Here is a 71,524-nt window from a genome sequence, read left to right as displayed (position 1 = left end):
TCAGCCTCCAGAGTAGCCTATGACTACATGCACAGGCCACCATGCATGGCTAATTTTTATTTTTTTAAACTTTCTGTAGAGACAGAGTCTTGCTATATTGCCCAGGCTAGTCTCAAACTCCTGGCTCCAAGTGCCTCAGCCTCCCAAAGTACTGGGATTACAGGCATGAGCCACCGCACCTGGCCTTCACCACACTTTTATAGTTTGCTCACACCCGGTGACATTGTAGTGTTGATTGCATGAACCACTGAGTTCATATTCTATATATGGACATCATAGTGTCCCTATAGTGCTCCCTGTATGTTCCATAAACACCCACATTCACAATTTTTTATAGGATTGGGGGGGTACACACTCACCAGGGTGTCGTCTCAAGAGTGTTCACACTCCCTTGCTGTTTCACACTCACCACAATGTGTGTGCCCTTGTTGTTCTAAGGCACAAGCTCGCCCACGCATCTACCAGACTCTGCTGCTCTGCTTCCCGTGACCCAAGGTCTCTCTTCATGACTCCCCTGGGAGGTCCCAGATGGCTCGGGGTGTGGTACGGCTCCAGCTCTGACCCAGAGGCTGGCAGCCCAGAAGAGCCTGCAGCAGTGACTGAGGCGGCCTTGGGAAGGGCTGAGGTGAGGGGGATGCCGGGTAGATGCCCTCTCTGGCTGTATGTTCTCCAGAAACGTGGCTGTTTTATTGGCTAGAAAGAACAGCTGTGGAAAGTTCTGTGTAAGAAGACTCCCTCTTTCCAAGCAGAGGCTTTCGCCCACACAGCACCTGGGCCGTAAGGATTCAGTCTCTTCCCCGGGTCACCTCCAGGACTCTAGCGCAGGGAAGGGGAAATGGAGGTCACCTGGGCTGGCCCTTGGTGATCAGGCCTAGAGGGACGGGGTGAGACGAGGAATAGAGGCAGACACGTGACCCTGCAGAGACCATGCCCAGCCGGTTTGCCTTTTGTTCCCAGGAGCCAAGCAGTCTTCAGGGTGGCTGATTCAGAGCATGTTTTCCCTAGGAGAACAGAGCTTTGAGGACAGGATGCTGGGCAATGACAGTGAAGACACAGAAAGGGGAGAAAATTTGAATCCCAACCCCAACTTTTAAAAATTGAAGTATAATTTTCATGCAGGAAAATTCACCTGTTTGAATGTACAGCTTTATGATTTTGGGCAAATGTAATCAATCAAGTCACCACCATCACAATCAAATGATAAAATATTTCCATTACCTCAGAAGTTTCCTTTGTAGTCCACCCCTCCCCTATTTCCAGTTACTGGCAACCCCTGATCTTTCTTTTCCTGTAGTTCAGCCTTTTTGGGAATGTCATATAAATGGAGCATGTTGTATGAGCCTTTGAGTCTTTCACTCAGTATGATCATCCGTGTCGTATGTACCAATGGTCATTCCTTTTTATTGCTGAGTAGTATTCATTGCACGTATATAACACAGTGTGTCCACCTCCCAGCTGAAGGACATGTGAGTCGTCTCCCCTTTTCTAGCTTTTAGTAATTACACTGTAGCTATAAATATTTGTGTGCAGGATTTTCTGTAAACATGCTTTTCATTTCTTTGGGTAAACACCTAGGAGTGGGCTCGTATGGGAAGTGTATATCTAACTTCATAAGAAACTGCTAAACTTTTCCAGAGTGACTGTGCCACTTACATTCCCACCAGCGATGTGTGAGGGTTCTAGTGACTCAACATTCTCATCGGCACCTGACATTGTCAGGGTTTTATGTTTATTTGTTTTCAGCCATTCTATTGGGTGTGCAGTGCGACGTCGTTACGGTTTCGATTTGCATTTCCCTAATGACCAGTGACTTCGAGCATCTTCTTTGCCATTTATGTATATTCTTTGATGAAGTATCAGTTCAAATATTTTGCTCATTTTGTAATTGAGTTATTTTCTTATTATTGAGTTTTACACGTACCTTATATATTCTGGATACAAGTCTTTTATCAGATACGTGTTTTGAAAATATTTTTTTCCCAGTCTGTTGCTTGTCTTTTCCGATTTATCAGTTTTTTATTTTATGGATTATACTTTTGGTTCAGATCTAAGAAATCTTTGCCTAACCCACAGTGGCAAAGATTTTCTTCTGTTTTCTCTGAGAGGTTCTTAGTTTTAGATGTTATCTTTAGTTCTGTGATTCGTTTTGAACTAGTTTTTATATGTGGCGTGTATGATGTGAAGTATGAATCAAGGTTCTTTTTTTTTTTTTTTTGCATGGGGCATGTCCACTTGTTCCAGTACTATTTGTTGAAAAGGCTGTCCTTTCTCCACTGACCAACTCCTTTTTTTTTTTTTTTAAATACTATGGCTCTTCAGGCCGGGCACGGTGGCTCACGCCTGTAATTCTAGCACTCTGGGAGGCCGAGGCAGGTGGATCACTCGAGGTCAGGAGTTCGATACCAGCCTGAACAAGAGTGAGACCCCCGTCTCTACTAAAAAAATAGAAAGAAATTAGGGGCCAACTAAAAATATAGAGTAAAAATTAGCCGGGCATGGTGGCACATGCCTGTAGTCTCAGCTACTCGGGAGACTGAGGCAGGAGGATCGCTTGAGCCCAGGAGTTTGAGGTTGCTGTGAGCTAGGCTGATGCCAGGGCACTCTAGCCCGGGCAACAGAGTGAGACTCTGTCTCCAAAAAAAAAAAAAAAAAAAATACCATAGCTCTTCAAAGCTTTGAACCCCACTGTCCCATCACCAGTGGACACCAAAGCCCTCCTCTCTCTGAGCCTCCCAGCCCAAGCTTCCCCTTTCCCACTTGGGATCCACCCTGAGTCAAAGAGCTCTTTGCTCTACCTGGGGATGCTCTGGCTTCCCCCACTTGACTATGAGCTCCTGAAGGGCAGGGACTGACTGTCTTATTTATCTTGGTTTCCCTGGCACCTGGCTCAGCATCATAGCCGCCTCCCCCAGAAAGAGAAGGGGTTTGCCTGGTCCATTCATGGAGGGAGGGGCAGAGCCAGGACTGCGGCCTGGTCTCCTGTTGGGCATCCAGGCTTCTCCCTCCACTCGAGGAGCCTCCCTGGCATGTCACTGAGATCTGAAGCTGGGGGGTTGCAGTCCCACCTGTGGGTATGATGAGAGAGGCCTCTGGCTCTGCCCTGAGACACAGAGACATCTTCCCTGGAGGATACCGGCCCAGCCCTGACAGCTGTGCGGCTCTGGGTCAGTTTAGGGGTGACTACCCTACCCTGCTTGCAGGAGGAGCCTCCAAGGAATGCTCAGAGCTGACCTAGACATGACCCCAGGTTCCTGAAGCCTCTACTTCCTGCCGTGGGCCTCATGACCCATGTGGCTGGCGTTGGAGGCAGGGGAGGGCAGGGGGGCATGACCCAGCCGCTCCAGTTTAATGAGGGACCTGAGCAGCCTCAGCACACGTGATGGCAACCCAGGGGAGCAGCACCTGTGTCCCTGTGGAGCAGTGTGGGCAGAACTCCGTGTGCGTGTAGTGCAAGTGGTGCGTGAGAGCATGTGTGTGTCAGGTCATGTGTATGCCCATGCCTAGCTCTGATCTCCAAATGCAGTGTGACCTCAGGCATTTCACACTCCCTCTCTGTACTGTTTCCTCCACAATAAAATGAGAAAATTAGATGGTCTCTAAAGTTTATAACAGAGTCTGCATAATGTCAACTGGGACCTCCCTGCCCCTTGAAATCTAGGTAAAATTGCTTTGAACCCCACTTTCCCATCACCAGTGGCCACCAAAGCCCTTCCAAGGTTGTTGGTTGTCTCTCTTTTTTTTTTTTTTTGAGACAGGGTCTTGCTCTTTCACCCAAGTGGAGTGCAGTAGCACTATCATAGCTCGCGGTAGCCTTGAACTCCTGGGCTCAAGCGATCCTCCTGCCTCAGCCTTCTGAGTTGCTGGGACTACAGGCATGTGCCATCATACCCGGCTAATTATTTTTGTAGAGATGGGGTCTTGCTATGTTTCCCAGGCTGGTCTCGAACTCCTGACCTCCAGTGATCCTCCCACATCAGTCTCCCACAGTGTTGGGATTACAGGCATGAGCCACCACGCCCAGCCCAAGGTTGTCTCTTGATCCCAGGAAGCCTCCTCTGCTTCTGAGCCTCCTGCACTTTGAGCTCAGGTTTTCCATCCCATTCCACGACAACTTCAATATGAAGTTCACTCACTTTAGGTCCCACAGCAAGCAATCGTGCGCACTGAGCTTTCACGTGGTTATTGGACTTGACCGAGGGGGCCACCTCAACACCAGCTCCCCATCCACTTCCTCTCCCACCACTGCTCCTTACACCCGCCGCAGACCCTTCTGCCTCTTCAGCAGAGCAGTTTTCCCAGCCTCTGAAGCCCTGTCCCTGCAGATTCCCAGCCACCAGGGGCCTCATCTTCTACCCCAGTTCTTACTAAAGCTTTTCCCTTGCAGGAACAGCTCTCTCCCACCGAGAAGAATTCTGGTACATTCTCCACCACCTTGTAAGTGCGTTTGTACCTGGGTGTGTATGTGGTGGGGGCAGTGGGAAAGGAGCCGCCACAGGGAGAATGAATCCACTTACTGTATCTCCGTAGGTGTCTCTTTTTCCCAAGCACACACAGATAACTCCCGAGAACATGTACCCTGAAGCCAGCTTTGTGCAAATTCTCACAATATCCATTTGTAGCGAGACTCAGCCCAGGTACCAACCCCCCTGGGAACCCTTCCTCCTAGCTCTGAGCTGAGCTAACTGTCCCTTTTCTGTCTTCCACAGTCCCTGCGCACTCCTCCAGCAGAGTGTTTGTCACATTCTCCTGACATTGTTTGTTTTCTTGCCTGCCCCCTCTGTGCTGAAACCCTTGGAGGACAGGGACCATGGCTCACGCCTCTTGGCATCCCGGCACCCAGAACATTCAGGACATGTGTGTGCACTGGGCTGGCCTGGCCTCGCATACGGGAGTTAGATATTCCACCCTCAATGTCCCCACACTCCTATGCTCCCTGCCCTCTCTGGAATGCAGGGTAAACCAAACCTGATACACCCACGGGGTTTTCCTCTTGGAGTCATCGCCCCAGGACCTTGATGTGGCCCCGAAGAGGCTTGCTCTAGCCCTGCAGATGGAGGCAGCCTGGGACGCAGGGCATGGGCAGCCTCCTGGCTGACCCCCACCACGACCTCCACTGCAGGGACGTCCCTCCTCTTTTCTGTACTTTCTGGCCCTGGCACGAACCTTGTTGGCGCCAATGGGCTTTTAATATTTTCCATTCCTGGCTATGATACACTTCACCTCAAAAATGCTTCCTCCCCCTCACCAAAGGGCGTGTCTTTCCAGGGAGAGGAACCAAGTCGAGGCTGGGTGTGGAGGCGACCCACCCGTGTTGTGGGGCTTGGAAGAGCCACACAGCCCAGCCTGGGAGGAAGAGGTGGCAGAAATGTCTTCCCAGGCAATGGAGTGAGCTCCCAGGCCAGCCTGAGGCCTCGTGGCCCCAAAGGATGCTTGGATCCAGGGCGACAAAGCAGGGGGCCACCTGCTCGGGTCCATCTGACACTCAGCTCTCCGCCTTCCACTTGCCCTCCAACCTGGGCCACATAGATTCACTTCTGAGCCCCCACGTCCCCTCTGAACAGTGGGTAATGACAGTGCCTGTCCTTCAAGGTCCTTGTGAGGCCCTCATGCTGCACATTGGGGTCATGCCCTGCCCACCCTCGGAGATCGGATTTAATGGATGCTGAGGGGCTTGGACGTCGGTATGTTTTCAAAGCCCTCCCAGCGATTCTCACTCACGGCCGTAGTTGACAACTACTGCTCCGATGGGAAAGTGCTTTCTAAGGTGACTCTGCTTTGATGATCGAGGGCGTCACACCACCCATTTTCCCAAAAATATGACCCCAGGGATGCCTGAAATCCCACTGAAATGGGGTGGAGGGAAAGCACTTTGAAGGAAGGTGAGGCCCCCCCCACCCAGGTGAGCTCTGTGACTTCAGAATTCCCACCTGCCCACAAGCAGATGCCTCGGAGCCACCAGCCCTGTCCCAGGCCAGGACCTGACAAACCCAAACCTGCCCTGGTGACCCCTTCTGCAGGGCGAGCCGGGTCCTCCCAGCGGGCACCGGCCTTGGGGCTGACCCACAGCCCCCTCCCCAGCCACAGGCCCTGACCTGGGAGAGTGGCCCGTGGGGTGAAAGTCGCCCTCCTCCCGTCACCTCCCTCACCGCACTTGGAGGTGGAGGCAGCGGTCGCTGGAGAATGAAACGTGGAGAGAGCCAGCTCCCCGTGCTGGGGGAGGAGAGGGTGTTTGGATGCCTGGTGGGGACAGCGGACATCTGCTTTCCTGCTCCTGAGGAGAGAGGATCCGCAGATGATTCCACAGCCCAGAGGGAGGAAAACAGCCCAGAGGGAGGAAAACAGCTCAGAGCGGGGCGCCGGGGGAAGAGAGCAGAGAGCACCACCGCTGGCCGAAGATGCGCAGCCTCTCACGGTGACCAGGAGTCCACGCGCCCCGGTGCCACGTCCCAGAGTTCTTACACAGGAGGGAACAGCTTGTCTCCAGGGGGAGGCGCAGCCCTGCCTGGGGGAGCGTCGCCCACAGGCCAGGCCCTAGCCAGGGCCAGAGGACCCTGTGCCCCAGGCCCAGGGTTCTTCAAGGGCAGGTACCAGGCTTGGGGCAGGTGACCCCACGGGAGACGTCAAGAAGCGGCTGTTTTCCTCAGGCGAACTGTGGCTGAGAAACAGGAGCTCACTGAGACACAGTCCTTCTGGGGTCTTCTCCCAGCCTGTGTCCCAGGCTCCTGGCCTAGGCAGGGAAAGAAGGAGGGGGCTACAGGGAGCGTGGCGCAGGGCCACGGGAGAGTCCAGAAGAGAGGAGGCCATGCAGGACCCACCCCCCCCAGGGTAGTGTGGTGCCACCTACGGTCATTTTCCCATCCGAGGGCATACTGAAAGGAGGATACATTAGAAAGAGTGGGCACAGGGAGGCTCCAGGTCCCCTGAGCTGGGCCGTGGCCTCCACAGAAGCATCTTCAGCCTCAGCAAAGCCAAAGGGAACAGGAAACTACTGAGCCAGAAAAAACTTCAGTCTCAACAAGTCTGTCCTCAGCCCCTGGTGTCTAAGATGGTATCTAATACACAGGCTTTGCAGCCAGACACACGGGGATCAAACCTGCCTCCTCCTCGTAGCTGCATTCACTTACTCATTCTACAAATATCTGTAGCTTCTACCTATTTACCAGGCCCTGAACCAGGTGCCAGCAAAACAGACAGGAACAGAGCACAGTCCCTACCCTTGAGGAACTTACCCTACAGTGGGGCAGAGGGATCAGGAGCAGATCGTTGTAAAACACTGAGGTAAATGCAGTGACAATGCATGCATGGCTTAGGGTGGGGCACCTGCTCTGGGCCCGTGGGGCATCACCCGAGGGTGGCTGTCGGGGAAGGCTTCCTGGAGGAGGTGTTATATTGTCAGAGTTGAGTCTAAGAAATGAATGACTTTTGGGCAAAAAGTGACCCTTTTGTCTTGCGTAATGCTTTTGCCTTCAAGTCTATTTTGACTAAAATTAATATAGCTATATTAACCTTCTTTGGTTAGTATGTGACAGATTTTTTTCCATCCTTTTACTTCAACCTTTTTTGATTCTTATGTTTAAGCCTCTTATGAACAGCTTATAACTGGATTCATTTACTTTGTCTAGTCTGGTAATCTTTTTCTTTTAACTGAAGCGTTTAGTTCATTTATATTTATTAAAATACTTATACTTGCATGTGCACACACACATTTATCTATTTATACCCTATTATTTTGCATTTTTCACTCCTTTTCTCTTTTCCTATTATTTCTCGATTATTTTTTCTGATTCCTTTTTTTTTTCCATTACTAGTTTGCAAATTACACTTTTTGTAATGGTTTAAAACAACGATCATTTATTTGTTTAGGATTCTGTGAGTCTTCAGCTGGTTTTGTCCAGGCTCACGTGCACGGTCAGCTACGGGCTGGCGGGTTGATGTGGTAAGCTCATTCATGCTCTAACGTGTGCACCGACTCTTCCCCTCGCCAGACCCGGGCTGTAGGGGGAGGGCTCCTTCTCATCCTGCTCACACGGTGTCTCCAGCATGCAGGGGGCAGAAGCAGATCAACATTTGTTGAATGAATAAACGGCAGCAGTTAAGGGGTCTACCCAAGGCCAAGTCCTTGGTCACTAGGAGTGTCAAGGGGGATTGAAAGTTTTTGAGTGCTTTTCTGCCCTTTCTTGAAAGAGAAAAAAAGAAAAACTATCGTCTACACCACCAAATCCAGTGAGAAAGAAAATGAAAGCCCAGCGTGCAGCAGAATCATGCCTAGGTTCCCAGCTTCGTCCCGTCCCGCCAGCCCCAGCCACGGGCTCTCCCCAGGTGTCGTCAGGGTCGCTGGGCTGCACTGCCCAAGACCACATGGGCTGCACAAAGATGCACAGCCCCAGCGTCCACAGAGTGCAAATTACACCTTTTTTGCTATTTTTACTGGTTGCACTAGAAATTTTAACATGCATATTTTCTCTAAGTCTAAAATTGATATCTCTACTTGTTCTCAAATAATGCAAGAACTTTAGAACTAATTCTGATCACCTCTCTCCTAGCTTATATACTATTGCTTTTATGTACTTGAATTTTTAAGCCTACAAGACATTGTTATGGTTTATACAATATTTGTTTAGATTTACTCACATGTGCACCACTTTCTTCGCTCTACATTCCTTCTTGTCTCTCATTTTTTCCAGCTGGGGTCACTTTCTGCCTGCTGGTGACAAATACAGTTTTTGTTTGTATCATGTCATTATTTTCTCTTACTCTTAAAATATCTTTTCACTGGTTTTACAATTCTTGCTTGACAGTCATTTTCTCTCAGCACATTGAAGATACAATGCCATTGTCTTTCAGCTGTTGAGAAATACTTTGTTTTAGTCTATTTGTCACTATTTTGAAAACAATCTGTCCTTAATACTTTCTTTGTCTTTGGTATTCTGAGTTTTCACTGTGATGTATCTACTTGTGGTTTCTTTTTATTTATCCTTTTCTGTTTTACTGGGATTCTTTAATGTGTGGGTTGATGGGTTTCTGGATGAGTCTCAGCCACTATTTCGTTGCCTGTGTCCCTTTAGCTCTCTCCCCTGCCGGAACCTCTAATTATGTGTATCTCTGGCCTTCTCACTCTACTTTCCATGTCTTTGAACCCCTCTTTCATATTTTCTGTCTTTTTATTTGTCTGTGCTGCATTTTAGAGAATTTCTTCAGGTCTGTCTTCCAGTTCTAATTTTATTGTGTCTGATGTACTCAATTCTGCCTAATCTATTAAACACAACCGTTGAATATGTAGACTTAATTACGATGGTTTAAATTTCTATGTAGACATTCTATTTGGTTCTTGTTCAGATATATACTTGGTTTTTCATCAGTCTACCCTGCTCAAGTTTTCAAACTTCTCCTTTACTTGTTAAGCATTTAAACAGAATTATTTTGTTATCTGAAGTCTATGCAGATTGGTTTCCGCTGTCTATTGTTTCCCTTAATGTTTTGTGATTTTTTTTTTTTCAACTAGAAGCTACTTGTTTCTTTGGAACTTCATTTGTGGGAATTCCTTGAGGCTTGAGATGAACGTGGGGGATTTGCAGGGGTTTTCAGGAGGGTTTGCATTTGATTCTGCCAGATGCTTCTGGGTATTATCAGACTGGGCCCATTTTACATTAAATGCTTGACTTAAATTTTTCAGATCAAGTAGTATAGATTTCGGCTTCAAATCTGCATAGGGATGGAGTATGGTTGTGAATTCCCAGGGGATATTGTATTTTCTCCTGAGAATAGGGAAATTAAGATAGGCAGTTTTTTTTTTCAGTCTGTTGGGAGGTGGTGGTGTTTATATCTATTAATAGTTTATTCACACACTAAAGTCCCAATGTTAGGTTTATTAGACTTCTCATCTTAAAGGGACCCCGAGTTTCTCTCTGTAATGTGCTGGAACTTGTTCTTACCAGCTTATAAGAAACAAATATTATGCATGCTGGTTCTTAGTACCATTGATAGCTTGAAATCCATGGTGGGAACATTTACACAATGGAAAACAGGGTGCTTTGTTAGTAACAGAGCTAGTTACTAGCACACTACTGGTTCTCTCTAATCACCCATTCCCATGAGACCATGAACATTCAAGTTCAAGCTTACTGACTTAAAAACTAAAAATGATAAAGTCTCAATCATGCAAGATGAAAAAGTTCTAGAGAACTGCTGTACAATATTGTGATCATATTGAACTTTGCTCTTAAAAATTTAAGAGGGTAGATCTCATGTTATCTGGGTTTTTTTGTTGTTGTTTTGTTTTTTTTTACCACAGTAAAAAATAAATAAAATAAAATAAAATGTCCTCAGGGCAAAAGTCAGTTTCATTGCTCAACTTACCTCTGGATTCTTGAATTTTTTGGCCTAAGTATTCCTCACTTCCTTGCCAGTTCATCAGTGCATTTTTAAGTTTTTTTTCTTTTACCCAGAATTGTTTTCAGAAGGTTTTGTTTAGGGTAGCTAGTCCACCTTATTACCAGAAAACGAAGTGTTCTCAGTATCTTAACCTAGATATTGAGATCGTTTTGGGACACAGACTCCTGAGAATCTGACAAAAGTTAGAACCTGGAGAACTCTTCAGGAAACTACATATACACACAGAGCAATGTTGGATGTTTTTGCTGCTGTGGGCCCAGGAGTAAGAACCCCCAGTGAAATGAATGCTCTCTGAGGTCCCCGTCAGAGCTAAGCACTCACGATTCCTGCCCCGAGTAGAGAGTTTCCGGGAGTCTCCTTGGGGGTAGTTATGAGGAATGCAGACATTTGAGTTTCTAAATTAGGGCTTCCAGAATCTCCAGGACCTCTTGGGGAAGGAAAAACTGAGAGTTGTCAATTAAAACTTTCACAGAGCTAAAACACAGGCAATGTTTTTTCAACCAAGCCTCTCCACATTTATTCATTTAATAAGTATTTATTGGACCCTGTCCCAGCTCTCTACTGCTGCATAACATATCATCCCCAAACTTAGTGGCTTATATAATTAATAATAACAATCATTTATTTTATCTGTCATGGTTCTAGGAGTAACTGGGCTCCGCCAGGCCGTTCCCACTCAGGGTCTCTCACACAGCAGCTGAAGCTGGAATCATCTCGAACTTCCTCAGGGCATGTCTGGCGGTGGATGCTGGCTGCAGGCTAGGTTTCAGTGCGGCTTTTGGCTCTCACACCTACACGTGGCCTCTCTATGCAGCCTGGGCGTCCTCGGGGCATGGCAGTTGGGTTCTGAAAGGGAGCATCCAAAAAGAGAGTGGAAAAATAAATTAATAAATTTGAAAACGAGAGTGAGCCAGGAGGAAGCCATGTCACCTTTTATGGCCTCGATGTCACCCAGCATCCCTGCTGCCACATTCTGTTACTTAGATACAAGTCATTAGACCAGCTCCATATTTAAAGGAAGGTCAATTAGGCTCTACCTCTTGATGGGAAGAATGTCAAAAATTTGCAGACATGTTTTAAAACCACCACATACCTCTTCTGTGTGTCAAGCACTGGACGAGGCGCTTGGGATACAGTGGTGAGTGACACAAGCCCTGCCCTTATGGTGCTTACAGTCGAGTGGTGCAGATGGATACTAATGAAATAATATTACAAATGTGTACACAGTCATAAAGTTCGATGGTGCTACAGAAGATGCATCCATGGAGCCTTGAGAATTTACATCACACATTTGCGTGACCTGGGCCAGGGAACCAAGGGAGAGTTCCCTGCAAAAGAGACATCTGGGTTGAGACCTGAAACATCACTGGGTGCAACTTGGTGACGTGGGTTGAACAAGAGCCTTCTAGGCAGAGGGAACACCAGGCCAAGTCCCCAGGGCAGGAGGGACAGAGGCCTGAGAGGCAGCCAGTGTGTCTGAAGGTAGCCAGCAGGGACAGGAAGTGCGAGACAAGATCGCAGAGGTGGGCTGGAGCCCAGCCCTGGGCATTGCAGACCAGGTGGGGGTATGGGTGTCTCACCTAAAAGCTGGGGGAAGCTGTTGAAGGGTGACACACGGGAGAGTGATAGGAACAGATGTGCAACTTAAAGATCACTTTGGCTGCTGTGTGGATGGCCCCTGCCAGATGCTGAGTCAGGACTGGGAGGACTGGGAGCCTCCCGTCTGCAGTCCCTCCCCACCCCATGAGACTCTCCCACACACGCTCAAACCAGCTGCAGGCTCAGCCCTACACCCCCCTGCCTGGGGCTCCAGGCTGGGCTTGCACATCCTGCGCTCGACCTCCTCGGCCACCCCTCCCAGACACAGGAGATCCTGCCCTTTTTTTTTTTTTTTTTTTTTTTTAACATGTAAGAGATTTATTAAAAGAAACATCTTTGAGGGATAAAAGGGAAGGGAGCAGAGTAAGGTGGGAGAGCCTGCAGACCATGATACAAGTCCCATACCTATGAAAGACAGGGAAAAGAAAGGATTGGGTGGGCAGTTTCTTAGACTGCAGCACAGTTCTAAGGAAGTTTGAGCTGGGCTGATGGGTTGTCCTTAAGCCAAACTTGCCCATTATAGGAGTCCCAAATTATGCAGCATTAGTACTCTTGCCTTGCTCGGTCATTTGGCCAGAACTGGTCAATTAGTATTTCTTGAGAGGTTTACAAGAATTGAAGCCAGTTTAACCTTCCAATATCCTTGAGTTAAAAAACCTTTGTTATTTAAAAATATTCAGGGAAGGAAGCACTTATTTGTCACAAAGAAGAGAAAAAGCAGTGAACAATTTGAATTTGGGATCCTGAGCTCTGGGTCATCAGGTCTGAAACCTGTACTGGGGAGAGGGATCCAAAAGAGTTGGTAAAATGACCTTAACCATGCAGAAACTTGAAGACTCTTATATACTAAAACCCACTACCAACTTTTCTTAACAAATGAGCCAAGTTGGCTGAAGCGAATGGATTTGCCCAGGGTGCTGGCTTGCTGTAGTACACCCATCACTGCCCAGGTCCTGGAGCTCTGAATAGGGTATGGGGAAGAAAACCTGCCCAGAGTCGGAAGAAGGAGAATCGCGCTAAATGCTGGCAGGTGGAGACCGTGGAGGAAATGGGACCAATGTGCTCTGGCTGGGATTACGGGAGCCGGCGCAGGACCTATCAAATCAGGGTTCAGACAGCTCAACTCTGTGTAAGCTCTCCCAGTTGGGGACCTCTCCTGCTGCTCCCTCCTGGTGAGCTGTACTGCCTCCCCTTCCTTTAGGGAGCCTCTCAATGTGGGGGTGCCCCAGGCTCAGTTCTCAGACTTCTTTTCTTTTTTCTCTATTTTCTGTCCCTACATGATCTCATCCATTCACTTGGCTTTAAAATACCCTTTATTTGCTAATATCCTCCAAATTTTATCTCAACCCAGACCCTTCTCCTAGAGCCCAGCCATCTCCAGAGAGAGATGAAACAAGAACTCTGTGGCATGCCCACGCCCACCCCCAAATCTGTCCCTGGCCCAGGCCACCCCAGCCACTCAGCGCTCCCACTGGGTGTCCTAGCCATCCCAGATTTCTCCATGTCTCTCACGCCTATATCCAAACTGCCAGCAAGTCCTATCGTTCAGGTCTCAGAATTTCTCTCAATTCTGTCCCCTCCCCTCCATCTCCAACGTTGCTACAGTCACGGCATCTCACTCGGAGGACCGCGCCAGCTGCCAGTGGCCTAGCAACTCCTGCTTCTGCTTTCACCCGCCTCTTTGTCCCTTCTCATAGCAGCCCGGGTGATTTTTAAAAAACCAAATTAGATTGGGTTGCAGTTTTTTTTTTTTTTTTTTTTTTTTGAGACAGAGTCTCACTCTGTTGCCCAGGCTAGAGTGAGTGCCGTGGCGTCAGCCTAGCTCACAGCAACCTCAAACTCCTGGGCTTAAGCGATCCTCCTGTCTCAGCCTCCCGAGTAGCTGGGACTACAGGCATGCACCACCATGCCCGGCTAATTTTTTCTATATATATTTTTAGCTGTCCATATAATTTCTTTCTATTTTTAGTAGAGATGGGGTCTCGCTCTTGCTCAGGCTGGTCTCGAACTCCTGAGCTCAAACGATCCGCCCACCTCGGCCTCCCAGAGTGCTAGGATTACAGGCGTGAGCCACCGCGCCCGGCCTGGGTTGCAGTTTTTTGAACAGCTTTATTGTGGTATAGTTGACAGGCAATTAATTGCACACTTAAAGTGTACAATTTGATAAATTTGGTTTTTTGTTTTTTTTAAGACAGGGTCTCCTCTCTCTGTCACCTAGGCTAGAGTGTAGTGGCATCATCGTAGCTCACTGCAACCTCAAACTTCTGGGCTCAAGCGATCCTCCTGCCTCAGCCTCCTGAGCGGCTACAGCTACAGGTGCACACCACCATGCCCAGCTAATTTAAAGTTTGCCCAGACTGGTCTCAAATTCCTGGCCTCAGGTGATGCTCTTGCCTTGGCCTCTCAAAGTGCTGGGATTAGAGGTGTGAGCCAACGCACCCAGCCAATTTGCTAAGTTTTGACATAAATGTACACCCATGAAATCATCAGTACAATAATGATAAGAAACATATCTATGTCCCCCCAAATTTCCTCACGCTCCTTTGAAATCCAACTCCATCTCCCACCTCTCATCCCAAGGCAATAACTGATCTGCTTTCTGTTTCTGTGGAGTAGTTTGCATTGTTAGAATTTTATATAAATGGAATAATATAGTATGTACTGTTTTTATATGGCTTAATACCTTTGAGAGTCATCCATGTTGTTCACTTTATCAATGATTCATTCCTTTTTCTTGCTGAGTAATAAGTATTCCTTGTAGGAATGTACTATAATTTATCTGTTCACATTATGGTGGACATTTGGGTCGTCCAGTTTTTTGCTATTATATACAAAGCTGCTATAACATTCATGAAGAGGTCTCTGTATGGGCTACTACTGTCATTTTTCTTGGGCAAATACCTAGGAAAGGAATGACTGGGTCATATAGTAGTTGTTTATTTTCTTTTTTTTTTTAATTTTCTTTCATATGGTAGTTGTATGTTTAACTTTTTGAGAAATTGCCAAACTGTTTTCCAAAGTGTTTATGACTATTTTACATTCCCACCACTAGTATAGAACAGTTTTAGTTGTTCCACATTCTTGGCAACGCTTAGTATGGTCAGTTTTTTAATTTTAGCTTTTTTAGTGGGTGTGCAGTGGTATCTCATTATGTTTTAGTTTGCATTTCCCTGACAACCAAGGAGCATCTTTTCTTATTTTAATTTTAATTTTAATTTATTTATTTTAGCCACAGGGTCTCACTCAGTCGCCCATGCTGGAGTACAGTGGCAAAATGATAGCTCACTGCAGCCTTGAACTTCTGGGCTCAAGCAATCCTCCTACCTCAGCCTCCTAAGTGGCTTTTTTTTTTTTTTTTTTTGAGACAGAGTCTCGCTCTGTTGCCCGGGCTAGAGTGAGTGCCGTGGCATCAGCCTAGCTCACAGCAACCTCAGACTCCTGGGCTCAAGCGATCCTCCTGCCTCAGCCTCCCCAGTAGCTGGGACTACAGGCATGCACCACTATGCCCGGCTAATTTTTTCTATATATATTTTTAGCTGTCCATATAATTTCTTTCTATTTTTAGTAGAGATGGGGTCTCGCTCTTGCTCAGGCTGGTCTCGAACTCCTGAGCTCAAATGATCCGCCCACCTCGGCCTCCCAGAGTGCTAGGATTACAGGCGTGAGCCACCGCGCCCGGCCGGCTTTTTTTTTTTTTTTTTCCAGAGGCAGGGTAATTTGTTACAGCAAACTTTCTTGCTGTTTTGCCCAGGTTGGTCTTGAAATCCTGGGCTCAAGCGATCCTCCGATCCTCAGTGTAGCTGGGATTATAGTTGCAAGCCAATGCCGGGAACACCTTTTCATGTGCCTGTTTGCCATTTATGTATCTTCCTTGGCAAACCGTCTGTTCAAATTTTTTGTTCATGTTTTAAAATTTGGTTTTTTGTCTTCTTATTGGATTGTATATATATTTTTATATATTCTAGATACAAGTCCTCTGTTCTTTTTATATTCTAAGTATATACAGAAGTTTTTTAAAAAATATATTCTAGGTACTAGTCCTTTGTTGGATTTATGTTTTGCAAATATTTTCTCCCACTAGTGGCTGTCCTTTCATTTTTCTAATGGTATCTTTAGAGAGAAAAATTTTAAATTTTAATGAATTCAAGTTTATCAACTTTTTCATTTATTGGTTTTTTTTTTTTTTTGGAGACAGAGTCTCACTCTGTTGCCCAGGCCAGAGTGCCGTGGCATCAGCCTAGCTCACAGCAACTTCAAAATCCTGGGCTCAAGCAATCCTCCTGCCTCCTGCCTCAGCGTCCCGAGTAGCTGGGATTACAGGTGTGTGCCAACACACCCGGCTAATTTTTCTATTTTTAGTAGAGGTGGGGTCTTGTTCTTGCTCAGGCTGGTCTAAAACTCCTGACCTCAAGCTATCCTCCCGCCTTGGCCTCCCAGAGTGCTAGGATTACAGGCGTGAGCCACCTCACCTGGCCTTTCATTTATTGTTAATGTCATATCTAAGAAGAACCCAAGGTTATGAAGATTTTTTTCTTACTTTTTCTTCTAGAAGTCGTAGAGTTTTTCTCTTACATTTAGGTTTGCGATCCATTTGAATTAATTTTTGTGTATGATGTAAAGTAAGGGTAGAGGTTCATTTTTTTCCGCCACACAGATATCTAGTTGTTGTAGCACCATTTGTTGAAAAGACTATCTTTTCCCCAAAAGTACCTGGTACCACTGTAAACAATTAACTGACAGTATGTGTGTAGCTCTATTTCTGGGTGGTCTTTCTGCTCCAGGGATCTACATGTTTGTCTTTATGCCAATACCACACCGTATTGATCACTGTAGCTTTATCTGCAGTCTTAAAATCAAGTAGGGTAAGTCCTCCAATTTTATAATTCTTCTGAAAATTCTTTTGACTATTCAAGATCCTTTGCATTTCCATATACATTTTTGAATCAGCTTGTTAATTACTGCAAAAAAATCCTGCTGAAATTTTGATGGGAATTATTTTGAATCTATATAATCAATTTAGGGAGAACTGCAATCTTGAAAACATCACGTCTTCTGATCCATGACCACAGTACCTCTCTCCGTTTATTTAGATCTTCTTTAATTTCTCTCAGCAATGTTTTCTACTTTTAAGTGTACAAGTCTTACATATCTTTTGTCAGATTTATCCCTAAATATTTTGTATTTTTGATGGTATTATAAATGGATTGTTTTTATAATGTCAATTTCCCAGTGTTCTTTGCTCATATATAGAAATACTATTAAGTTTTACATATTAATCTTGTATCCTACAACTTTGCTCAACTCGTTTATTCATTTAGTGGCTTTTCAAAATTATGATTTTCTATATGCATGAGCATGACATTTGTAAATAAAGACAGTTTTACTTTTTTCTTTTATGCTATTTCTTTTTCTTACTAGATTGCACTAGCTAGGATCCCAGTACAGTCTTGAATAGAAGTGGTAAGAACAAATACTTCCTGCCTTATTCCCAGTCTTGGAGTGAACACATTCCATCTTTAACCATTAAGTATGAAGTTAGTGGTAGGGTCCTCAAGCAAGCCATTCATCAGGTTGAGGCCTTTCTTTTCCTGCTTTCCTGAGCGTTTTGTTGTTGTTTTTTAAATCAGAAATGAACTTTGGTTTTTGTCAAATATTTTTCCGGCATTATTGAAGTGATCATACATTTCTTTTCCTTTTTCAGTCTGTTAATATGTGAATTACATTAATTGGTTGTCAAACATTACTCCGACCTGGTATTTCTGGGTACACCCCACTTGGTCATGAAAGATTATCCTTTTATGTATTGCTGGATTTTGTTTGCTTTTATGTTCATGAAGGATGTTGGTCCATAGTTGTCTTTTCTTGGAATGTCTTTATCTGGTTTTCGTATCAGGGTAAGCCTGGCCTTGTAGGATGAGTTGGGAACTAGTCCCTCCTTGGTGTTATTTCTTCCTTAAATGTTTGGTAGAATTTACCAGCGAAGGCATCTGGGCCTGGAGTTTTCTTTGTAGGAAGGTGTTTAACTATAAATTCCATTATCTATTTCTTCTTGCATGTGTGTCATATTGTTGCTTAAAGCTCTCAGGGTCTTCCTCTCACTCTTCCCTAAATCCTCACCGTGGCTCACAAGGTCCTGCCTGGCCTGCTCCACCCTCCCCTCCGACCCTTCCACACGCCACCTTCCCCTCACTGCCCATGCTCCAGCCGCACGGGTCTCCCAAGTCTTCCAAGATTATGCCAAGCTCTTCCCTACCTCAAGCCCTGGGCATTGCCTTTCTCTCTATCCGGAAAGCACTTCCACAGGCTCTTTGCTTGGCGATTTCTCAGTCTCAATCCTGGGGTCTCAAACTATGTGTCAGGGAGGTATTCCCTGACCATTGTATCTGGGGAAGGGCCGCTGGATACTGTCGCCCACAGAATCCCATTTACGTCTTTTGTAATATATAATATACAGATCACACTCCATCACTGTTTCATTTACTTCAGCTCCCTAAGAGCAGGGGTCTTGCCCACCCTGTTGATGGCCGTACCCTGTACCCAGCACAAGACCTGGCACAACGAGGCATTTGATGACTAAATTAGCTGGTTGGCCTGGTGGTCAGTCGGGCTGCGCGTCAGGAAGCAGTAAGTCTTCCGTGAGCCTGTCGGCCAGTCTGAGGTTTCTGGTCAGCCTGGAGTGGGCCAGGCAGCCACCGAGTGCGCCAGCTGCTCTACGGGGTAGGTCTGTGTGACTTAAGAGCCAGCAGTGAAGTCAACCCAGGATTTTGAGGGACTCAAATAAGTGAAAGGCCCAGGCCCACTCCCAAGAAGCTTCTGGTCCACCTTTCAAGCTGGAATCCCACCACTCCCCGTTCCTGGGCCAGGAAGAGAAGCAGGGTGGTCTGGAGGGAGTGAGGAGGATGTAGAGCCTGTCCCAACCTCTGGCAGCTGCTCCTCAGTAATTCTGCTGCAGGACGTTCAAACCCCATAAAAGCCTCACCTGGTGGCTGTAGTCCTCAGGAAGAGCCTGTGGAGGCGGCACAGAGAGGGCTTTGTGGCTTCGTCCCCACCACACCTTCCAACCTCCCCCGACCTGGGCTCTCTGCTCACGGAAATTCCCCCACTGGACCTGGCCGCCTGGCCCCAGGAGACGGGCTGCGGTGCACGTTGCCACCATCTGCTCTTCACGGGGGCAAGACATCAGCCTGTACTCGTAGGGGCCACTCCTTACAACTGAACCCACCTTAGGTGTCCCTCTCCACAGACCAGGGGAGCCCCAGCTCTTCGGTTGAGGGGAGAGGCCTTGTATGAAAGCTGAGCACCAGGACAGTTAATCCCAGGTTTCCCCAGGAACACCCGCAGTAGGGTCACGCATGTGGCTGGAGTCCCAACCAGTATGTGTAGGAGGCTGTCAGAGCTGCTTGTATGGAAGCAGCTGTTTGCAATAACTGGGCAGCAGCGCCCAGGCTGCCAGCAATCACTAGGCTTCCATCCTGCTCACCGACACACTCCATGTCCAGGAGGCCCCGCTCATGGTGACATCATCCCCCTCGCGCACTGCTCAGGGAAATGAGCTCAGAGCCGCCATCAGAGGCCGCCTGTTTACTTACAGAGACCCTGGCCGTCAGAAGCTCTTTGACCAGACATTCCCTGTCTTGGCCAATATGAAGCAGAAATTTCCTTAAACACATTACTTTGGCCACAACCCATCACTTGTTCCCTTGCTTTTAATTTTTTTCAAGAGGAAAATTCCCAGTTCTGGCCCCAAACAGAGCAGCCCAGGTATGGTGAGGAGAGGTCACAATGACCCCCAGGGGGCCTTTGGCAGCTGAAGTTACTCCCATCTCCCTGGTAATTCCTGCAGCTGGGAGACCATCAAACCAATTCTCCGAGACCCGTGTATAGAGGGGTAGGGTTCGGTGGGAAGCCAATGGCCAACATGGTCTCGAGGCAGACCCTCTCCCTGCCTCCCTCAGGGCTGCGGCCACCCACAGCCGGCTTGCAGAGCATTTCCCAACTCAGCAACCCTGGCTGCAACCTAGACCCCTCTCTCGTTCCCTCCAGGTCAGGGATATTTCAGGAGGGCACAGGAGCTGCCAGTTTTAACAGGCTCCAGGGGATTCCCGATATGGTCACCCCCACCAACCCTGGCTGAGAGGTGCTATCTCCTGCCCTCCCTCGGCTCTCTCTGTGTTGTGTCTGCTGGAACTCAGCCATTCCAGAGGCCTTGAGGGGACAATACTCCTCAGTCTCCTGGGTGCTGCAGGTTTCTAAGGCCACCTGTGCCAGGAGCAGAGCAATGCCCTCCCAGGAGCACCAATCGTGGGAGACGGATGCCCTCCTCCTGGCTGGCTGTGCCCACTACTGGGGCTGGTCAGTCAGGCACGGACGAGTCGGGAAGCCTAAGGACTTACTGGACCCAGCTCACTCCTGTAGTCTGATCCTACTTCGCTCAGCATCCTGTAGCACCAGGGAGGGCCTCAAGAGCAGACTCAGGTAAGAAGAGGGCGTTGAACCTGTGCTTCAGGGTACTTATGCGTACATGAAACTGAGAAAATGTCAAAGATCCACATCAGAGAATGGGGTGGGGGGAGCGACCCACACACAAATCGGAGTTGGCAACCTCTTAGAAAGCACTGAAAAAGGGCCAGGTTTCTCCCCTGCTATCCCCACCCCTGACCACCACAGGGCCAGAACTCCCTAAACATGTGTTTGAAAGGAATTCACTTAGTTGACATGTCTACTGAACCCATAGTCTGTAGGGTATGAAAGCTGGGAAGTCTCTAGATAAGAACAGAAACTAATAGCTGTGGAACAGCTGCAACGTGCCTGGCATCACACTCAACACTTTACACATGTTATTGTATTTCATCCCGAGGAAGGCTAAGTAACTCTAAAGGACACTAAGCCCGTATATGGCAGAGCCAGGATTCATATCCACTTCTGTCTGAACCCAGAGCTTCTACAATTAGGCATCTCCCAATTTGACCTGTAAAAAGTAATTAACTCAGGAATCAATCACACTCCTTCTGTAAACCAAACAAGGCCTATACCGCTAATGCGTAAGTGACCCAACCCCTACATTCTACAGATGGAAACTGAGGCCAGATTACAAGGTGAGTCTGAGCTGTGCATAGGACCAGTACCTTGGACTCTTGGGTCAGTGCCCTCCCACCACCCCAGCCCGTGTCATGGGCCTAGGTCAACCCAAGCAAGGGAAGGATGACAGAAAAGCTGTGGGTTCTGCCCTCCGGGAGATTAAGACAGACAAAGATGAGCAAACAGAGACACACACACACACAGACAGTCACATGTGCGGACACGCAGAGATGCATATATACAGGCACTTAGACCGGTGTACTGTATTGCTCTTATCTCTGTACTTGCCACAGTTTCTTTCCATAAGAAAACAGGTGAGAAGGGCCCTTGCCCTGGGCCAACTCTTTAGATGGCCACACTGTGGCTCTACTCCAGCCACAGACACCCCTGTAAATTCCCCAGTGCAGGCACTTTAATGATGTTTCTTGAGTCAATGAGCAAATCACTTTGGAATGAATCAATGAATGGGTGAATGAGTGCTTCAGCACAAATATAAATAGGCATACATGCTTTCAGAGGCTCACCAACACATTATTGGCAAATGTATGCACACACTCCTAAAGACACACATGACTAAATTTACATCTGGGAGACAAGCTCATATTTATACCAAAGTAACCTCACATGCACACTCCCACAGACACATGTAGGCAGGAATAGACCCACTCATCTATGCAAAGACAGAGAGGCCCACACTTTCGCTCAAAGATACCCACATACATGGGCTTACACAAATGTGAATGCTTACACACACACAGGGAAACACACAAGTACACACTTTCCACCAAGGAGCCCAGCTCCAACCAGAAATGCAGCCGCCTACACGTACAAACCTGGAACAGTCACACAAACCCACACTGATAAACTCAGCTGGACAAAGGCAAAGCTGTAGGCCCCAGACAGATCAGGAGTGGGACACCTGTCCACAGAGACCCCTGGGCTTCCCCTGGCTCCCACGCTGTCTGCCTCCCTCCCCCTCCTGTCTGCGGCCAGAGAGGGCTCCTGGAGGAATTCCTTTGCAGACTGGCTGAGAGAGGCTGCTCTTCCTCCTCCCCCGTGGTCCCAGGGGAGAGTCCTCAGGCAGGGAAGCAGATGGCGTGGGGGCCTCCCTCTTCCCAAGGACTCTGCCCTCGGTTCCTGGCTGCCTCCCAAAGCCCGGCCAAGCCCAGGCTGGGCGCTGGACTGTAGACAGTGGCAGAGCCCATGCGGGTCCCGCTGCCCCAGCTCTACTCCCGACACAATGATTTAGGAGCACCTAGTGAACAGTACTTTTCCAGAAGCCTTGCTTCCTCAGGAAACAACCCAACCACGAGCCTGATCTTCAAAACAGGCCTAGGATGAAAACACCCCTGCTCCTCTCCAAAAACATGGGCAGCTCCTCTTGCTCAGAGCCCCTAACATCATTCCAGCCAGAGCGTCCGCAGCATCCCAAGGCCATAGGCATTAAAGGCCAGAGTTCCAGTCCTGCTTCTGCCTCAACTCTGTGTGTCCACTTCTATAAAATGAGCCATTTGGGTCTGATGCTTTCAGATCTGGCTGGAATGATGTAGGAGTCTCAGATTCCCCGAGCAGCCCCTGAGCACGGGTGAAGGGGCTGCCACTCCAGGGACAGTGGCCCAGTGAGGGCCTCCTCTTAAATGAGTTGTCATAACACAGGCCTTATACTGGAATGGCTTGAGGCTGAGGTGTCTGGTGCTGGGGCAAAATGGTGACTCAGAGGAGAAATGTCCTGTCCAGCCTAGAGACAGACGGTGACCACCCCTCTCCCTCCCAGCTGCTCGCCAGGTCCCTAGGCCTCTGCTGGAGGTAGACACAGGGCTACAGCCCCACCCAGCCAGGCGGGCAGAGAGACAGGAATGCTGTTCAGCACAGCTGGCCGGACAGGGGAGGCTGTTTATTCTCTGATGTCGGGAACATCTCAGACAATCAGGGGGATTTGGCTGCCGGCAGCCCCTGGATGCGAGGTCTCAAAGAACTTAATCAGAGCAGGCTGATGGCTGGAGCAGGCAGTGGGGTGGAAGGGAGGGGCCGTCCCCGCCCTGCCCCACATGTGTGCCTCTGGGCTCACCTCCTGGGTCTGCAGCGACAGGGCTGGAAAGGTGACTGGAGACGAGCCCAGAGCTCTGGCTTCCAGAATGGGCTCCAGCGGTCAGGGGACTTCCATGGTATCCACTTCTGGCATTGCAGGTGCCCCTGCTCATAAAACAGAGCACAGCTAATGGTCCCAGCCTGGAAAGGGAACACATTTTCTGTCCACTGGGCCTGGTGTCAGCTCTCCAGCCTCCCTAGGACACCAGATCAGGTCCTCTTTGTTCAGACAGCCCCTGTAGCTGTGGCCTTGTGCCCATCAGCCTTTCTTATCATTCCAGCTCTGGAGTCAGCCCTGGTTCTGCCTCCTTCTGGCCTTTTCACGTAGGGCAAGTCATCTCTCCAAGCCTGCTTCTTCTGTAATATAAAGATAATAGTACCTGCCTTGCAGGGATACTGTGAGGATCAAAGAGATAATTCTTTCAATACACACATCATGCAGGAGGCACTTGATACATGGAGGTGCCCTTTTCCCTCTTCCCTTCTCCCATTGCTACAGATCCCACTTCTGGGCTTCCTGGGCTGGGCCCCTCTGGTGTAGCTTATGATCCCAACCCTGGTCACACCGACCCATTGCTGCTTCCAGACCTGGGAGTGCCCTGGGTTTTCCTGGGCCTGAAGCCTTTCTGGAGAAGAGTCTAAGCTGACCCAAGGAGGCACTTTGATACTGAGGCTGCAGAGGCCTCAGAAAATGGTGGCTTTTTGTGTTTTGCCCATTTCTAGTTTTGCACAGGTTTGAACGCCTTGTGGGGATAGTCCAGGGGTCAGGGCAGTCAAACTTCATTAATCTGAACTCACTAGTTTGGAATCACACCTTTCCATAGTTAATAAATAATTTACACAAAATATAATGAAGCACCAGGATGGAAAGGGTATCAGTGAAGACCCACCCACCTTTATTCCTAACAGGACCCAATTTAAACTCTGGTAAATAAAAAGGAAATTATCGGTCACCTGAGTGAAAAGTCTGGCATTAAGCACAACTGGATTCAGTATGCAAACATCACCCAGACTCAGTGGCTCTGCTTTCCACTGTGTTGGCGTCAGCCTGAGAGTCTATGTGGCAGCAAGATGGCAGCCAAAAGGCCAGCCTCCCACATGCAAGGCCAGTGGAAATGTCTCTTTCCCAGGAGCCCCAGCAAAACTCATGGTTCATGTTGTTGAGATCCTGTCGTCTGACTGGGTCACATACCCACGTCTGAAACAATCACTGAGGCCAGGGGAATGCAACTCACCACCTGGCTTGGACCTGGCACTGCTCTACTCATAGAGTGTGGGGTGGAGGGGGAAGCCAGTCGGCTTTACCAAGATCCACTGAGAGTTGGCTCCCCAGAGAGGAAGCTGGGGTAGGGTATTAGGAGGGTGAATGGACCCTGGGTGACAAGAACAGATGGCCTTATCCAAAGGAAGTCAATGATCAAAGAACTTAGTGGACAAATACTTTTCAAGTAACCCTCAAGCCCTTTAAAAATATAGTTGATGTGCTAGTTTTAACTCCGTATAGGCCTCTGATAGGCAATATGTTATGGACTCATTTGGCACAGCCTGTACTTGCTCAAGAACAGTAAAAATGCATCTTTATTTTATTTATTTATTTTTTTTAGACAGAGTCTAGCTCTGTTGCCCAGGCTAGAGTGCTGTGGCGTCAGCCTAGCTCACACCAACCTCAAACTCCTGGGCTCAAGCAATCCTCCTGCCTCTGCCTCCCGAGTAGCTGGGACTACAGGCATGCACCACCATGCCCGGCTAATTTTTTCTATATATTTTTAGTTGTCCAGCTAATTTGTTTCTCTTTTTAGTAGAGACGGGGGTCTCACTCTTGCTCAGGCTGGTCTCAAACTACCGACCTCGAGTGACCCTCCCACCTTGACCTCCCAGAGTGCTAAGATTGCAGGCGTGAGCCACCGTGTCCAGCCCAAAACCACATCTTTAAACCAGTTTGCAATCCATACTTCCAGTAATTCAGACTGGCCTTGTGTCCTTCCTGCCCCACTAATGGGCAGTTTGACTGACTTGGCCAATGTCACTTGGGCTGGCTGGAAGGGCCTCGCAGCACCACATGCTGTTTTCATTGGGGTCCTCCTTTGGCCAAATGGGGATAGAGCAAAGTTTGACTCCAGGGGGCCCCACCCTATGAGCTGGCCCTAAAGCTTCTCTTGCCCCTGAATCTCCAGGGATTTCTTTCAACATCATCCCCCCTCAACTCATCCCTGAAACCTGCTCTTAGGAAAGACTTTATCATCTGTCATTTGCATGTGTGTATGAATAGGCATCAAATCGATAGTTTACCCTCTCTCAGGACCATCTGCACTTTCTCTTTCTTTTCTCCTGCCCTGGGGTGCATGGGTTTCCTGAAAGTGTGCAGAGTTAAAAACTATGAAACCACTCTCCACTAATAGCAATAGTTTCTGTCCCCTTCTTCCAACTGTAGGGAGGGATTCCTGAGCTAATTTCATGAAACAGCACAGGTGGCCCACCCGCATAAAAAGCTCTGGTGGCTAGCAACAAACACCAACTTGATATCTCATCATTGGAGTATTTTCTCATTTTCCTGTTTTATTTCTCAACTCCTGCTCCCTGGGACCATTTCTCAAATCTGCATGCCAAACTTTCCCTCAGTCTTGGCTTTCAGGAACTTCAGACAAGACAGTCAATGAGACGGAGAACAATGGACACATTGAAAGTTTTACTAAATGTAATTGTCTCAAGCTCTATAATATGATAAATATTAAGAGACTAGTTTCTAAGCTTTTTAATTTTACTGATAATTTAAAAAAAAATCAGGGACTAATATAGCATTGGCAACTTTTCAAAAACAAATATGGACATTTAAAAACAAAATCATCATCTTCTTACCATCTAGGTCCTAAAATTTTGCCTATATCTGAATGTGACAAATGCCACTTGCTAGGGCATTGGGCAAGTTATTAGGAGCTTAGGCAAGTTATTAACATCTTGAGCCTCAGTTACTTCATCTGTAAAATGGGATAATAACAGCATAATAAAAATTACAATAGTAGTATAGTAGGTAATAGATAAAAATGTATCTCTTGTAGCATAATAAACCAACCCCAAGTTAAATGGCTTAAAACATCAACTATTTAATTTGCTCAGGATGCTACAGTTTTGGCTGGGATCAGCAAGCATTCCTTCTGCTGCTCTCTCTTTCCTGGGACCATTCATCATCTGGAAGTTTCACTAGAGTTAGGTGGTTCAAGGTGGCCCCGCTCTCGTATCTGGTGAAAAGTTGGGATGTCTTGGATCTCCACGAGGTCTCTTCAGAGAACCGCTGGAGTCCTCACGTTGAGGCAAGCAGCAATCCAAGTGGGGCAGAGGAGAATCTGTAAAAAACTCCTTGTGGCTGAGGCTGGGAAGTAACAGAAAGTTACTTCTGTCTCATTCTATCATTCATAACAAATCACAGGGATTGGAGGGAAAAGAAATAATTTCCACCTCTTCATGAGAGAAGCAGCAAAGAATCCGTGGCCTTTCGTAAGGCATCCACCTCAGGAACAGTACTTATAAATAGCTAAGAACAGCATAGTCTCTACTATTTAAAAGATAGATTATTTTCATTACATATCATTATTTTTTACTACTGTTGTATAAAAGAACAATTCGCTTCTCTTAACAGTATAGGAAATTCATTATCTGAAAATAAAGAATAATTCTTTATATTTAGTAAATTTAGCCTAACAGAAACTCACTATATTTCCTTATTTTTCTCATTTCACACAAAATCTTAAATAGATACAAATATTGTTAATCCTAGCAACAGCAGCACCAGTGTTTAGTAATTACTGGTCAAGAACACAATTTTTTCCTTTACAACCCAGTCACATGGAGTACAATTCACCTAGTTTTTCACAAAAGTTCTTATTACCACATGGTCATCCCAGGATTTTCATGTAATTTTCTGCCCCCTTAGACCTAGAGCATCCAAATATAAGAACACACCTGTTCTGCTTGGGAACAAGATACAGGGTTGGAATTGTGTGGTTTCCTGTTCCACAAATGTTCCTAAGCTTCATGTGTGAGTTCAGGCCTAAACTTAATTCTAGTAATAGACATAAAATGAGTGCAGTTGTCTCTCCACATCCATGGGGGATCACTTCCCAGACCACCCCCCAGATACCAAAATTCAAGGATGCTCAAGTCCCTTACATAAAATGGCACAGTATTTGTGTATAACCTACATGCTCCCATATGCTTTAAATCACTGTAGATTACTTAGAGCACCTAATACAATGTAAATGCTGTGTACATAGCTGTTATACTGTGGTTTTTATTTGTAACATTTTTATTGTTGTTTTGGGTTGGTTTTTTTTTTTTTTTTAAATATTTTTGATCTACAGGTGGTTGAATCCACAGATGGGGAACCTGCAGATTTGAAGGGCCAACTGTGTGAAGCTCTTGCATCAGAACACGTGGCCAAGTGTCAGCTCCATTCTTGCACTGACCTGCTGTTACTCTCTTCAATATGAGAATAACTTTTCCCTTAGGTGGTTTTATTAATAAGTATTATACAAAATAATGAAGGTGTATGTCTTAGAGCACAATTCATTATTTATACAGTATACACACACACACCAAAAAAAGACATTTTAACTATGCAACAATAATTTACTCCATACCTAGCCATAAACTGCTGGACGTTAGGACTCCAACATAAGCCTCACCTGGGTAAAGAATGTTAGGTCACTAACGCCTTCCATGGGCATTTGATTTTTGCATCACTCGTTTGCTGGATTTCACACGTCATCTGTGAGTGCCTAAGTACCTGGCCACTGCTTGTCATGTAGACCTGCCCTCTAGCCAAGATAACTTAGTTTATCTGTCAGTTTCCCTTCAGCTAATCAGACGCACTTCCCTGCTCTTTCCACTCCCAACAGTGGCTGCTTAAGACCCACAGTGAAAGGATTAGAATGACTGTGATAATCCAAGTAGCCGACTTTGCTGATCTACTGTTTATCTATTTTGGGCAAAGTGGATCAGTTACACAAAGGTAGTCTCTAAGCAGCAATAAAATTCCCCCAGACACTCTGATTCCTATTCTAACATCTCAGTAAAGCTTCTATAACCTGAAGAAGACGTCCTTCAATTATCTACAATTCAAATTTTTCCAGGGTATCTGTATTTGCGTTCCAGAATTGATATAAAGCTGATAATGTACAAACAAATAATTTGCACCTACTGCACCCGGGCCTTACAAAAGAAACTGGAAGAGCAATATGACTCCAACTCTAAATCACCTATGCTATTTGCTAAAGTACACTAACTACGCTTTTCATTTCAATGAGTTACTTAGCAGGACTTGCTTACTCAAAACAGTCAGACTTACTGAAAAATGTTCAAACTTCCTACCATTTCAATGATTCTTATTTTATCTAGTATATATTTTCAAAATTCACAGAAATTATATGTATCAGATTTTTCTAAGTAAAATTTGTATCCACAAGGGAATATTTTCTAATATTTGGGGAATAGTTATTATAAATAATAACTATTCTATTGTCTTAACAGAGAATAAGAGATAAAGCAGCAAGCAATTCAAATAATTGAAACACTGAGAGTAAGAAATCCATTTTAAAATTATTCTTGGTTGTCAATATTAAGGTCTTACATGGGTTTTAATTATTGAAAACAAAATATTATTGTCTTAGGCTGTTTGTGCTGCTATAACAAAACACCTGAGCTAGGTAATTAATAAACAATGGAAATTTATTCCTGAGAGTTGTAGAGACTAGGAAGTCCAAGATCAAGGCGCCAGCAGGTTTGATAGCTGGTAAAGGCCTGCTCTTCAAAGATGCACCATCTAGCTGTTCTCATACGGCAGAAGGGACCGAAAGGGCAAAAGGGGATGAATGCTGTGTCTTCACATGGAAAAGACCATCTGCGCTTTAAAGCAAACAGAAGGCTCTGCCCTGCCCACCCCACTAACCCCAAAAGGTACTTCTAGTGACAAAGCAAATTGGACTCCCTGAAATCAAGCAACAAATGTCCACACCTTCTCTGACACCCTCACCCATCCACAATGCCTTGTCAATGCATTTTTTCTCAAGTCTAACTTCAATCTCCTTTTACTGATACTCAACCATTACCGTCCATTATGGCAGGGAAATTTCCTTTCATCCATTTATTCACTCAACAAACTTTTCTTGAGCACCCATCATATCTTAGATATCTGGATATACAAAGACAACCTATGCCCTGCCCTCAAGCAGCTTGCAGTTGCATTTTTTTTTTTTTTTGAGACAAGGTCTTGCTCTGTCACCCAGGCTGGAGTGCAGTGGCACAATCATCTCACAGCACTCTCAAACTTCTGGGCTTAAGTGATCCTGCTGCCTGAGCCTCTCAAGTAGCTAGGACTACATATGTGCATACCACCACGCTCAGCTAATTTTTAGATTTTTTGTAGATACAGGGTCTCACTGTTGCCCAGGCCGGTCTTGAACTCCTGGCCTCAAGCAATCTTCCCGCCTCGGCCTCCCAAAGTGCAGTGATTATGAGTGTGAGCCGCTGCACCCAGCCTGCAGTTGAATTTTAATGCAGGAAAGCAGATGTTTAACACCAGCAAAGCCTAGCCCAGCGGCTGGTATAAAGTAAGTACTCAGTAAATGCTACTTTCCCTTTTCAGGGCTACAGTATATGAACACTGCAGTGGAACACTGGAAATTTTCGAAAAACCCTTTCCAAGGTAGACAAGGGCACCAGCCAGAGTGGGTGGAGATGGTGGCGTCTATCTTACTTCGGAATGTCGAGACTTGTTTTGGACGTTCCAAATGTCAGGTTGGAGATGCATGCGAAGGAGAGGGGCTTATTCTAACCAGATCAGGGCTAGAGGCAGCCCAGGACACTGTCTCCATGGTGCACAGCCCCAGACAGTTTGGAAACAAACAGAAACCCATCCAGAGGGGGAGAATGACAAAGGCAAAAACAAACAAAGGCCAAGAGATGGAAAACTCGTGAGGTGGGGCATGGCGGAGAAGAGAGGAGTGGGGAGCCAGACAGTGGGGGCTGTGGAGGGGGGTTAGGGAGGGGCCTGGTCCTGTTTTTGTGTGAGGAGCTGAATTCAGCCCCAGGGCCTAAGAATCACCATGGCAACGGGGAGGGTGAGTGCTGACTCCTTGCCAATACAAACCTCCTGGGCTTAGCAGCAGGAATGGGCTCAGATGTGATGGGGCCACGTTCTAAAGAAAAATATCTGAATCGGGCTCTATAAATCACAAACTCCCCACCCTCCCCTGGTTTTGTAGGCAATCAGTGTCTAATGAATTAATCAGAAATGACACTGAAGCACATTTTTCCCTACTCCACCTTTCATATGCACATGTGTACTTATCCAAAACCCCAAGGAGTAAAACCCTTTTCCTTAGTGGCAGAAACTGACGGTTAATAGGATGCTGGATACGTCCCCCTCTAATGGCATTAGTGACAGAGGGCCAATGGAGCTGCTTTTCACGAGACCAAGGCAGCTGGGGCCCCATGTGGGGTGGCTCCAACTGAACCACTATCTGGCCTCCTCTGCCATTGACTGCCTGGGAGAAGCTCTTGGCCCCATGGGCTTTTGTCAGCAGGGGGACTGCTTATCCTCCTCCTTGGCGGGGGAAGTGCTGCCTGCAGCATGGGCCTCCTGAGCTCCCCACCCCCAGCACCCCAAATTGGCCCTTTCCGGGAGCTGCCGGCCTATGCAATCTGCCTTAGATTTAGGGTTGGTGCTAAATAGAACTGTGAGTCTTGTTTAGGGTTTGTCCCAGGTACCCAGAAGTCTCACGCTATCCCCATGACCCTAGTCCAGGGCTGACTCATCCATTAGACATAGTAGGCACACTGCCTACGACTCACATTGCAAAAATGTTTTAATTTCTTTTAACATCAGAAGAAAAAATAAACTTTTAAGTGGAAGAAAATGTTTTAGTACATAATATTATTTGTCTTTATACCAATACAGCCATAGAATATAATTTTAAGTACTTTTTTCATGGAGGAAGAGGGAACCCACAAAGGCAAAAGTACCCAGGGCCCATGGAAGTCATAATGTGGTCTTCCTAGTCTTCCCTCCTGCCCCCTCGAACCCTCTAGACTCCAGGGATTTCCTTCCCCCATATCCAAATGTACCTGTCTGATGTCCCTCTACTAGGCCTGGAGCTCTTGCAGGGCGGCACCATTCTTTATTTATCCTCACGTCCCCACAATCACATTGGGTTTTGTGCCGCCATTTTTTCTTTTTTGGCCGGGGAGAGGGTGTAGGGTAGAACAGAAAACTCAGGGAAAAAAGACAGGGTCAAGTTTGAAATAAATATTGCCTAAATGAAAGAGACCCACTCCTCAGCCTGGCTCTCCAGCAGTGAGCTAACGGGACAGCCAGGTCTCAGGGCACGGAGAATTTCTGGAAACCATGCAAAAACTTCACTTCTGTGCAGTCTGACTTTGTCCACATCCCTTACGCTGAACTCCGCTGACTGTTCCCGCTGAGTCTGCCAGTCATCTCCAGCTCAGTAAATTCAACAGACACTTCTCAGGTTTAATCCCGATTTCTCAGCAGCATGTGACGCTGCTCGTTAGCCCTCCTTTTTGGCTTCCACGACACTTTGCTATCTTGGTTTTCTCCTATTTCTGACACTCCTGCTCCGTCTCCTTTGCAGGCGCTGTGCTCTGCTGGGCCATCGAAAACAAACAACATAATAGCAGCAGCTTATGCATGTCAGCTATCTACCCTGCACTGGGCGCTATTGTAAGTATCAGCTCTTTTAATCCTCAAAATAATCCTAAGTCCATTCTCCAACCACCAGCCAGAGTGATTTTTCTGAAAGCTAAATTTGAGATTTCCTTAAAAATCTTCCAATGGCTCTCCCCTGCCCACAGCTTTTAAGGTCTTTCAAGATCTGGCCCTGCCCACCTTTCCAGCCTGATTCCTCACTACCGCCTCTTCCTTTCCGACCATCCTGCTTTTAGTTTCTCCGAGAACTTGAGAATTCTAGGTCATTACATGTGCTGTTCCCACTGAAACACTTTTCCTCTACCTCTTAGCTTAAAACCAATTCCTTGGGAGGGGAGAGGGCTGGTTATGAGATTGACACCAAAACCAGCCTTGCCAGGTTCAACTCCCAGCCCTGCCACTTCCTAGCCATATAACCTTGGGCAAACTATTAACACCATCTAATGCTGACCTCACTCCCAAAACATCTGTCCATCTGCCCACCTTGCCAGACCGCCAGCTCTGTGAGGGCAGGGGCACTTTGACTTTGATCCTGCTCATAGTCCTAGTGCCTGGCACACAATAGGTGCTCACATTTGTTAAACCAGTGACTGGAAATCCAAAACCTACTAGATATCCTGGCGATATATGCTCTCCCGCAAACGGCCACGTCAAACAAGGAAGGAAAGGGAGGATGAGATTTCTAACGACGTGGCACACACAGCAGACTCAGGCAGAAAGCAGTCACAAAGGTGACTTGGTCATTAAGAAAATATCTTTATTAGTTTTTAAATGTTCCAATATTCAATGTATAAACCGTGATAGTGACTTTTCACAACTTTACAAATTACATAAAATGATTTTTCCCCTTCTTTACAGAAATTGCACCCCCAAATCATACAGGGCCCCATCATGGCTGAAACCCAGTAGGAAGAAAGGAGCGGAGAATATAAGGAGGGCCGCGGCTGTCCGCATGGCCAGAGGCTTTTCCTACACGTTACAGCCCAGGATGAGTCCCAGAGACCTGCAGCCCCCCTGAAGGAGGCTCCACCGTGCAGATCTGTGGCACACTGAGGCAGGCCTCTGTCTCAAAGGCCAGCAGACCACCAGAGGCCTGCAGCGTGGCACTCGCGGCTGGCAGGCCACGGTCAAGGCAGCTTCGTGAGAATGAGAACAGGAGGCGAGCCTAATGCTCAAATCCCTTTCTCTAAAATACAGCCAGGAAAGAGGCTGTGGACACTGGCCAAATAGTGCTCTAGGTTTAGAAATTTCCCCTTTTACTCAGCTCACAAAGCCTAATTTGTCAAATAGCTATTAAAAAAAAAAAATCAGAAAACAAACATTTGGTTCCATTTCAGCTATAAGCAGTAGTTGGTAATTTTTAGCAAATGATGACTTGAGTTGCTCATTATTAAGTCTGTATTTTTTATCAGGCCCCTGACTCCTTTCTTATCCATGGTTTGTCAGAGAATAGCAGGGAGGGGGGACGGGGCGGGGGGGAGGTACAGCTGTAGCAGGAGGCTGTTTGTTGATTTGAGAAAACTGTTAAAATGTTTTGCACTCACGTACAAAGGCTGATGGAATTCAAAAATGATCCCAATGATTTTTATGAGAAACACGACTGTTCCTCTTGGGTGTCTCAAGTCAAAACAAGGCAACCGCCTAGTAATTTATAGTCCCCACATTTTCCGCCTTCCAGAAGGCATTAGAGAAAGAGCCAACCTCCGCCAGGAGCGATTGTAAACACACCACTGACAGCTTGGACACTTTGTTTTTAAATGCAGCAGGACTTTTTCCTTTGGCCCTGGCTGAAAAGCCAACTCCCTAAGACTGGTTAGGAAGGGGCGGACGGGAGGGCTCCCCCGAAACCCATGGTCCCTGTCGTCTGGAGTGTGGCCGGGAGCATCGTCAAAGGCAATCAATACATTTATGGCATACGAAATTGACCTGTGGTGTCCCAGCTGGCCCCAGGCTCCACCTGGCTGGACGTGAGGCACACGAGGTACAGAACAAGTCATCATAAGGCACATAGTCGATGTGGCCCCCACACCAGGCCCAGAAAGATTATCTCTTCGCACGATTCCAAAAGTGTTGGAAAGCAGAGGAGTTGATGACGCTCACTATGAGCAGCAGCAGCAGATACAGGGATAGCATGACCGTAAACCAATGGCTGGAAAACCAGGAGAGCTGGCTTGAAGCCCTGCTTAAGGGGGAGAAAAGAGTGATGTTGGCAAAAATAGAAAAACATTTTTTTTTTCAAGTGTATGTAACAAGTCTGGCTCAGAGAAGACGAAATGATGAATTCCATCCTCTGCGTGAGCTATGAAATGAAGCTTCGTGCTCCTTTGCTCAAGAAATCTGGGGCTGTTTGCCCTGGCACTGACACACCTTTCAACAGAACGTTTTCTAAATGCACAAAGACAGCTATGCGATGAGCTCATCCCGATCTTCCCTTCTACGGCTCCTCTTTTACCTTTTATAACCCGGCTTTTCTTAAGCAAGACTTTGGTTATCTGGAAGAATGACCTAGCTCAGGGTGTCTGCCCAGATGGTGGCAGGTGGCAGGTTATTCAACAAAGGTCTTTTCACTTTTAGACATGTACAGATATAAATCCAAGCTGCGGAAATCCTCTTTGGCCCACTAGGAGATAATCCAAACCATCCAAGTGTGCTCTTAAAGAGACACTCCACGGAGGAGTGGGAAAAGAATAGAATGTTCAAGCATAAAAAGATGATTTTAAACCAAAGGATGATGTCCCCCACAACCCTATACAGACTTCCCAAATTTGGGCGGGCGGCAGCAGCAGTGGTGGTGGGGGGATTTTACTGGTTTTCCAAATCTGGAAGTGTGGAAACCACTGCTGTGTAAAAGCAAGAGTGGAGATTATTAAAAGTGACCCCTTGTCCTGTCTTACCACCTGCTCACCTGCTGCTGATCCCCACAAGAAGCTCTACATGGATTCCAACAATGCGACAAGATCTCGGGGTGACCCCGAACCCTGGAGAAGCCTGCACATACGCCCACTACCAAGCTGCTGAGATGGGACCAGGCACCCGCCACGGCCCTCACGGGCTGAAGGCCCTTATCTGCTATTGTGTTCAACGCGCTCATTTTAGAGAGAAAGATCTCAGGTTCAGAGAGGAGCAGGCGGTGGTGGCACAGCCACCAGGGGAAGTGATTGATCTGGCTGCACACAACCCCAGCAGTGTCCAGTCACTGCCCTGCCCCTCCACTTACCCCCATCCGTGGTTTCAGACTGCAGTCCCGGGCCTAGTGGCCAAGGGGCCGCTCTGTCTGGGGCAGCCAATTTGGCTTCAGTCAGTCCCTCGTGCTATTTGTGTTTACAAATCTACCTTGTCACTAGAATATACAGTCCTCGTAGGGTGAGGACCACATCTTCTCCGACTCCTACTCCTCACCCCTCGCCACGGGCAGCACAGTGCTTTGTATACACTGTACCTAGCAGAGAGCTACGGCTGGGGGTGGGGAGGCGGATGACTATGACAACTAAGCAGCCCAACGCCCGGAGCACGGCCTTCGGTTGTTCTCCTGGACCACACGCAGGGACTGTCCTTCTCACCTCTTGGGCTGCTTCTGTGAATACACCAGCAGGTACTTCACTCGCAGCAGCTGGTTATTGGTGACCACAAAGTACTTTGGAGGGATGTCCCCACCTTCGCTATGTTTGATTCTTGCTCTTCTGCGATCAATCTCCTTGGAATCTGAAATAGGAGAGTAAGGCGCACCTTTACCGGGGAGATCCGATGGACAAAGCAGCCAATTATAAACAGAAACGAGTCAAGCCTCCTGGTCCTGAGGGCGGAGAAGCCCCAGCAGGCCGAGGAACAGGCCTGTGTGTGTGTGTGAAGCAGCTGCAGGAAAACAGGAGACCCTGGCAGGGAGGCAGGAGAAGGGAAAAGGAATAGAACACAAGGGATACAAGGAAGGAAAAACAAAGCAGAGAGAAGGAGGAAACTGACGGCTGTCACGGAAAGTGCTCTGGGGCTGGGAACAGCAGCAGGACTTGACCTGAAACAAGTCTCTTAGTGGGCGTTTTAAACAAACCCTGCTGGATTTGAGCTTCTTTGAACATTTACCTTCCAGGCTTGTTTACAAAACAACAAACAAACAAACAAAAAAAAACCCTTTTCTTTTAATGTTTACTTGTAATAACATGAAAAAGCTCTACCAAAACAAAACAAAACCAAAAAAAAAAGGGCCAACAGTGCATGACAGCAGAGGCTGCGAGGTTTTGTTTTGATGTTTAATGTCACGCTTTCCAAACTTCCTAAAAATTATAAATGCAAATGTCTATGCCATCTGGTTTGGGGGGGTGGTGTCAGGCCTGGACCTGTTTCTCAGAATTCCAGTTGTTTTACATTAGAGGCCAGAACAGTCAGTTTTCTGAATTTTCCTTTTCTCAGGGGAACCAACAGGTCAGTGCTGGAGACTGGAACGACAGTGCTGTGTTCTCTACTGTCTCTGGGGGGCAGCACAGCGGGGGCACAGGGCAAGTAGTCTCAGGGACACATGAGAGCCAGGGGATGAGATGCAGCGAGTCATCGCTCTCTGGAGAGCCCAGGATTTACTCCCCGTGGCCCCCGCTTCCCCTCCGTGGGCTCCGGCACGCCCGAGTAGATCAGAGGGTCTGGACCCAGTGTCCTTAGCTTCAGTTTAGCAAATATTTATTGAATGCCAAGTACGTACCAGGCTCTCTGCTGACACCAGATGCCCAAGAATGAATGAGGCCTCATTCCTACCCTCAAGGAGCCCATGCTCTGGCCTCACCATTCGTATTTTTTTTTTAATCAAATCTCACCTCCCCATAAAGCTTTCCCTGACCACTTGAACCCACCAAGATCGCTCCTTGCCCTGAGCTGCCCCTGAGGACTTTCTCAGTCCGTCACCAGGCACCCCCGACCTACCACCTCATGCTAAGTGATCTTTTCCATTGCATGTTCAATCCCCAAGAAGACTGCTCCCACCCTGAAGGCAGGCCCTGTCCTGCATTGCTCTGTGTTACCCAGCCCACCCCTTGACATGCAATGGGTGCTCCACCCGACAGCTGGGCCAGCAAAAGCCTGTACACCCAATAGAGTCCTGCAGCCCAGGTCTGGGCCAAGCGCTCACTCACCCTTCTTCTTGGTTTGGCACTTGACATCTGGATGGTCAATGACCTCACACACGGCCACACAGCTGAGGATAGGGCCGAGGAGGCTACGCTGCCACCCGTGGCCATGGGGGCTGTAAATGAGGGCCAGGCTCAAGTCACTGGTGAGGTAGGTCCCCTCTCCAAACAAGGATGTCTGCAATGGCAGAGGCCAACAGAAAACAAACAGATGGGTAACCACAGAGTTGGCACAGCAAGACGACACAGGTTTTTCTTCAACAGAGTTGTAAACACAAAATTTTCAAGCCCCCTTTTTCCCAGCAAGACCCAGGATCAAATAATCCTATGACATCATCATAGGATTATTACACTCTGACAGCAGTTTAACTGATTGATTTGGCCATCTAGCCTGGCAAAGTAGCAGTTCCTTGTGGTCAAGGTTAAGAGAAAAAAACATAGGTGTAAGAGCCCAGACAGACCTCGGTTTGAATCCTGCAACAAGCTGGCAAGTTACATAAACTCTCTGTGTCTCAATTTCTGTATCTACAAAACAGTGTCAGCAGTACCTCCTTCAGAAGGTCGTGGGTGAGGATTAAGTGAGGTAATATGCACAAAATGTAGAGCAGGATACATGGCACGTGAGAGATGGTAAGTAACGGTGGGTACTCCATCTCAGGCTCTTATGTTATACTGTGTAGAGTAATTCCTGCTACATGATTGCCTTAAGCATGGTTACACTGATGTAACCCTCATGTACAGCGAGGGGTTCGCAACTGAGAGTGGAAGTACTCTGAGTCATGACTTTGATAAGAAATGAGTCCCTTGGACCAGAAACTGTAACCAAAGGAGGAGGCCTACATGAAGGGCAGGGTGCTCTTTGTATTGGTGTTAACCGAGAAAATGTCTAAAAACCTAGGAGGCATCTCCCCGGTGGTGGGTGCTAACTTGGTATGCTCCATGAGGACACATGCTAAGTGAAGTACCTGCAAGTCAAGGCTACGGCAGACATGGCAAACACATCCTTTACCCATGGCAGACATCTCTAATCAACCACAATGGCCAACATAATAGTATCTATCACAGCACTTATTCCTAATGACTCAAGAATCCTTCTCAACATAATGTCCAGCTGCTACCAATGGACTTTGACATTCAAGTTGAAACTCAACTGCTATTCCTGAGCCATGCCATCAGTATCTCACGACGATTAGTGAACTTGAACAGCTCACTGAAGAACATCCTATGCTCTGGAACTGAGAAATGTCCTATTCAGTGGCACCAGGCTTCTACAATTTTAAGCCTGTTATGTGAAGCTTAGAGGAAATGAAACAAACTTTTGCTTGGCTTTTGGGAAGCTCCTTGCTGGGTTAGGCAGTGTCCTCATCTCTCAAAAGTTGACACAGACCTTCTCCAGGGATGCTGGATGCCCTCTGATCTGACCCCTCATCCACTCTCCACTTATGCCTGCCCACGTGTTCACCCTTCCCTAGACATGAGAATCTCTCGCAAGGCTGCCGTGAGCAGAGGTGCATGTGGGTGGGAAGCCTGGGGTATCTCCATCCTGAAAACAATCTCACAGCTCCAACTGGACGATGGGCTCCCTCAAGCAAGCCCTTCACTGGAAACCCAGGCCTCTAAGCAGCAAACTCCCTGGGGCACTGAAATGAAGGTCTGGTGTACAACAGTGTCATCTGCAAGCAACTTCTCCAGGCTGGCTCCGGTGTAAAGCAGAGGCCCCTTGGGTTCCAGTAGCCTGGCCATGATAGTAAGCTGAGAGCCAGTATGAACTGAGCGCCAGTGTAAACAAGCCCGTCATTCTCAGCAAAACTCAACGGCACTAATCAGATGCAGCAAGGTTGGGAAACGTCTCCAGCCTCAGAGCTGCAGCAGCCACAACTGAGCCCATGGCCCGTGGAGCCAGCCCCTCACAGACAAGGCAGACGCTGCCACGATGCGGGAAATGCCTGTGGCTCCCCTGCTACCCCAGATGACCTCTCCATCAGCCTGTGAAAGCAGCTATTGCTTCCCTGGTACTCTGTCCATGGAGAACCCTTTGTATACATGAACTGTTTGAATCCTCTGACATATCAGGAGGAGGATAATGGTGTCCTATTTTACAGATGGGGAAACTGAGGCTCAGAGAGTTTAATTTGCCCAGGGCCATGGGGCTGCTAAGTCTTTTTAGCTCCAGGGCCTGTCTGTAATCTTCCTCCTACACCTCACTGAAGGGTAAAGTAAGTGCCAGCAGAGAAAGGGTGGCTGGCACTGTTTTAACTCCTAAAAATGGGAGGAAAGAAGCTCAAGGAGGGAAGGAAAGGAACTATTCTTAGTGCATCTCAGCACATCCCTCAATTTCTCCAGTATCTGCCTCTACTGGAGCGTCCCCTAAGGAAGTGCTTCTCAAACTTCAGTGTGCACATGAAGCACCTGAGAACCTTGCTAAAGAGTGTTTTGGGATCAGGTGGTCCGGGGCTGGCCTGAGAGTCCACATTTCAACAGCTCCCAGGTGACGCGGACGCTGCCGGCCCAGGGAACATACTGAATAGCGAGGGCGGGCCACACACTGGGATCGCCTGGAGAGCTTTCAAAGCAACTGATATCCTGGTCCCACTCACAGAGATTCTGATTTACTTGGTCTGGGATGCAGCCAGGCATTTGGGATTTTTTAAAGTCCCCCAAGTGATTCTAAGTGCGCAGCCAAGGTTGGGAACGATCCTTAAATCGATGCTTCTCGAACTATAACTAGCATAAGAATCACCTGGAGAGCTTGTTAAAATGCAGGTTCTGATTCCAGAAGGTCTAGGGTGGTTCCAGGAGTCTGCATTTTCACAGGCTCCCAGGTGATGCTGTTATGCTGGCGTGCAAACCACACTTGGTGCAGCAAGGCCTTGGGGAACCCACCCGCCCCCACACCCCACCAGCCAGCTCCTCAGCGTTCTGGACCCCCCCACCCCACCCCTGCTCCTGAGGCCCCACCTTGTTCAGGTGGCAGTGCAGGCCGTTGTGGATGATGGAATGGAAGTTTTCTAGGCGGCTACCATGGAAGGCATAGATAAGGTCTCGTTCTCCTTTGGTCTCATAAAATTTGGCGTTGGCTGGGTCGAAGTACTCGATTTCGAACAGGAAGTCCGGAGCAGGAACAGGTGTGTAAGGAGCACCAGTCAGCTTTTGGATCTTTTCAAACTTGAAAACGAAAGGAGATGCAATTTTATTTGGGAAGCTGGTAAAATGTGCCGCAAAAGTGGCCTCCTAAAACCTTGCGATTGACTCCCATGGGCTCTGCTCATGAGAATAACAAGTTTCATGAGGATAGAGGCATTGATTTATAAGCAAACTCAGAGCTTAAAGCTCAAGACTGCTTTCCTCTAATAACATTTCTCCCTATAGCAGGCAGAGAAGCATAAAATGCTCCTTGTAACTGAAGATCACGTCTAATTTTCTTAACAGTTTCACATCTCTTTCCTACATTCCATCTTTACAATAATCTCATGAAGCAGAAAGGTAGGATAAATTGCAAAAACAGCCACAAATTTTCCCTCCCATCAGCGTCCATACACCCCTCTGCAATATGATGTTGCAGGTGGGATTCTACCAAGATGCCATCAAGAGATGGAACCTATTTCTCCACCCCTTGAATATGCACTTGGCCACATGACTTGCTTTGGCCAATGGGACAGTAGCATACATATGGCAAACAGACTTGAAAAGTCCTTGTTTGCTGCTGAGAACCCTTCACCCTTGTCCTGGGCTGGCCTCCTACAGGATGAGAGCCTCACAGAGACAAGCCTCAGCCATGGCGGCCACCCAAGCTGAAGGCCCAGAAATGTGAGAAAAGTGAGGCTACACTGGCTCATGCAGCCCCAGCCAATCCACAGAATCAAGAGAAGCAATCAGCATTTGTCATTTTAAGCCACTAAATTTTAGGGGTGTTTGTTATGCAGCAAAATTGATACACAAGAGTAATTGATACAGAAGAGTCAACTTCTTTCTCAAGGATGATAATCCTTTTCAGGGCAGAGACTACATCATTTCAGTGGTTTTCAAATGGTAGGTGATATGGTTTGGATATTTGTCCCCTCTAAATCCCATGCTGAAATTCAGTCTCCAGTGTTGGAGGTCGGGGGGTCTGGTAGGAGGTGTCTGGGTCATGGGGGCAGATCCCTCATGAATGGGCTGGTGCCCTTCCCCCATGATGAGCACATTGTCACTCTTAGTTCACAACGAGAGCTGGTTGGTTAAAAGAGCCAGGCACCCCTCCCTCCTCCTCTCTCTTGCTTCCCCATTACCACGCGACATACCTGCTCCGCCTTGACCTTCCACCGTGAGTGGAGACATGCTTCCTGTACAGCCTGCAGAACCATGAGCCCAAATAAACCTCTTTTCTTTATATATTACCCAGCCTTGGACATTGCTTTATAGCAACACAAGATAAATAAGACAGTAGATCACAGACCAAAGCCAGTCTGTGGCAGTCTTCTCTGGATTAGGATTGAATGAGAAAAAATAAGGGCAATGTAACAGATACATTTATATTGATAGATGGTTGTCATGATCCTTTCTTTGGAAAAAATGTCCTATATTCTGAGGTCAAGACCATCCTCTTTTTTAGTATTATAATATCCTTTTATAAGATAGGATACATACAGTTGACAAAAGTGAAACGCAAATATTGTCTAGGAATTAGCAGCCCGGCCTGTACCTGAATACAGATCTCCTGACTCTCACTCCAGGGCTCCTTATGTCAACATCCCATACAAATGGGTGTCCCTTAGACTCCAGAATCCAAGGCACCAAACTGCACACCCCTTAGCGAAGATTTTTGTCTTTAGCAGAAACTTGTAAAACTGAACGCTCTTAAATTGAAATTGATTAGTTCAGTTTAGAACAGTAGATATACCCCTGCCACCACTCAAAGGAAGGAGCCCCAGATCAGGAATCAAGTCCTACACTTTGGTACTTGTCATCCCAGCCTGTCCCTGGGAGACCCCAGCCAGGCAAGGTCAACCAAATTATGCAATGTCTGACTTGTGCCAGAAACTGTGCTGAGGGGTGACACACATTCTCTCGCAGCCCCATTTTGAGGTAACTATTGATATTTTCAATTTACAAATCAACTATTACTATTCTCAATTTAATAAAACGGAGACCCAATATCTGATGGAAATGGGATTTGAACCCAGAGCACGAGGTTTTCCACTACTTTGGGCTCTGCCTCTGTTTCCCGACAACTGGACTAGGCCAATGTTTCTTAAGGCACGATCAGGGTCACCCTTATCAGAATTACCTGCAGTGCCTGTTAAATAAATGATACTTAACATTTACTGAGCCCTTAGTATATGCCCGTAGGCATTATTCTAGGTGTGAAAATCCACAGCCAGTTCAATGGAAGCATACTATCACCCCATTTTACAGATGAGGAAATTGAGTTACTGAAATGTACCCAGAAACTTCTCAAGGTCACTAGTTAGCAGGAGGCAGAACCCAGCTTTCCACTGCCAGTGTGCAAGTTCCTGGGCCTGACTCCAGAAACAGAATCAGGATCTCTGCGGGTGGAGTCTGGGAATCTGCATTTTCAGCAAGCTGCCCAGGTAGGTCTGGGACACAGGGAGGTCACAGAGCCACTGGTACAGTGCTGCCCCAGAGCCCTCCGGCCTAGGAATCTGTGCTCCCGCAGACCGGTCTTACCTCTGCCTTCCCTGCACTGTGGATCGTCAGGACCTTTGAGGATAAAATCCAGCTCACCAGGTCCAAGGCCCGTTTGTCTTTGTCTCCGGAGGACTGGAGAAGTTCTTTCAGGTTAGGTAACTTGCTAGCATCTGCAAGCTGAAGAGAGGCAGAAACCTCCGTTAGCAAGGACCCTGGGCAAAATGATGGCCGGGGGCCCTCTAGCGGTAAGGCAGGCCACTCCCTCCACTGCCCTGCCTCAAGATGTCCCTGAGGGGAGAAATTCACAGGTCTACAATCCCCCTTGCCGAATAGAAAAGCTCTGAACTCTGAAAGGTTGTTTTTTGTTTTTTTAGTATCAAACCTGACCTGAGCTGAGCTGATGTGAAGTTTGTGTAGTCTTCATTTATCCCACTTCCTGTTACGATTGATGCATTTTTTGCTGCAGGGGTATGAGTGTGTCTGAGTATGGGATGCCACCCTACTGGATGTGTTACTGAGTATATGATGTATGTAAAGGGTTATTTTACAATGCCTTTTCCCTTCTGCCTGAGAATCGGTTAACTTCTGTTAACCTGTTCCCCTGAAGACCAGATAAAGGCAGTATGACAACTACATAAAAATAACCAGGCAACACCGCTGATGGGAAAAGTGACCCAGAATGGTACACTACATCTGGACTGGGAGGAACTGTAAATGGGGAATACATGGCTTTGGGTTTCCCGAGTGTGACGATGTTTTGTAGGGACCCTGGCAGCCATGTGTAGGACATTCTCACGAGAGAGAGATCAGCCCCCCAAGAAAAATGGGGCTTCACTTAGGCCAGAGCAATTCCTGCACCCACCCAATGTAGGCCTCATCTCTTAGCCCCTGAGCTGTCATTTTGGGGGACAAAGAGTAGCTCTTGGGCCTTTGTATGGACTGCTGCAAGGACTTCCACAGACACGGAACACCTGAGGCTACGGAGCTGCAGGCTGTGAGCCACCCTAGAGCCTTCAGATTTAGGCTGATGCCCGAGTGTGCCCTGTGATGGGCAGCACCTTATTACCAGTCTAAAATCAGGAAGAATCTGAATCCCGAAACCTATTTGGTGCCAGGATTTCTGACAAGGGACCGGGGACCTGGACTAAAGACAGTGACAAGGTCTGTAGCTTTTGCTCAGAAGTTATGACTGACTAGAGGTCAAACCTCTCCAGCGTGGCACTGAAGACACCCCTGGCCTAATCTCAACCCCTCACCCTCCCCTCCACCACAGACTGGTGCTGTCCATGAACACGCCTTGTTATAAGCCTTTGCTCACTCAGTCACCTGAAATGCCCCTTCCCTCACCTCTACCAACGTGGGCACCCCTGGCCCAAAAGAGACCACTCTCTCCTCTAACCCCGAAAGCCCTCACACCCAATACTTCCCCCAGTATGGCCAGACTCCTGGAGGTCAAGAACTGTCTTGTGTTTTTTAATTCTCCTCTTTCCTGAATGTAGAAGAGTGAGCATGAGCTCTGGAATCAGACCTTGGTTTGAATCCCTGTTGCTTAGGCAAGGCACCGAATCTGGCTGAGCCTCTACCTCCTAACCTCACTACGTCCACACGGAGCTGTCGGGAAGATTAAAGAGGGTAACAGACTCTCAGGGCATGGTCTATGCAGGTCCATTTCTTTTCTTCCCATTTATATTTCTCCTTAGACAACAACCCTCGACCCAGCAACCTTTCCCTCTGCTTTGCTAGGGATGTAGTTAGCACTTATGAATGAATACTAGTGGGTTCTTTTCCATTTTTCTAGAAAATTGACTGTTGCTGACTTTGGGTTTTTTTCTTAGTTTTACAGGTGAAAATTAGAAACATTTCAGGGCCACTTTTTTTCTGTCTCTATATCCAAAGATTCAATCGATAGCCTCATACTTCTAGCAAAACTCTCTCTACATACCTCATGGAGTGCCAGTGAGGATCCAGTTCAGTTTTGTTTAAAGAATGGATGTGCAGGCTGGGAGCGGTGGCTCACACCTGTAATCCTAGCACTCTGGGAGGTCAAGGCGGGAAGATCGTTTGAGCTCAGGAGTTCGAGATCATCCTGAGCAAGAGCGGGACCCCGTCTCTACTAAAAATAGAAAAAAATTAGCTGGAAAACTAAAAACATACAGAAAAAATTAGCTGCGCATGGTGGCGCATGCCTGTAGTCCCAGTGACTCAGGAGACTGAGGCAGGAGGATTGCTTGAGCCCAGGAGTTTGAGGTTACTGTGAGCTAGGCTGACGCCACGGCACTCTAGCCCGGGCAACAGAGTGAGACTCTGTCTCAAAAAACAAAACAAAACAAAACAAACCCCCCCCCCCCAAAAAAAAAAAAAAAAAAGAATGGATGTGTACATGCTCCACAAGCGTTGGTGCTATTTCTATTTCTTGTTTAAGCTCCACCCGGCCTGCTTCACCCCAGGCTGCATGGCCCCAGCCCCAGGTCCCTGGATTACTCAGGGAACTTACTTTTCTTTTTTTTTTGAGACACAGTCTTGCCCTGGCTAGGGTACAGTGGCATCCTCATAGTTCACTGCAACCTCAAACTCCTGGGCTCAAGGGATCCAAGTAGCTGGGACTATAGGCACATGCTACCACACCCAGTTAATTTTTCTATTTTTTGTAGAGACAGGGTCTCACTCTTGCTCAGGCTGGTCTTGAACTCCTGACCTCAAGCGATCCTCCTGGCTAGGCCTTCCAGAGTGCTAGGATTACAGGTATGAGCCACCGCGCCTGGCCCTACTCAGGGAACATTTACTGAGTGTCTACTCTGTATCAAGCCCTGTGCTTAAGGGAGGGGACGTTAGACTTTAAAAAGGGCCCCCAGTCAAGTGTGGAGGCAGAAAGGTAAATAGTTATGACTTAAAAGTATTCACTGTCATAACCAAGATGGACACAAACTAGTAAGGGAACAAGGCAGGACTTGTGTCTGGTAGGGGCTAAAGGAAAAGTGGGTGGGGTCAGGAACTGCCTCACAGTGGAGGCGCTGTGTGATCTGGGTTTGCCATATATAGGCACAGGATAGGAAAGTGCAGCGTGTGGTCAGGGAAATGGATGGTGACGTGGTCAACTGTCAGGTCCTCCTCTGTGGCATCTGGGGTCCTATCCTGGGCTCTTCCTCCTCTGCAAGCTGTGTGACCTTGGGTGAGCTGTTTGACCTCCTGTGTCTCAGTTTTCTCAAATACATAACTGGGCTGATATTAATATTAGTGGCTACTTCACAGGATCCCAGTGAAGGTTAATCAAGTTAAACAAGTAACGTGCTTAAAGCAACAGGAAGGTATCAGGCACTGTAATGTTAGTGTGACCACCCCGATTGTTGGCATCATTAACTACAGGTGGTTCTGTGTGGCTGCAGCCTAGAAAATAATCCCTATCACTCCTGTTCTCAAATCCCACCTGTGAGCCACAGCCCTTATCAAAGTCCAGACCTGGGCCCAGGGAGCCCCACAAAAGGACAGTCAGCTAGCCAGGTCCCTTGCAGAGACTCAGTCTGGGCAAGTGGGAAAGACCCCTTCCAGCTCAGAGCTGGATCCAGGCCTCACCCAAGCTCCCCTATGGGGCCAGGCCTTCCCACCGCACCTGCCAGACACAGCTCCTGCTACCCTGCCCTCCCTTGCTCCCCCATCTGCCCACACTCTTTAACCGCTCAACTGACCTCCTTTATGTCCCATTCACTTTCCATGTTACTCTTAAAAATAAATCTACCCCAGAACTTAACAGGATTCTTCTTCTTGTGACTGAAACCTGTCTGCATTTTAGCAGGGAAATTTTGGGGACGAGGCACACAAGTAGGGTTGCCATTTAAAATAGAGTGTACTCAGTTAAATTTGAATTTCAGATAAACAACAAACTTTTTGGTATAAATATAACCCCTGCAATATTTGGGGCATATTTATACTAAAAAAAAAGTATTGGCTGCTCATCTGAAAGTCAAATTTAACTAGGTGGCCTATATTTTTATTTGTTAAATCTAGCAACCCTACCCTAAGGCCCTTGGGAATCCGGTCTGGCCCTCGGCCTAACAGCACCTCCTACCACCAACTCCCTCCCTGCCCCCAGTGCTATTCTTCAAGTGACCTATGTCTTTCCACCTCCGTGTTTCTGCAGCTGCCTAGCATGACAGCCCACTCAGTCCTCAAGGCCAGCCTCAACTCATCTCCTATGTGAAGCCTTCTCTGACCATTCACAATCTCTGTGCTCAACAATTATGTTCTCTGTTCAACAGTTATGGCAGAGCCCCATGTTGGTACCTGACCCTTTGAAGCCACCTCTAATCTGGTTGGGACAAACACTCCCTGAGCCCAGCAGCCAGCCTGGAAGCTGGCATGAAGTTCAGAACAGGACACTAACAGCTACTGTTTGAACTCTTACCACATGCCAGGCACTGGACTAAATGCTATACATGTGCTTATTTTATTCTCACAACAACCTATTTTGAAGATGAGGAGACTGAGGCTGTGACACCTTGCCCGGGGTCACACAGCTATTCAGTGCCAAGGCAGGGACATGAAGCCAGGAAGCTTAACTCCAGAGTTCCTTCTCCTGTCATGCCCTCCTACCAAATGAACGGAGAAATTTAGTCATGGATTGAATATTTCAGCCCAAAGGAGCAATCCTAGCAGAACTTTAAGAGGCTGCTTAGGAGGCTAATGAGGTATGTTGCTGGAATCCGTCCTCCCCCCAAAATAATACAACCATGACAGCTACTGGCTATGCTTAAACCCTGTCAAAGGTAGGGAGGGGCCAGGCACAGTGGCTCATGCCTGTAATCCTAGCACTTTGGGAGGCAAAGGATTGCTTGAGGCCAGGAGCCCAAGACCACCTGAGCAAGACCCTGTCTCTACAAAAAAATAGAAAAATTAGCCATGCATGGTGGCACATGGCTGTAGTCCCAGCTACTCGGGAGGCTGAGGCAGGAGGATCGCTTGAGCCCAGGAGTTTGAGGTTGCTGTGAGCTATGATGATGCCACTGGTAGGGAGAAAGATGTATGTGATGTAAGTAAGGAGCAGGAGACAGAAAATCTCCATCTAGACGAGTTCTGAACCACAGTTCGTGACAGTAGAAGGCATTTACCAACAACTTGATTGAGGAGAGAAATTGTTCAGGAGGAAGACAGGCATTTCTGGGGCTGGGAGAGGAGGCAGAGGGAAGGGTTCATGCAGCAGGTAGGTTGGAGTGGACACAGAGTGCTGAGAGGATCCAAGAGGCAGAGCAGAGGGCACTCTGGGAGGAAAAGAACAGGGCAGATAGGCAGAGAAGTGAGTAGTGCAGTCCCAAAAAGCGGGTCCTGGGCTCAAATGCCCCCAGGGCCAGAGGAGTTAAGAAAATGAGTAAGGGGGGAGTCTGGGAAAGAATGGGGAGGGCTGTGTTGAACTGGAAACTCTGACCTCGGCCTCAGAAAGGACCCAGCCAATCCCTGGCTCCAGCAGGTTCCTGCCCAAGGGCAACCTCCACCAAGGCTGGCTGTATTTCTTTAATTTCCCAATTTCCAAAAAGCCAGAGGACAAACAAAACCTGTCAGCCCACAGACTACGCCTGTGCGGCCTCTACTATGGGGAGTTAGCCGGAGAGACGGCGGGGGTGTCCGGGGCAGGCCTGAGTGGTGGACAGAGCTGACAGAGCCTGGGGTCTGAGAATGGAAGTCTCTCGGGAAAGAGGTAGTTTTTGAGTGACAGCCTCACAGAGGAGAGGACCAATGAGCTAGGAGGAGGCAACTCAACCTCCTCGCCGTAAGCAGGAGGTGACAGGGCAGCCTGGGAGACACTTTGCAACCACTCAGATCACAAGTTCCTGGGGAGGAGGTGACTCAGGAATCTTGTTTGGCGATGTTGCCACAGGTGATTCTTATCACCAGGAAAAGGTAGAGACACTCAGGTTTAGACGTTAGGCAATGATATCCTGGAAGGGTGTGGTAGAAAGAAATAAACATCTGGAACATATACTTGTCTAGGAAAGTGCCAGAGGTCATAGTTACTAGACGTGGGTGAAGGGGCTAAGAAGGAAATGAACCAAAGGTCCACCCAAAGTCAGCAGCCTCTGGGACCAGAGTGACACCTGGAACACTGGGGTGGGTGGAGCTGGTGGGCTACAGAGAGGAAGGTTGAAGAGGTGGACACCACAGTTAGGTGAGGCACACTTTGCTCTGCACAAACCTAATATGAAAGTCCCCATTTTCTAAAACTGATTGGGGCTCAGAGTGTACTTTACAAAAGGAGCCATCACGGGTACCCTTAGAGCAGTGGTTCTCCACATTGGCATCAGCTGGGAACAACAGAGTGGTGTGCCACCAGCACATCTACTGAATAGATGATGACCACAGGGATAACAGAGCCTACAACACTGAATTGTTTGGAAGATTACACAAGTGACATGTCCAAACAGCTCAGGACAGTGCCAGGCAAGTAGTAAGCGCTATTAATGTGGTGTGTTAGGTGCTATATTATTATTATTAATCTAATGCCCCTCTCTACTGTTCACCAATCTGCTGAGAAAAGGCCTGAATTTCTGGGATGGCTGGAAAGGAGGAAGTGATTGGTACTGGAAGGATGGACCCTACCCCTCCATCCTCCACATCTCCATCCCATAGGCTGAGACATCTTTCTAGCCACACACCTACTCACTGACAGTAACATCTCTTTACACATATCTATGTCTATATCTGTATCTTTTCAGAGCCGTGTACATTTCCCCCCACTCTTCAGATGCCATCTTTGAGAGCAGCAGGGAAATAAAAGGGTAATCCGAGAGACTGAGAGTCTTACCTTGAGATGTCAAGTATGGATCTAAATGGGCACTTTTATTAGACCAGACTAAATCTGTTATCATTCCTTACTACCCAGCAGGTAGGTGCTCATGAAAATGATCCAATCAGTTAGCAGGAAAATAAAAAAACTGCAAATTCTCTGCAAACAAACAAACAAACAAACAATCCCAATGCCCAGGCTGCATCTCAAACCAATCAAATCAGAATCTAAGGATGGGGCCCCCAAGTTAGTAATTTTTAAAGTTTCCCAGGTGATTTCAATTTGAGCCAAGGTTGAGAACATTGTAAAGAATGCTCTCCCATAAATGTCAATATCCAATTTCCAATCAGGAAATAAGCATCAAAAGCCTTCCTTAGAAAGGTTTGTTAGCCTTTCAACCAGTGATTTCACCTCTCAGAATTTACCTCAAGAAAATAATGAGAGATACAAACGATGATTAACGTGGAAGGAAGTTTATCACAGCATTATTTGTAAGAGCAAATAAAAAAAATTGTGAAGGAACTCAGAGGAAGGACTCCTAGTCGCTAGAGGGTGGAGGCACAGACTACAGTAAGGTTTCGTTGCATCTTAAAGGATGAGGGCAAGTTTGCCTGGATGAAGAGAGGGGTGGCATTGGGAGAGGTCAGGAGAGAGTTGCTAATACATGTTTTAAGCCAGACACTGGGGACTCATCTTGTCTAGACCGTGTAAGCCAGATACCAGAAAGAAAAGGAAACAGCAGCAGCATCCTTACTCCTCCAGGACTAGGAGACTCAATGAGAGCAGTTAGGGCCCCAGAACAGGAACAGGGTAGGCTAAATGCAGTGCTTTTCAGACTTCACTATGCACACAAATCACCCAGGGATCTTGTTAAAATGCAGATCCCAGTTGGTAGGTCTGGGGTGGGGCCTGACATGCTGCTTTTCTAACAAGCACCAGGTGATGCTGATGCTACTGGTCCTCGGCCACACTTTGAGAGGGCCTGGAGTTAACACAAAGGAGCCATTCCCACCTGCCTCCCACTCCCAGGAAGGAGCTGCAGCCTTACCGAGAACCAGGACATGGTATTTTCTAGGGCAAAAACAAAGCAAAAAACTTTATAGCTGTGACATCAGTGACAAGATTCTGTGTGAAGTGACAAACCTGAAGTTTGGGGGTCAAGGGCTACAGGAAATCCCAAGAATGCTCCAGATTCTCTGACCTGATAAGGCTTATCCAACCCTTTTCCCAAGGAACAAACTCAGAACCCCCCAGCCTGGGCAATCAGCACGTACCCACTCTGATTCCTCAAACATTTGGTAAGTCCCTCCCAGGCCAGGTGCTGGGAATACAAAGAGCTCCCGGTGTAAAACTGAAAAGCTGACTCGGCATAGAAATGTTCTCAGAACAAGACCCTTAAGAGATAATTTGGGACTTTGGAGACAGTGACAAGATAATGCCAGGCCTTGTCTGAAGCCCAGAGCTTGGTTCAGTAGGGGGCATTCTCAGGAAAGCAGCAATCAATAAAGTAATTCAAGTCAGAGCTCTAATTTTTGGAAACTGCAACACTTGTGTTATAGGTGTGTAATACCACCTCATAGTGCGGAGAAAATTAATTAAAAATGGCTGAAAATGGTAAACTGTTTCACATTACTTCCAAGTGCTTTTATTCACAGCTAAACCAATGAAAGTGAGAGACCTTTTAACAGCTCCATACTTTCTTCAGGTAACCACAAAATGATCCAGACAGTCAACTTCATACCTGATTCTCTTTTCTTTAAAAGTTGGACTTTGAGGCAGATACAGGTCCAGATGCCAAGTTCTTTGCGTCATTTCAGTAATTCATGTGACGTGGCAAAATGAAACCTAAAGTGTGTTTATCTAAGACTGTGTGCCTGCCCCAGAGATAGTGCCAGGCCCTGCCTGGCAAGCAGCCTTTTCCTAGGAAACTGCTGATGAAAGCCATGCCTACACACAGCCCAGGATTTGTGTAGCTGGGGTTATTTTCCAACAATGTTGCCCAATAAAGAATACAACAAGAGAACCGGATGGCAGGAATCTGTCCATGTTTCTCCAGTGGCCCCGAGAGAAAGGGTAACTATCTAGGACTGGTACAGTAAGACCCATGGGCAAGACAGTCTGGCCCTATAGAGGGGGTGGCTTTTGGGGGCTACCTGAGTTGCTGATGCTCTCCTAAGGGATTATAGGTATGGGGGAAGTGTAAGACCCAAACACAGCAATTGGTACCTTTAGGGAGGGGTGTGGAATAGGGTGAGCTCTATCAGGGGCACTTTCACTTTCCTCGTATCATTTGAATTTTGAATTTTATATAATGTTGAATATATTCAAACATTACTTGCATAATTAAAAATAAAATTTAAAAAGCATGAACAAATCAAAACACTTCCACAGCTTCCTTTGCATTTATCCCATATTCATCAAACACAAGCCTGATTCCATTTGCCAAGTCGTTCCAGAAGGAATAGGTTGAGCATTCTAGTCCACCTGGAGGTGTATTTCTTGATAAAAATTAATTGCATTGTAGGGCACAATCTCTGGTGAGTTTGGTCCCTCTGACCCCAATCTCTCCTCCTCCATCTACTTCTCCTGAACAGATCCCTCTCCCCTGGCCACCACAGAGGTCTTTCAGAAATGCATTCTGGATCCCACCAATGCCCTCCCCTTCCCCAGAATAAAAATCTACACATCTTGGCAGGACACGTGCAACTCTGTGTGCTCCCCACAATAACCACACTTGTCCTCCGTAAGCTCACACCTTCTGGCTTTCTGCCCATCCTGCTACTCTGGAATACTCCTTTCCTCTTCTCTGCTCCTTGAAATCCTCCATATTCCTCAAGACTCAGCACGGCATCAGCCACCATCCCGTGGTTGGCGTTCCCTGAGCCCGGCCCACTGCCGAGAGTTGGAGTCCTTGCTCTGGGCCTCCACACTGTATGGGGCTTACCCCACAGTACAGTTACAACACACTGTTAACTTCTCCATGGGTCTTCAATTCTGCATCCTCACACCTGACCCATAGTAGGAGCTCCATAAATATGTTGCCAAAACTGAAGGAAGTTTTATTCCCATGGCCCTAACATCAGAAAATTGAGTATTTGCAAGAACAAACCATAAGGGAAGTCAGTCAGCTTGCCTCTTTCTCCAACCTCCCACTTCCTGTACTCTGAAACGCCTGCACAAGGCTTGAGGCGCCCTCAACACATCGTTATGCTGAGCTACAAGAATCAGGTGGGGCCAGGAGGCTCAGCCTTTGTTTGTCCCTTGACCTCCTAGGAATGATAGCAAAAAAGGAACCAAACACTGAAGACTTCATCAGAGATAATAATGTTAAACATCTGCTGATTCTAAATATTTCCTCTAACCTGTCGATGTGGTCCATTACGTTAATTGATTGACTAATGTTGAACTAATTTTGCATTCCTGGGATAAATCCAACCTGGTCATGAGGAATTACTTTTTTTTAACTTTTTATTTCAGATATTAAACTGATAAGAACAGATACTACACTTGATTTAAGTCAAAAGGCCAGGGAGCAGGAACTACCCTTTTTTATACATTGCTAGATTTGGGATCAAATTCCTTGCAGAGAATTTTTGCATTTATACTCATGAGTGACATTGGCCTATAATTTTCTTTTCTTGTATCACCCTTATCAGATTTAGTATCATAGTTATGCTAGCCTCTTTTTCAATACTCTGGAAAAATTTATACAAAATTGGAATTACTTATTCTCTCAAGGATTGGTAGAACTCACCAATGAAGCCAGCTGGGCTCACAGTTTACTCTGAAGGAAAATCTTTGACTACTAATTCAATGCCTTTAATGATCCTAGGCTATTTCGATTTTCTATTTTTTATTGAACCAATTTTGGTAAATTATATTTTTCTAGGTAATCCAAACATTTGGATTACAAAGATAATCTGAAATGCTGACCCTGAGGTGAACTCTGCAAGAAAGTGCATCGTGAATCATCAGAGAAGTAACAGCTCACATGTGTAATGTCTGTTATAGTTTATAAAAATACTGCCCATGTATTACCTTGTATGAAGATCAAGGTCTGGGTGGGTTTGGTGACTTTTGGTGCCTAATTATTTGCAAGGGATGGATAACTTCCTAGGTAAGCAGAACAGCTGATTCAGATCAACACCCTATTGCTAGCCAAGCCAGAATATTTTGTGAAAGACTATGCAACTATTAAATTCCTCACTTCACTCCTGGGAGTCACTCGTCATTGACACAAGCAGCAGCCACCAAGTGCCCCGGGAGTGAGTGTTGACATGAGGGCGTTAGGCGTGTTCTTAGCTCATGGAAACCTTCCCCAAGGCCCGGCTGGGAATGGAAAGTCTGGTGGCTAACACCGGTGGAATCGCCTCTACCTATGGCTCCAAGGGCTAGGACGCAATGGGCAGCGCCCGCCAGGACAAAGCACACTCACCAGGGCCTCAAAGTCCTTACAGTCGTGGCGGGCGTAGGAAGCGGGGAAGGGCCGCAGCACCGAGTCGCGCTTGTAGCTCTGCAGGGCCGAGGCGAAGAGGCTGCACCGGAGGTCGGCGGCCAGCACGTCACGGTTCGCTGCCTCCCGCGCGGCCGCCCAGGCTGAGGGCTGCATCCCGGGTCGCTGCGCGTTGCGGGGGAGACGCGCGGGTCAGTGGCGAGGGCCGAGCCTGCGGTCAACGCGAGGACAATGGGCCGTCGGGGACCGGGGTTCCCGGGCTTGGGGTGGAGCCAGGCACGGGAATGAGACGGCAGGGGTGGGAACGCACTGCCGAGTGCCCTCTGCGGGGGTCCGGGCCGCAGCTCGCTCCCGAGGAGACTGGCCGGCGGCAGAGAGAGACCCGCCCGGACTGCGGGTCAGCGCCGGGGTTGGGCGCAGGGATAATGGGGCCGGGGGTCCCAGGCCTGGGGGAGGGGCTATGACATAGGATGAGATGACAACGGCGGGAACGTGCTGACACGTGTCCTCTGCAGGGACCTGGGGCGGGAAGCAGCCCCTGGGGGGACAGAGGGCAGAGCCCCTTCCCCGCGCCAGGCGAGGCTGCGGCGCCGCCCGTGCCTTCCTGTCCCGCCTCCCGCAGCGCCACCGAAGCCCCGCCGCCCGCCCGGCTGCCCTCGGCGCCGCCTGCGTCCGGGCCGCCGCGCTCCCACGCCGCTCCGCCCAGCCCCGCCGAAGCCCGCCCCCGCCGCCGCGCGGCTGCGCCTCGCCGCCCGCACCCCGCTCTTACCGCGCTGCGAGACGTGCGGCCGCCGGCGTGTGCCGGGGGGAGGGTCCTGCGCTGCCTTTTCACCGCAGCCCGGGTACAAAATGACCCGGGCGCCCTCTTGACCCAACCCTGGACTTGCCTTTGTCCCAGCACGGCGGGCTGAGTCTGCCTCTCTCGCCTTGGAAAGTTGCTGCTAGGTATTGTCTCCCTCTTGAATCATTTCCCTCCAAAATTTCGCAGGAGTCATTTGACACCCAGGGAAACTGAGGCTCAGAGTGATGCAATGCTTGTCCAAGATCCCACAGCCAGGCTTGGAAACCAAAAGACCTTTCCTCTGCCTTTCAGCCTCCACAGTTCTCTGAATTGCTTGTCTCCGGCCTCAGAGGCCCCAAGAGCCTCCTTTGGAGGCCTCTCCGACAGGGAGCATTGATTTAGCTCTTTAGGAGAGAAGAGGCTGACTCTCATGCCCTCACCCTACTCAGAACCTCGTAAGAGGAAACCCCACAGTTTGGCTCATGGTCACATGAAAATCTAAGCACAGACCATTGCTGAACTCCTGGACCAGAAGCCCCTCAGCATACTGCACACACTCCCACCCTTCTGAGGGAGAAACTTCTGCCCCTTTCCACATCCAGGCTGTACTAGGCCCTGGACTCAGAGGGAAGGTAGTCCATGCCATTGGATTGTGTGTGTGACTTTGGGAGGTGGGGCAAGACTGGACCGTCAGACACCTCAGAACTTCCCAGGCCAGGCAATCGGTGTGGGCTGCTCCCAGGAGTCCACATCAGATCTCTGCTTGTTGTGAGGCCTAGAACCACCACAAAGTGTCAGAGTGCCTATGGCCTCAGATAAGGCCTCTAGTGCCTGAAAAGTCCTGGGGGTCCTGGGACCCAGGAACTCTAAGGTGGCTGCTGAAACTCAGGCCTCACACAGACAGGCAGAGCTGCAAGAGCAGGGCAGGAGACCTCAGAACCATCTCTCCTCTACCTCTTCTTCATTGCTGGCCCTTAGACAAAAGCCACTACCTGATACCTCCTTGGCCTCAAGCATTGTTTGTTGGATGTATCAGTACTTTATTCCTTTTTATGGCTGAATAATAATCTGTTGAATGGATATACCACATTTTGTTTTTCCATTTATCAGTGAATGGTCATTTTGGTTGTTTCTATCTTTTGGCTATTATGAAAAATGCTGCTATAAATATTTGTGTCCAAGTTTTTGTGTGGACATACATTTTCATTTCTCTTGGGCATAGACTTAGGAGTGGAATTGCTGAGTAATGTGGTAACTCTATGTTTAATTAAATAAGGAAGTGCAAGACTGTTTTCAAAAGTTGCCGCACCATCTTACATTCCCACCGGCAGTGTACAAGTATTCCATTTTCTCCACCTGCTCAACGACACTTGTTATAATATGATTTTTTAATTATAGCCATGCTGGTGGGTATGAAATGCTATCTTAGTGTGGGTTTTGATTTGCATTTCCCTCATGACCAATGATGTTGAACATCTTTGCATGTGCTCATTGGTCATTTGTATATCTTCTTTGGAGAGAAATGTCTATTCAAATCCTTTGCCTATTTTTTAATTGGGTTATTTGTCTTTTTGCTATAGAGTTGTAAGAGTTCTTTATATATTCTACGTATAGTTCTTTTATCAGATATATGATTTGCAAATATTTTCCCTCATTCTGTGGGTTGTCTTTCACTTTCTTGATAGTGTTTTTTGAAACACCATGTTAATTTTGATGAAGTCCAATTTATATATTTTTTCTTTTGTTGGTCATGCTTTTGGTATTATATCTAAGACTCCATTGCCAAATCTGAGGTCTCGAAGATTTACCCCTGTTTTCTTCTAAGAGTTACAGTTTTAGCTCCTACATTTAGATCTTTGATCCATTGAGTTAATTTTTTGCATACGATGTGAGATAAGGGTCCAACTTCATTCTTTTGCATGTAGGATATCCGGTTTTCCCAGCACCATTTGTTGAGAGAACTTTTCTTTTCCCATGTAATGGTCTTAGCACCCTTGTTGGAAGTCTATTGACCATAGACACATGGTTTTACTTCTAGGATCTCAATTTTATTCCATTGATCTATATGTATATCTTCATGCCGGTACCGCATTGTCTTGATTACCATTGCTTCGCAGTAAATTTTGAAATCAGGAAGTGAGTCCTCCAACTTTGTTCTTCTTTTTCTAGATTGTTTTGGCTATTCTGGGTCCCTTGCAATTCAATAGGAATCTTAGAATTAGCTTGTCACTTTCTACAAATAAGTCAGATAGGACTCTGATAGAGATTGTGTTGAATCTGTAGATCAACTTGAGAAGTATTGCCATCTTAACAATGTTAAGTCTTCTGATACATGAACACAGGGATGTTTTTCCATTTACAGGCATACTTAGCTTAATCATGCTTCATTTTATTGTGCCTTGTAGGTAGTATGTTTTCTACAAATTGAAGGTTTGTGACAACTCTGCATCAAGCATATCTATCAGTGCCATTTTTCCAATAGCGTGTACTCGTTTCATGTCTGTGTCAGCATTTTTTAGCAATAAATCATTTTTAATTAAGATATGTGCTTTTTAAATACATCATGTTATTGCATATTTAATAGACTACAGTGTAGTGTAAATGTAACTATTATATGCACTGGGAAACCAAAAGTTTTGTGTGACTCACTTTATTGCAATATTTGCTTTAGTGTGGTGGTCTGGAATTGAACCCACAATATCACCAATGTATGCCTGTATTTAGATCTTCTTTAATTTTTTCCAGCAATGTTTTGTAGTTTTCTGAATATAAATTTTATACTTCTTTTGTTAAATGTATTCCTAAGTATTTTATTCTTTTTCATGCTGTTGTAAATGGAATTGTCTACAGATTGTTCATTGTGAGTGTATAGAAATACAATTTGTTTTCGTATATATCTTTGTATCCTGCAAACTTATGAACTTGTTTGCTACTTCTAATAGTTTTGTAGTGGATTACTTAGGATTTTCTATATTCAAGATCATGTCATCTGTGAATAGAGAATTATTTTACTTCTTCCTTTCCAATCTGGTTGCCTTTTATTATTTTTCTTGCCTAATTGCCCTGGCTGAAACTTTCAGAACAATGTTGAATGGAAACAGTAGCAGCAGACACCTTGTCATGTCCCTCTTACCAGGAAAGCATGGATGCCTTTTTTGAGAATGACGTTAACTGTGGGTTTTTCAGATATGACCTTTGTCAGGATGGGGAAGTTCCCTTCTACTTCTAGTTTGTTGAGTATTTTTGTCATGCAAGAGTGTTGGATTTTGTCACATGCTTTTTCTGCATCTATTGGGATGATCTTGTGTTTTTTCTTTGTTTTTTTATTCTATTGATTTGGTTTTGATACTAATTGATTTTCAGATTGTTAAACCAAACTTTGTTGAATAAAAATCATAGGAGGCCATTGTTTTCAGCTAAGCTTCTGCACTAGGTCCCAATAGACCAGGCTAAAAACCAAAACAGAGTCACCCATTCTAAAGTTTCAGGTCACCATGTCCAAACTTGGAAGGAATCAGGAGAAAGATATAACAACCAAATTCCCAAAACAGGTGAGTTTATTATTTTTTTAACATTATTTTTATTTTTTTAATTGAAAAAAATTTTTTTGAGACAGAGACTCTGTTACCCTGGCTAGAGTGCAGTGGCATCATCATAACTCACAGCAGTCTCCAACTCCTGGGCTCAAGTGATCCTCCTGCCTCAGCCTCCCAAGTAGCTGGAACTACAAGTACCTGCCACCAAGCTGGGCTAATTTAACAGGCCAGTTTAAATCTTCAATTGGCATGATAATGAGGTTCCCTCTGCTTTAATCCTTACATAAAAAACATATCCTGAAATAATCTGATGTTAACCAATTAGGTTTTTTAAATTGTTTTATCTTCCTCCCAGCAAAAGTAACTTTGAAACAAATCATGCCATGTGCTCTGTTTTTCGCTTCTGCTTTCCTTATCCCTTCTCTGTATGTAAAGCCAATCCCTTCTGCTCAATTCATATGAACACTTATTCTATTTTATGGAATAAAGTGTTGCCCAATTCTAGAATCACAGATAAAGCCAATTGAGATCTTTAAATTTATTGTAATTTTTGTTTTTGATACCTTTCATTACTAAAATAAATTCCACTTAATCATGATATGTGATTGTTTTTATATATTGCTAGATGTTGTTTGCTAGGATTTTTGCACCCATATTTGTAAAAGTATTGGTCTGTAGTTTTTTTGTGATGTATTTGTCTGGTTTTGGTATCAGGGTAATATGGGCCTCATAATATTAGTTGGGAAGTGTTCACTCCTCTTTTATTTTTTGGAAGAGTTTGTGAAGAATTGGTATTAATTCTCTAAATATTTGGTAGAATTTAATGCTGAATCCAGGTGAGCCTGGGCTTTTCTTTGTGGGTAGTTTTTTGATTACTAACTCAGTCTCTTCATTTGTTAGAAGTCTATTCAGATTTACTATTCTTCTGGAGGCAGTTTTGGTAGCTAGAGTTTTTGTAGGAATTTATCTATTTCACCTAAGTTATCTAATTTATTGACATACAGTTGTTTATAGTATTCCATTGTAATCCTTTTATTTCTATAAATTAAGTAGTAATGTCTTTCTTTCATTTCTGATTCCAGGTAGTTGAGTCTCCTGTCTTTTTTCTTGGTTAGTCTAGCCAAAAGTTTGTTGATTTTGTTGATCTTTTCAAAGAACTAGCTTTGGGTTACATTGATTTTCTCTCTTATTTTTCTGTTCTCTATTTCATTAAGTTCTGCTCTAATATTTATTATTTCCTTCCCTCTGCTTACTTTAGGTTTAGTTTTCTCTTTGTTTTTCCAGTGTTTTGTTTTTGTGGTTTTTTTTTTTTAGAGATGGGGTCTAACTCTGTCACCCAGGCCAGAGTGCAAAGGCTGGCCCAATCTTAGCTCACTGCAGCCTTGAATGCTTGGGCTTAAGCAATCCTCTTGCCTCAGCCTCCCAAACTGCAGGGATTATAGGGATGAGCCACCACACCTGGCCTTTCCAGTGTATTAAGGTGAAAAGGTAGTTAATTGTTTTGAGATCTTTCTTCCTTCTCACTAGAAGCATTTATGCCTATAAATTTCCCTGTAAACACTGCTTTATCTGTATCCCGTAAGTTTTAGTATGCTGTGTCTTCATTTTCATTATTCTCAAAGTATTTTCTTATTTCCCTTTTGATTTATTTTTTGAGCTGTTGGTTACTTAGGAGTGTGTTAATTTCTACCTGTTTGTGAATTTTTCAAATTTCTTTTTTATTGATTTCTAATTTTATTTCATACTGGTTCAAGAACATACTTTGTATTACTTCTGTCCTTTTACATTCATTGAGGTTTGTTTATGGCCGAGCATAGGCCTATCCTGGAGAATGTGCCATGTGAATGTCTATCCTACTGTTGTTGTATCAAGTGTTTCGAGCCTGCTAAGTCTGGTTGGTTAATATTATCTTCAACTCTTATAGTTCCTTGTTGATCTTCTGTTTAGTTCCTTTATTCATTACTGAAAGTGGGGTATTGAAGTCTCTGTGATGGTTACCTTTATGTGTCAACTTGACAGGGCTAAGAGATACCAGATAGCTGGTACAACATTATTTCTGGGTGTGTCTGTGAGAGTGTTTCTGGAAGACATTAAGATTTCAATCAATAGGCTGAGTAAAGAAGATCCACCCTCCCCAATGTGGGTGAGCATCATGCACTCCATTGAGGGCCTGAACAGAACAAAAAGGTGGAGGAAGGACAAATTCACTCTCTCTTCTTGAGCTGGGACATCCATCTTCTTTTGCCCTCAGACATCAGCACTCTTGGTTCTCCAGCCTTTGGACTGAGATCAGGATTTGCACCATTGGCTCCCTTGGTTCTCAGGCCTTCAGGTTTGGACTGGAACAACATCACCATCTTTCCTGGACTTCCAGCATGGAGACAGCAGATCATGAGACTTCTCAGCTTTCATAATCATGTGAGCCAATCCCTCACAATACATTTAGTTCTGTATATCTATATACATGTCGATATCCTGTCGATTCTGTTTCTCTGGAGAACCCTGAATAGTCTCCAACTATCATTGTTGAATTGTCTGTTTCTCCATTTATTTGTGTCAGTTTTTGCTTTATGTATTTTGGTGCTCTCTTATTTAGCGCATATATGTTTATCATTGTTATGTCTTCCTAATGGATTGACCCTTTAAAAATTATAAAATGTCCGTCTTTATCACTAGTAATATTTTTTGTTTGAGGTCTATTTTGTCTGATCATTAGTATAGCCATTTCAGCTTTCTGTGGTTGCTTTTGCATGATATATCTTTTCTGTTCTTTTTTGTTTTATTTATTTATTTTTTTGAGACAGGGTCTTGCTCTGTCACCCAGTGCAGTGACCATCATAGCTCATTGCAATCATGAACTTCAGGGCTCAAGCAACCCTCCTGCCTCAGCCTCCCAAGTAGCTGGGACTAGAGGTATGCGCCACAATACCTGCCTAATTTTTCTATTTTTTATAGAGACAGGGTCTTGCTCTTGCTCAGGTTGCTCTCAAACTCCTGGCCTCAAGCCATCCTTATGCCTTGGCCTCCCAAAGTGCTAGGATTACAGGTGTGAGCCACTGCACCTGGCCTTCTTTTCCATTCTTTTATGTTCAATGTATTTGTGTCTTTGAATCTAGTATGTCTCCTCTAGACAGCATACAGATAGATTTTGGGTTTTTGTTTGTTGTTGTTGTTGTTGCTGTTGTTTGAGACAGGGTCTTGCTATATTGCCCAGGCTGGAGTACAGTTGTGCAATCATAGCTCATTGCAACCCTAATCTCCTGGGCTCAAGGGATTAGACACCTCAGCCTCCCAAGTAGCTAGGACTACAGGTACGTGCCACTACACCCAGACAATTTTTAAAAAATTTTTTTGTAGAGATGGGGTCTCACTGCTCAGGCTGGTCTTGAATTCCTGGCCTCAAGTGATCCTCCCCACTCAGCATCCCAAATTGCTGAGATTACAGGTGTGAGTTTGTAACAAACCAGCTTGTTGGTTTGTTTTATTTATTTATTTTGAGACAGGATTTCTCTCTGTCACCTGGGCTAGAGTGTGGTAACATCATCATAGCTCACTGCAACCTCAAATTCCTGACCTCAAGCAGTCCTCCCACCTCAGCCTCCCAGAGTGCTAGGATTATAGGCATGAGTCACCATAACTGGCTGTTTTTGTTTTTAAATAAAATCTGACAATCTCTGCATTTTGGTTGGATTATTTAATCCATTTACATTTAATGTTATCATTGATACAGTTGGATTTATAGTTGACTCTTGAACACGGGCTTGAATTGCAAGGATCCACTTATAGGTAGATTTTTTCCAATAAATATATTGGGAAATTTTGGGGAGATATACAACAATTTGAAAAAACAATTCTGTATTCCCCATAATAAGATGAAATAAATAAAAAAAAAAGAAAAAACAAACCACATAGCTTAGAAATATTAAAAAAAAGAATAAAAAGGTATGTCATGAATGCATAATATATACACACACACACTAGTCCATGTTATCATTTACTACCATAAAATACACAAAAATGTATTATAAAAAGTTAAAATTTGTCTAAACTGATGCATGCACTTACCATACATGGCACCATTTGCAGTCAAGAAAAATGTAAACAGGGCCAGGCTCGGTGGCTCACGCCTGTAATCCTAGCACTCTGGGAGGCCGAGGTGGGCGGATCGTTTGAGCTCAGGAGTTCAAGACCAGCCTGAGCAAGAGCGAGACCCCATCTCTACTAAAAATAGAAAGAAATTATATGGACAGCTAAAAGTATATATAGAAAAAATTAGCCGGGCATGGTGGTGCATGCCTGTAGTCCCAACTACTCGGGAGGCTGAGACAGGAGGATCCCTTGAGCTCAGGAGTTTGAGGTTGCTGTGAGCTAGGCTGACGCCACGGCACTCACTCTAGCCTGGGCAACAAAATGAGACTCTGTCTCAAAAAAAAAAAAAGTAAATAAACATAAAGATGTAGTACTAAATCATGACTGCATAAAATTAACTGGAGTACATACTGTACTACTGTAATAATTTGATAGCTACCTCCTGTTGCTATGATGAGCCACCTCCTGTTGCTATGTGAGCTCAAGTGTTGCAAGTATCCACTTAAAATGCCATGTGGTGCTAATTATCTCCACGTAAGCAGTTCCTCTCTCTCCAGTAAATTGCATATCCTAGTAAAAAGTGATCTCTTATGATTCTTACATATATTTCATCTTGTTTAGGGCAATACTGCAGACCTTGAATAACACTATGGGACTTATATGAAGTGCCACTAGTGATGCTGGATGTGCTCCCAAGCAGCAGAGAAAATCATGACATTATGAGAAGAAGCTGAATTGCTTGATACGTACTGTAGATTGAGGTCTGCAGCTGCAGTTGCCTGCCATTTCAAGATGGAATCCAAGATAGAAGCCATGTGTGGTGGTGCACACCTGTGTAGTCTCAGCTACTCAAGAGGCTGAGCCCAGGAGTTCCAGGCTAGGCTGGACAATATAGTGAGACCACGTCTCTTAAAAAAGGCAAAACTTCTGATGGAGGACAGATCCCTAGTTGTAAAGGATTACAAGTGGAAGGAAGGTACAACTACACAGGGACAGCATAAGGAAATTTTGGGGGGGTGAGGAAACTATTTTGGATCCTGATTATGTTGGTGGTTATGCAGTCTATATATGTGTTAGAAATCATAGATCTGCACACCTGAAAAAGTCAATTTTACTGTTAATTTGAAAAGTTAAATTAAATTTTAAAATAATTGCATGGAGATATTATTTGCAATAGCCAAAATGTGGGAACAACCCAGGTGTCCATCAGCAGACAAATGGATAAACAAAATGTGATATATCCATGTCATAGAATATTATTCATCCATAAAAAGGAATAAAGCTAGGTGTGGTGGCTCATGCCTGTAATCCCAGGGCTTTGGGAGGCTGAGAGCTTTGCTTGAGGACAGAAGTTCAAGACTAGCCTAGGCAACATAGTGAGACCCCATCTTTACAAACAAACAAACAAAAATTAAAAAAAAACACCAGAATAAAATTCTGATGCATGCTACGACATGGATGAACCTTGAAGACATTATGCTAAGTGAGATAAACCAGAGACAAAAGGACAGAAAATAGAATGGTGGTCACCAGGGGCTGGGGGAGGAGAAATGGAGAGTTATTATTTAATGGATATAGAGTTTCAGTTTGGGATGATGAAAAAGTTCTAGAATCGGATGGTAGTGATGGTTGCACAACAGTGTGAATATTAAATATGCCACTGAACTGCATACTTAAAAATGGTTAAAATGGTAAATTTTATTTATATATACTCATAGTGAAAAAATGAAATGTAAAAAAAAGCTGAAGAGAAAATTTTAAAATGCAGGCTGGGGAACATTTTAAAATAGACTTCCAAGCATATATTATATATACAGACAAAATTCTGTGGAGCAAGTAGAAAGAAAATGTAAGTTCAAGGACAAAAGAGGGCCGGGCGCGGTGGCTCACTGAGCCTGTAATCCTAGCACTCTGGGAGGCCGAGGCGGGTGGATCGCTCAAGGTCAGGAGTTCGAGACCAGCCTGAGCAAGAGCGAGACCCCGTCTCTACTAAAAATAGAAAGAAATTATATGGACAACTAAAATATACATAGAAAAAATTAGCCGGGCATGGTGGCGCATGCCTGTAGTCCCAGCTACTCGGGAGGCTGAGGCAGGAGGATCGCTTAAGCCCAGGAGTTTGAGGTTGCTGTGAGCTAGGCTGACGCCACGGCACTCACTCTAGCCCGGGCAACAAAGCGACACTCTGTCTCAAAAAAAAAAAAAAAAAAAGAAAAGAAAATAGAAGGAATGAAATAATAAAAACAAGATCAGACAATGAGAAAAAAAGAAACACAATACAACAGAATACAAAAGGGCTGGTTCTTAGAAAAGATTAATACAATAGATAAGATTGATCAAGAAAAAGCAATATTAGTCACTGCTAAATTTGACTGGCTTAAAAAAAAGAAAAAGCAGTATTAGTGATAAAGAGGGAACATGAGAACACAAGCAGGGTAGAAATGTAAAAATAATGAATATCATAAACAAAATTTGGGGCCAATATGTTTAAAATTTTAAAGTAAATTTAAATTTTTAGAAAAGTATAATTTACCAACTTGGAACAAGAAGATCTAGAAAACATAAATGCATCTATAACCATTTGCCTTAGTCTGTTTGTGCTGCTATAACAAAATACCACAGACTGGGTAATTTATAAACAATAGAAATTTATTTTTCACAGTCCTGGTGGCTGAGAAGTCCACAGTCAAGGCAGTGGCAGGTTTGGTGTCTGGTGAGGCCCTTCCTGCCACAAGGCAGAGGCAGAAGGCAAAAAGGGACGAATGTTGTGCAGAAGAGCAGACCAGCTGCACCCACTCTCTCAAGCCTTTTTATAAAGGCCCTAATCCCATCCAGGAAGGCTCTGCCCTCATAACTTAATCACCTCCCAAAGGCCCCACCACTTAATACTGTCGCATTGGGGATGAAGTTTCAACACATGAATTTTGGGGGACACATTCAGACCATAGCACCACTTAAGAAATCTGCTTGCTAAAAATCTAGCCACCTACTCCCCTTTCCAAAGGAAAATACACACAAGATAAATAGAATATGTCAATGGTTTTATAGGTTAGTTCTACTAACCATTTAAAGAACAGATAACCCCCAAATTATACTATTTGTTCTAGAGATTAGAGAAACAAAAGCACACTCCCCAACTTATTTTATATTTTGAAGTCAAGGTATAGCATGGGCTTCAAAACTTTAAAAGGATAATCTGAGAAATAAAAGTATAGGCCAGCATTACATATAAATACAGAGGGAGACATCATAAATTAAACATTAACAAATTGAATGCAATAATATTTTTAAAAATACACCATTGCCCCATTCCTTAAGTGGACTGTGAACACTGATGTCTTTCCAAAGACTAGAGGATGGAAGGGAGGGAAAAAGGTAACATCACAGTGGAGAAAGCTGACAAGCACTAGCTGAGGCACGTGAGCAATGTCGTCGTCAGCAGTGGTAAGTCATGCTGACGTGTGCACCCTTGATGAGGGGATGAAAATGGCAATTTACCTCTGTGGTATTCCTCAAAAACAATCACCGCAGTCTAAGAAGGAGAAAAACGTCAAATTCCAACAGACAGGCATTCTACAAAGTACCTGGCCAGTATTCTTCAAAACTATCAAGGTCATCGAAACAAGGTAAGCCTGAGAAACTGTCGCAGCCCAGAGGAGCCTAAGGAGACACGAAAACTAAATACAATGTGTCCTGGGCGGGATTCTGGAACAGATAAAGGACATTAGGTAAAAACTAAGGAAATCTCAATAAACTACTGATACATTAACTGTAATAAATGTATCATACTACTACTAAGATGTTAATAATAGGGGCACCTGGGTGTGGGGTATATGGGAGCTCTGCATTATCTTTACAATTTTTCTGTAAGTTTAGAATTTTTCTAAAAAATAAAGTCCATTAAAAAAAATACATAATTGGCCAGGCACAGTGGCTCACACCTATAATTCCAGCACTTCGGGAGGCTGAGGCAGGAAGATCGCTTGAGCCCAGGAGGCTTTGGGCCATGGCACCCAGCCTATGAAGCTATATTGAAAGACATAAAGTAGACACCAATAAAGGGGAAGGTTTACAATACAATATTCATGAATATATATTATATATTATGCTATAATAAAAATTTGATTCAAATCCCCCCAAAATTTTCCTTTTGAAGTTAAGTACATTTTTAATTAAATATGAATGTTCATTAAAATGTCTTAAGTAACTCTTTAGCTGCATAGAAATGAGAGTGTGGCCACACAGTGGAGGGACCAACCACACTTTGGGTCCAGAAGTCCTTGAGGCTCCACGACTTTCTCTGGAGTCTGGAATAGCTGAAACTCCAACACCATCCTTACACTCATTCCTTACTCTCACTCCCTCCTTAGTGACCACTGCCCAGGTGCAGCAGAGCACAGACCAGAAGGTGAATTTCCTCTAAAACCCAGAAGCAAAGAAACACTCTCCAAAGAAGCAATCTTAGCAAAAGGTGAGAGGGCACAAGGGTGTTCAGAGAATCATCCCTGCCCTTATTATAATATTATTTTTAGAGCGGTGGCTTTCCATCCCACTGGTCTTTTTAAAAACACCTTTAAAAGTTTTAAGTGTATCTTACACACAACATATATTCTGTATGCATAGTTCAAAGAAAAGTAATAAAGTAAAACCCTGATGTGTCCCTTCCAGTTTAAGTATCGCCAACACCTTTGAAACCCTCTGTGGGCCCTTTTCCCCAGTCACACCCTTCACTCCACAGTGCCACTATCCGGAATTTGTGTTAACCATTCCTTTGCCATTTAACGTCCCTCCCTGCCCCAACTATTGGAAACCTCCTTTACTTAAATCATACTCAAAGTCCCAATGTACAAAAAGATAAAATCAGAATCTGAGTAACCAGGACGGAGTTTAAATCCCAGGCAGCAAGGCCTCCACTTCGCCCCCTAAAGGTAGCCCTAAGAGCACAGTGAATACTAAGGCATTTCCGGAGTCCAAAGGATGATGAGTCAGGTTAATTTGCATACCCATAACACACTGCAAACAGTACAATAGTTTTCATGGAAAAACAAATTTCTATATTACTCACCTTTCCTAAGGATGAGAAATTTTATTTGCAGCATTTTTTTGTATAAACTTCCATGGCAGTAAGTCTTGGGATGCATAGGCACCATCAGTGTACAGGGAGTTGCTGTTACCCGAGAGATGAGTGGCAGCAGCGAGAGAGCATACTCTGGTTTCTCTTCAGATCGTATAAATCTTTCGCCTTTTACTAAAGATTTCCGTGGAGAGGAACAATTCTGAGTTTTATACCAATTTTTTGAGGCCTTGTTCTGGCAAGGCTACATATAATGGTTAAAAAAGAGATATGCAATGATTGGAGTGAGTGATGGTTTGTTGTGTTGTTTTGATGTGAGTGTTTTTTTTTCATTTTTTAGTGTTCACTTATTGTTGTTTTTGGGTGGTATTTGGAGGCTAGGTTTATTACATCATGGACTGTTTTCTAAGCTGTGTGGTTAGGTTTAATTTTCTAGTGTTCTGAGTTATACCAATTATGTTTATGTTTCTCTATTCTTGGTTTTTATGTAAATGTGGTTATGTTTCTCTATTTTTGGTTTTTATGTAAATGTGGTTATGTTTCTCTATTCTTGGTTTTTATGTAAATGTGGTTAATGTGCAGCAGGCGTGTCTTTGGGTCTTTTGTTCGTAGCTATTCTGAAGATTCATGCTTTTTTTTTTTTTTTTTTTGCTGCCTATAGTTGTAGTCGGCTGGTTTTCATTGCAGCACTGTCAAGTACAAAGATGGAAATTTTAACTTTGTAGACGCCACATTAAATAAATAAAAGGAAACTGGTGAAATTGACTTTAATAATGTATTTTATTTAATTCAAAATGCTATCATTTGTATATGTAGTTAATATAGATAATTATTGAGATGTTTTATTTTTGTTCATACTGAAGTTGTTGCTTTGATAGGATTTGTTTATTTAGAGATGGGGTCATGTTCTGTGGCCCAGTGTGGAGTGCAATGGTGTGATTATAGCTCACTGCAGCCTTCAATTCCTGAGCTCAAGTGATCCTCCTGCCTCAGCTTCCCTAGTAGCTGGGATAGGACTACAGGCACACGCTACCACGCTGAGCTAAGACCTCATTTAATAAGAAGCAATGCACTTTTCTTATTAGCTCTTTCCTTTCTAGGAGTCATTATTTGTTGGAGTCACTGCTCTGTTCCAGTTTATTTTCTTCGCTTTGTATGAATCTTTAGCTTTTATGCTATTTATTTTGGAGAAAGTTTTTAACTTTTCTGCAGATAAAAGGTTCTGAATATGCAGTGCCGTTACCAAAGGCCTTGTGGGTAACCAGACTGACTCTAGGACATCGTCAGCACACACATCCCTGCCCCTTCCTGGCTGCAATCCCTTCTCTGGCCCATTAGGGCCAGACACTAATGTGACTTTGGTGGTAATCATTTTCTCACTTTCCTTTTCTCTTTATGTTGCATTCGTAAACCAACGAATCTAATTTCTCTCATTGGCAAAAATGCAGTCATACTCTATGTTACTTTCTTCCTGCTTTTTTCACTCAACATTCTATTTTGTTTAAAGCAACTTGTCAAGCAATATAGTAAAGAATATGTATCAATGTTTTATTTCAATTTACTGCAAGGGAAAAGACCTCTAGAGACCAATTCAATAATTCACTTCTTGGTTAGGACATTTTATAGGAAAAAATACTGGCTACATAGTTATTGTTGGATTAGATACACAGTAAATGAATGGTTAGAAGTCACTAACCAATCATCTTAACTAAAAATGATTTTAACTAAAGTGATCCTCTGGGTGAATATAATCATATGGGTAAATGTATGGTTTCCCAGAACAAGTCTTAATCCTATTAAATTTTATCATATAATTGATGGAGCATTCTTTTTTCCAATAGAAGATTGAATTACATCATACAAAAAAGTTATCTCAGCTCTAATTTGGACAATTTTTATTTCAGTTTATAAGATTCCACTATGTTGTTGCTTTATAGCACTCTTACCCATTTGCATTGCACTATATTCCAGTTTGCACTTTTTTACTATTCCAGACATTGCTGATATGAACATTCTGGTATACATTTCTGGAGGCACATGTGCACCAATTTTTCTAGGGTATATACTGAGAATAGACTTGTTGGACATGCATAGTTTCCATTATCCAATAATGCCAAATTGTTTTCTAAAGAAGTTGACTTGATATTGTCAGACTTTTTTTTTTCCTTGCCTAACTAGTGAGTGTGAAATGGTATTTTATAGTACTCAAATTTTTGTTTCCTGATTCCTGAAAGATTAAGCATCTTTTAAAGGTTGTTGGCCATGTTTTCTTTGAAAAGTTTTAAAGTTTTGCTTCTCACTTTAACTTAGGTACTTGAACTTTCTGGAGCTAATTTTTTTATGTATAGTGTGAGAAAGGGATCCATCTTTATTTTTTTCAAATGGTCTTCGTTCAGGACCATTTGTGGGATGATTTGTCCTTTTAACCCTGGGCTGCTTTGACATATTTATGCGTCTGTGCCTGGCCTCACCATTCTTACACAGACCTGACTACCGCCAAGCCAGTACCGTGCATCCTAATTGCTGTAGGTTTATAGTGAATCTTCACATCTGCATGTTGGGTACTTCCAATTTATTTTTCTTTTTAGAAATGAGTTAGCTCTTTTTGGCCCTTTGCTCTTTCATAAAAATTTAGAATTAGCTTGTCAAAAAAAGAAAGACTGTTGGAGCCGATGGCAGTGGCACAGGGCTATAGTCCCAGCTACTTGGGTGACTGAGGCAGAGGATCACTTGAGGTCAGGGGTTTGAGGCTGCAATGCACTAGGATTATGCCTGTGAATAGCCACTGCACTCCTGGGCAACATAGCAAGACCTCATCTCTAAAAAAAATTTTTTAATAAATAATTGGGATTTTTATTGGAATTGTACTATCTATAGAGCAATTAAGGGAAAATGAAAACTCTTATGGTATTGAGTATTAGTATCTATAACATGGTATGTTTATTTATTCATTGAATGATATTTAATGAGCTTTATAATTTTCTGTTTGTCCCTTTGGCTCATCCAACAACAACTATTAACACATGGACTGGGATATGATTTGAAACCTCAGAGAATTTACCAATAGGGCCACCTTCACCCCTGACTTTCATCCTCCTATGTGTTCCATGTGGAAATCCACTCTGTGTGCTCTCTTTTTTTAATTTTTATTTATTTATTTATTTATTTTTATCTCTTTTTTTTTTTTTTTTTTTTAGAGACAGGGTGAGTCGGCTGGAGTGCAGTGGGGCAATCATAGCTCACTGTAACCTTGAACCCCTAGGCTCAAGCGATCCTCCCACCTCAGCCTCCCAAGTAGCAAGGACTACAGGCACACACCACCACGCCTAGGTAATTTTTTAATTATTTTCATAGACACAGGGTCTTACTATATTGACCAGGCTGGTCTCAAATTCCTAGCCTCAAGCGATCTTCCTGCCTCAGCCTCCCAAAGTGCTGGGATTACAGGCGTGAGCCACCCATCCAGGCTTCTATGTGCTCTTTACCATCAGTGGCCCCAAAGCATCCTGGACTGTTTTTATCTCAATATGCAGGCTCGGCTTGCTTGTCTCTCCTTGGACAATGACTCCTGCCCATTGTCTCCCTCTTGGGTTGTTTCCCTCCAGACTGATGGCCAGTGCAAAAGGATCCATTTAAACACAAGGGAAATGAATGGGCAGATGGTGCAGGTCCCAAAGTGAAAGGGGCTGGATCTGGGATTCCCGCCCCTGCTGACTTTCAGCCCCAAGAATTCTTCACATTGCTTTAAATTTTTGCTCTCAGACATTTGGTGATTTGCCTTTGGGGTCCTCTGGACTGGATCCTGGAGCAGGAGGAGGTGATGTGGGGGAGAAGAAGTAGAGATAAAAGATGCTTTGACCTGTAGAAGAGGCAAAGCTTTACTTCTGCCCCCTTAGGGCCTCCACCTGGGCCTGAGAATTCAATTGGCATAAGACAGATGAACAGGAGAAAAGCACACAGATTTTTACATGTACGTGGGAGCCCCCATAGGAAAATGGAGACCCAAAAACCTGATAGGCCCAACTGCTTATACACTAGGTTGAACAAAGAGTAGCAATTGGGGAAAACGTAACTAAGATAGGGAGAGTAAAAGAAGACAAGGGTTATTTTAACAAGGTCTGTTTGTACAGATTTCTCTACAACTTGACTCCCTTTCTTTGGTGATGAGAATGTTTCTTCGTCCCAGAATAGGGAGGGCATCTTTCAC

At 45.5% G+C, this 71,524-nt stretch overlaps 1 protein-coding gene, 1 non-coding gene and 1 pseudogene across 4 annotated transcripts; 1 reads left to right on the top strand and 2 right to left on the bottom strand.

Moving 5' to 3' along the window:
* Nucleotides 1-32,616: 32,616 nt before the first annotated feature.
* Nucleotides 32,617-54,442, bottom strand: PARP16 (poly(ADP-ribose) polymerase family member 16). Of its 3 annotated transcripts, none has more exons than XM_069458835.1 (6): nucleotides 53,820-54,442; nucleotides 42,652-42,789; nucleotides 39,943-40,149; nucleotides 36,991-37,162; nucleotides 35,437-35,578; nucleotides 32,617-34,058 (listed from the first exon to the last, which is right to left on the bottom strand). In XM_069458835.1, exons 1-6 carry the CDS (start codon nucleotides 53,991-53,993, stop codon nucleotides 33,920-33,922), a joined length of 972 nt encoding a protein of 323 aa, XP_069314936.1. In that variant the 5' UTR covers nucleotides 53,994-54,442; the 3' UTR covers nucleotides 32,617-33,919. The 3 variants fall into 3 exon arrangements, with proteins under 3 accessions (XP_069314936.1, XP_069314944.1, XP_069314950.1); XM_069458843.1 differs by having other exon boundaries at nucleotides 32,617-34,055; XM_069458849.1 differs by lacking the exons at nucleotides 39,943-40,149; nucleotides 42,652-42,789 and having other exon boundaries at nucleotides 32,617-34,055.
* On the bottom strand, nucleotides 52,830-52,917 carry LOC138380956 (U2 spliceosomal RNA; annotated as a pseudogene).
* A 13,005-nt stretch (nucleotides 54,443-67,447) lies between the features above and the next one.
* LOC138380974 (U5 spliceosomal RNA) lies at nucleotides 67,448-67,563 on the top strand. The gene has a single exon (XR_011232933.1). It is a non-coding gene; the product is annotated as a U5 spliceosomal RNA (small nuclear RNA).
* Nucleotides 67,564-71,524: the final 3,961 nt, after the last annotated feature.

Source organism: Eulemur rufifrons, chromosome 2, assembly GCF_041146395.1.
Source record: "Eulemur rufifrons isolate Redbay chromosome 2, OSU_ERuf_1, whole genome shotgun sequence".
In the NCBI taxonomy this organism is placed as follows: Eukaryota; Metazoa; Chordata; class Mammalia; order Primates; family Lemuridae; genus Eulemur; species Eulemur rufifrons.
Note: the sequence above shows the minus strand (reverse complement) of the source record. Positions and strands in the feature narration are given on the sequence as shown.

What these genes read in the sequence shown, in the direction of transcription:
- PARP16 (XM_069458835.1), bottom strand. Translation starts at nt 53,993, where the DNA reads ATGCAGCCCTCAGCCTGGGCGGCCGCGCGGGAGGCAGCGAACCGTGAC. An exon ending in ACAGTGCAGGGAAGGCAGAG is followed by an intron (nt 40,150 to 42,651) that starts GTAAGACCGGTC and finishes TTCGTTTTCAAG; the next exon opens with TTTGAAAAGATCCAAAAGCT. An exon ending in TCACAGAAGCAGCCCAAGAG is followed by an intron (nt 34,059 to 35,436) that starts GTGAGAAGGACA and finishes CTCCCCCTTAAG; the next exon opens with CAGGGCTTCAAGCCAGCTCT.